This window comes from Triticum urartu, chromosome 7A (genome assembly GCF_056163025.1).
Source record: "Triticum urartu cultivar PI428250 chromosome 7A, HENAU_Tu73, whole genome shotgun sequence".
NCBI lineage: Eukaryota > Viridiplantae > Streptophyta > Magnoliopsida > Poales > Poaceae > Triticum > Triticum urartu.
The window spans coordinates 236,552,554-236,624,642 of record NC_141879.1 but is presented as its reverse complement, the minus strand read 5'-3'; the positions used below and the strand labels follow the sequence as shown (position 1 = coordinate 236,624,642).

Below are 72,089 nucleotides of genomic sequence, written 5' to 3'. Positions count from 1 at the left end.
TCTCAAAACTATTACTAAGAATCAAGTTTATTTTTTCCAATGATCTTCATGAAAGTTTTTATTATATCCTTCTTGGATATCTATCACTTTGGGACTATTTTTCATGTGTTGCTTTTCATAAGCTCAAACAAATATAAGTGAAGACCATGAGCATGATTTTTCTTTCTCTCAAATTAATTTAAGTGAAGCAAGAGAGATTTTCTTGAAAATTTACTAACTCTCAAATAAATCTAAGTGAAGCAATAGAGCATTTATTCAAAAATACTAAGCACACCGTGCTCAAAAAGATATAAGTGAAGCACTAGAGCAATTCTAACAAGTCATGACATAATTTTGGCTCTCTCAAATAGGTGTGTAGAGCAAGGGACCAAGACTTAAAGCACAAAATAAAATAAGCAAGGACTCATATAATACAAGACGCTCCAAGCAAAACACATAGTATGTGACGAATAAAAATATAGCTTCGAGTAAAATACCGATGGTCGTTAGAAGAAAGAGGGGATGCCACTCGGGGGCATCCCCAAGCTTAGTTGGTTGCTCATTTTTTGATAATAGCTTGGGATACCGGGGCATCCCCAAGCTTAGGCTCTTCTACTCCTTATTCCTGCATCCATCGTAAGATAACTCAAAACTTGAAAACTTCAATCACACAAAACTCAACAAAACCTTCGTGAGATCCGTTAGTATAAAATAACAAATCACTACTATAAGTGTTGTATCAAACCAATTCATATTTTATTCTTGCATTATGTCTATTGTATTCCAACTTTTCTATGGCAAAAACTCATCATGGAAAACCATAGAGCCATCAAAATAAGCACACAACACAAAGAAAACAGAATCTGTCAAAACAAAACAGTCTGTAGAAATCTGACTATTTTGAATACTTCTATAACTCCAAAAATTCTAAAAATTAGGACGACCTGAGTAATTTGTATATTGATCTACTGCAAATGGAATCGGTATTTTATCGCTCTCTGGTAAGAAACGAGAATTATTTTTGTCAGCGCAAAAGTTTCTGTTTTTTCAGCAACATCAAACAACTATCACCCAAGAAGATCCTAAAGGGTTTACTTGGCATAAACACTAATTAAAACATAAAAACACAATCATAGAAGTAGCATAATTGTGCTAACACTCAAAAACAGGAATCAAAAAGCAAAAATAAATTTTATTCATTGGGTTGCCTCCCAACAAGCGCTATAGTTTTACGCCCTTAGCTAGGCATAAAGCAAGGATCTAAGTTTTGTCATCTTTGGTTCTTGATCCATAAGTTGTCCTCATGATTGATTCATATGGTGGACTAATTATTCTTCTAGGGAATTGTTCCATGCCCATCCTCAAAGGAAATTGGAACTTAATATTTCCTTCTTTCATATCAATCACGGCACGATAGTGCGTAAAAACGGTCTACCAAGAATAATTGGACAAGATTGATTGCAATCAATATCAAGAACAATAAAATATATGGGCACATAATTCCTATTTGCAAGAATAAGAACATCATCAATTCTTCCCATAGGCTTTTTAATAGTGGAATCCGCCAAGTGCAAATTCAAAGAACATGATTCAATATCGATAAGACCAAGCACATCACATAAAGATTTCGGAATTGTAGAAACACTAGCACTCAAGTCACACAAAGCAAAACACTCATTATTTTTAATCTTGAATTTGATAGTAGGTTCCCATTCATCATGAAATTTTCTAGGAATTGAAACTTCTAATTCCAACTTTTCTTCAAAAGCTTTCATCATAGCATCAACAATATGTTGAGTAAAAGCTTTATTTTGTTCATAAGCATGGGGTGAATTTATCATGGATTGCAACAAAGAAATACAATCAATCAAAGATAAACTATCATAATTAAACTCTTTGTAATCCAAAAGAGTGGTCACATCACTTGCTAAAGTTTTGACCTCTTCAAACCCACTTTTATCAATCTTCTCAACAAGATTTTCAACCTCCGAATCAATGGGACGCCTTCTAGCTAAAGTTGACTCTTCTCCAGTCCCCTTTTCATCAATATTAACTTTACTAAACAAGGAATCAATAGAAGAAACACCAATCATTTTAAGATCTTCATCACTTTAGCGAAAGAAATCACTAGAAAACGCTTTTTCTAAACATTCTCTTTTAGCTCTAAGCATAGCGGTTCTTTTCTTATTTCATCCATAGAAACATAAAGAGCTTTAATTGATTCATCAACCTTAGGCACAAAAAATTTCATCTTGAGATTCTCCACATCATGAGCAATTCTATCAACACTTCTAGACAAATCATCAATCTTACTCAACTTTTCTTTTATGGAAGTGTTGAAAACTTTTTGCATATTGATAAATTCTTTACTATTATTCTCACGATCAGAGGTGTTCCTATTATTATTATAATATTTATTTCCATAGAAATTACCATAATTATTAGAGGAATTACTAGGAAAAGGCCTAGGATTAAGATTACCTCTATAAGCACTGTTATTGAAATTATTTCAAGAGATAAAATTCACATATATGGCATCACTGTTTTGCTCAATCAAAGTATACAAAGGCATATCATTAAAAATCAATAGGAGCACTTCTACTAGTAACTAATTTCACAAGAGCATCAACTTTTTCACTCAAAGAAGAAATTTCTTCAACTGAATTAATTTTTTTACTAGTAGGATCTCTTTCGGTATGCCATTGCGAATAATTTGCCATAATATTATCAAGAAATTTGGTGGCTTCATCCAAAGTAATTTCCATAAAAGTACCACCCGCGGCGGAATCTAAAAGATTACGCGAAACAAAATTCGACCCCGCATAAAAAAATTGTATGATCATCCAAAGATTTAACCCATGAGTTGGGCAATTCCTTAGCATCATTTTCATCCTTTCCCAAGATTGTGCAACATGCTCATGTTCAAGTTGCTTGAATTCATGATCTGGGTTCTAAGGGATATAATTTTTGCGGGCGGAAAATACTTAGTGATAAAAGCATATTTGCACTTATTCCAAGGATTGATACTATTGCGAGGCAAAGAAAAGAACCAAATTTTTGCAAAATCACGCAAAGAAAATAGAAATAATTTCATCTTCACCACATCATTGTCCACATCTTTTTTCGTTTGCATATTGCATAATTCCGTGAAGGTATTAAGATGGGACGAGGGATCCTCATTGGGAGTATGGGAAAATTGGTCTTTCATAACAAGATTCAACAAAGCAGTATTAATATCACAAGAGTCCGCACTAGTGGTGGGAGGAGAAAGCGGAGTGCCAATAAAATCATTTTTGTTGGTATTTGAGAAATCACATAACTTGGTGTTCTGTTGAGTCATGATGACCACACAACAATATTGCACTCAAAACAGATCCGGCAAGAAAACAGCGAACGGAAAAAGAGGGGCAAATAAAACGGCATTTTTTGTGAAGTGGGGGGAGGAAAACGAGAGGCAAATGGCAAATAATGTAAATTGCGAGGAGATGAGATTTGTGATTAGGAACCTGGTATATGTTGAAGATCATCCTCGGCAACGGCGCCAGAAATTCCTTTTGATGTCGGTTGAAGCTACATCGGTATTTCCCCAAAGAGGAAGGGATGATGCAGCACAGTGGCGGTAGGTATTTCCCTCAGATATGAAACCAAGGTTATCGAACCAGTAGGAGAACCAAGCAACACAATGTAAACAGCCCTGCACACAAATAACAAATACTCGCAACCCGACGTGTTAAAGGGGTTGTCAATCCATTTCGGGTAACGCTGCCAGAAATTGGTGCGTGGACGGGAGAAAGTTGTAATAGATTGAATAAATAGATCGCAAATAAAATAAAGTGTAACAAAGTATTATTGTGTTTTTGGATTAATACATCTGAAAATAAACGCAAAGGAAAAGTAGATCGCAAAGGCAAATAATATGAGAAAGAGACCCGAGGGCCGTAGGTTTCACTAGTGGCTTCTCTCGAGAAAAATAGCAAACGGTGGGTGAACAAATTACTGTTGGGCAATTGATAGAACTTCAAATACTCATGAAGATATCCAGACAATGATCATTACATAGGCATCACGTCCAAGATTAGTAGACCGACTCCTGCCTGCATCTACTACTATTACTCCACACATCGACCGCTATCCAGCATGCATCTAGTGTATTAAGTTCATGGATAAACGGAGTAATGCAAGAAGAACGATGACATGATGTAGACAAGATCTATCTATGTAGAGATAGACCCCATCATTTTATCCTTAGTAGCAATGATACATACGTGTCGGTTCCCCTTCTGTCACTAGGATCAAGCACCGTAAGATCGAACCCACTACAAAGCACCTATTCCCATTGCAAGATAAATAGATCAAGTTGGCCAAACAAAACCCAAATATCGGAGAAGAAATACGAGGCTATAAGCAATCATGCATAAAAGAGAACTCAAATACTTTCAAGGATATAAAAAGAGATAGATCTGATCATAAACTCAAAGTTCATCGATCCCAACAAACACACCGAAAAAAGAGTTACATCATATGGATCTCCAAGAGACCATTGTATTGAGAATTCAGCGAGAGAGAGAAAGCCATCTAGCTACTAACTACGAACCCGAAGGTCTACAAAGAACTACTCACGCATCATCGGAGAGGCACCAATGGAGGTGGTGAACCCCGTCCGAGATGGTGTCTAGATTGGATCTGGTGGTTCTGGACTCTGCGGCGGCTGGATCAATATTTCGTCGACTCCCCTAGGGTTTTGGGAATATTGGGGTATTTATAGCGCAAAGAGGCGGGCCGGGGGGCACCCCAGGTGGGCACAACCCACCAGGGCGCGCCTGGGCCTCCTGGCGTGCCCTGGTGGGTTGTGCTCCCCTCGGGGCACCCCCCACACGTAGCCAGGGCCCATTATATTCCTTTTGGTCCATAGAAAATCTCCGTAAAGTTTCATGGCATTCGGGCTCCGTTTGATATTGATTTTCTGCGATGTAAAAAATATTGAAAAAAACAACAACTGGCACTTGGCACCATGTCAATAGGTTAGTACCAAAAAATGATATAAAATGACTATAAAATGATTGTAAAACATCCAAGATTGATAATATAATAGCATGGAACAATCAAAAATTATAGATACATTGGAGACGTATCAATGTTCATGACTCGTAGTGTATTGCCGGACCCCTCCCCCCCCCACCCCCCACCCCCCACACACACATCCCGCACCACCACAGCCACTCTGAGCCATGTCAAAAAAATTCTGCAGTGAACATGTGACCAAAGGCGGAGTGTCGTGTTAATTTTCTTTAAAAAACAGTCATCATTCAACCTTTTTATACATTGATTTGTTTCATATGGATTTAATGTGCAAAAATCAAATTTGAGCTACATATGCACCAAAATGGATTGCAAAATCAGATGTGTCCCTGGGTGCATGTTTCCCTGTGCAAGAGATTTCAAAACATTGAGAATATAGATTTTTACAATTCAGTAAATCCAAAACTTAGTTGAAATTCATGAAACTTATCGTGGTGTCATATATGGACACCAGTAGACTGTGATATTATATTTTTCATCAAAATTGAGGCTCGTTTTGATATCTTCTTACAAATGGGAGATAATAACTGGCAACCAATATCGCATACAGATTATTTATTCGGACTGTGTGCATTAGACCATTGCATGCTTCGGTTAAGCAGTAAAGCGGCAGAATGAATCATCAATAAACCAAAAAATATACGTGCTGCCACACGCCCCGTGTGCCGTGCGAGCAGGCGTGAGTTGACGGGACGCATGCGAGCAATCTGCCACGCAGGCATACCGGGAGGCGTGCGTACATGTGTGCATATTGACGGGAGGTGTGCGAGTAGTTGTGTGAAATGATGGTAGGAATGGGAGAAGTCCGTCGCGCAAGCTCACCGTGAGGCGAGACAGCCTTTGACCGCCGCCCGCCTCGCTCCCACTAGTCTGTATTAATTGCGCGCCCGAGCCGTCGGCCATAATAGGCGGCCGCACCCCCTGTCTACAGTGGTCACCAATGTCTGGACTCTAGAGTGTATGAGGATGCCGCCGAAGCGCGCCGCCGGGGCTGGTGAAGCACCTGCGTAACACGTGAAGCTGGGCACAGAGGTTACCGTCACCACCGACGAGGTCTCGCGCGGGCAGAAACACGACCTTGACTTTGCCGGCGCCGTCATGCCCTCCCAACCAGAGTCAGAGGTCAACAGCAACTTCGACAACGGCTGCGACTCCGACGGAAAACCAGCTGGTCATCTATATACCCATTTGTGCGGCAAACATATCATGTGTTTACTCTGGTTACTCCCCCCCCACCCCTCTATAATTTTTTTGGAATACAAATCCTATGGTTATGTTCTCTCAGTCCATGAAATCAGAGTAATTAAGATCTGTTAGATGCAAGTAGTGTATTGATTGTTTGAATATTATCCGTATAGAGTTAGTGATTAATTGTTTGTTCTGTACAAATGATTTTTGCTAATAATCCGACTAGGGTTAGCTTGCGTGCTAATAATTCGTGGCCAGATCTTGAGAATTGATTTTTAATGTCCTATATATATGTTTGTGCCTCTTTTCTTCCAGATCTTGAGAATTAATTTTGAATGTCCTGCATGTATGTTTCTGCCATTTTTTCTTTCAGATTGGTATGTACACAAATGAGGCTCTGGCCAGCGCCGCTGTTGGATGTAGATCTTGGACCCAGCTACGCGACTAGAAGCGGCCATGCCCCCTAGACCTGAGGAACCAGTAGAATCTCTGGTCGACCGCATTAGCGATCTCCCGGACGGCATCCTTGGGGAGATCATCTCCCTTCTCCCCACCAAGGATGGCTGCCGCACACAAGTCCTCGTATCTTGGTGGCGCACTCTGTGGCGCGCCATGCCTCTTAATCTCGACTGTCGTCAGCTATCTGTCGATGATGATTCTGAACTCCCCGGAGCCATCATCTCCTCCCACCAGGGCTCCGTTCATCGCATCTACATCCCGGCATGCTACCTGCTGGATAGGGATGAAAACGGAGCGGAAACGGACGGAACTGAGTGCTATCATATTTGTTTTCATATTTTTTTGCAGAAGCGGAAATGAATACAGAAACCCCGGAAATGAATACGGAAACAGATACTACCAGAAACGGACACGGAGCGAATACAAAGCGGATACGGAAACAGAAATAGGCATTGATCGGAACTTTAAAACCCCTTGAATCATAGAGAAATACACACAAAAAACAAATAAATTTATGAGTTGTTAACATGGCAACAAAATAATATCAGTATGTTAGTAACTTAGCGTAGTATTGTAGTAGCACCGGACAATTGCGTATAGGGTCAAGCTGAGTACATGTGGGGTAGTAGAAGTTGGGCCTTAGATCCATTCTACTAATTGTGTCATTGTGTTCTCTTTGATGGTTGGGCTACAAAGCAGCTATAGGTCTATATTAAAAATAGAAATTCCATATTCACGGAAATGGAAAGTTCCATTTCCATGCATGTTCCACCGGAAAACACCGTTCTGTTTTTGTTTCCATTTCCGCATAAAAAATTCCATTTCCACTTCCGTTTTGCAAATTTCTGTTTCTATTTTCATATTTCCTCTCCGTTTCCATTCTTCCTCCGGAAAAACAGAAAGTTTCCACTCCATTTTCATCCCTACTGCTGGACATACCCTACACGGTGGCCACCTGGTTGAAATCCCGTCAATTCGATAAACTCCTGCAACTAGAGTTCTACCATTACTACAGCGATAGGTTACCACCAAGAGCTGCATCTGTGCCCTCACCACCGATGCCCATCTCATGGTTCTCCTCCTCTCTCCACACCGCCACCTTGACCCGGTGCCATCTAGCCGACAATCTGGTACAAATGCTTAGACTCCCACTGCTGAAAAAACTTGCGCTTGTGTTGGTTGATCTGTCGGTGGCCTCACTTCACAGCATCATCCACTCTAGCTGCCCTGCACTAGAGCGTTTGGTGCTTGTTTTTGGACTAAGAATCCATATCTCTTGTCTCAAAATAAAGTCGTCTCACCTTGTAAGCATTGGAATTCATTTTGAAGGATAGGAGCTCATCATCGAAGATGCCCCTTCACTTCAAAGTTTGCTCCTTGATTGTTGTTATAAACCATCGCAAATAATTGTGGCCTCTGCGCCTAAACTGGAGACCTTGGGTGTATTTCCTCATCCATTTGAATGTTACAAGTTGGTGGTTGGCTCCACACTTGTTCAGGTACTGTATGTTATCCATGTACACTTTAGTAATCTGCATTTTTCATTTGTGCGCATAAGTTAAATATCATCTTGGAGTACACTTTCGGTGCTAATATTATGTTCTATGCTGAATGAATAGCTTGTCCATAGATGGTGTATCAGGGGTGCTGGATTCTGTCAAGACCTTATATATTTTAATAGGGTGTCTTGATCTGTACACCACTATTGGCTTGTTGCGATGCTTTCCATGTCTGGAGAATTTGCATATAAAGGTGATGATTTCACACTGATACGTCTCCAACGTATCTACTTTTCCTAACGCTTTTCCTCTTGTTTTGGACTCTAATTTGCATGATTTGAATGAAACTAACCCCGGACTGACGCTGTTTTCAGCAGAACTACCATGGTCTTGTTTTTGTGCAAAAATAAAAGTTCTCGGAATGGAACAAAACTTTGCGAGGATTTTCTATATCAATAAAGAGAATTTCTGGAGCCAAGATCCACCAGAGGGGGGCACGTGGGTGGGCACAACCCACCAGGGCGTGGCCCCTCCTGGCACACCCAAGTGGGTTGTCCCCACCTGGTGGCCCGCAGACCTTGAAACCGGCGCTATAAAATCCTATTTTCCAGAAAAAATTAGGGAGAAAGAATTATCGTGATCCACGAGATGGAGCCGCCGTCACCTCCTGTTCTTCATCGGGAGGTCAGATCTGGAGTCCGTTTGGGGCTCTGGAGAGGGGAATCTTCGTTCTTCGTCATCACCAACCCTTCTCCATGACCAATTCCATGATGCTCCCCATCAGGAGTGAATAATTCCTTCGTAGGCTCGCTGGTCGGTGAGGAGTTGGATGAGATTCATCATGTAATCTAGTTAGTTTTCTTAGGGCTTGATCCCTAGTATCCACTATGTTCTAAGATTGATGTTGCTATGACTTTACCATGCTTAATGCTTGTCACTTTTGGCCCGGGTGCCATGATTTCAGATCTCAACCATTTCTGTTATCACCACTATATCCATGTTCTAGATCCAATCTTGCAAGTTATAGTCACCTACTACGTGTTATGATCCGACAACCCCGGAGTGACAATAGTCGGGACCACTCCCGGTGATGACAGTAGTTTGAGGAGTTCATGCATTCATCGTGTGTTAATGATTTGTTTCGGTTCTCTATTAAAAGGAGGCCTTAATATCCGTTAGTTTCCAATTGGATCCCACTACCACGGGAGGGTAGGACAAAAGATGGCATGCAAGTTCTTTCCACAAGCACGTGTGACTATTTACGGAATACATGCCTACATTATATTTACGAACTGGAGCTAGTGCTGTATCGTCCTAGGTTATGACTGTCACATCATGAATATCATCCAACAAATTACTGATCCAATGCCTACGAATTTATCTTATATTGTTCTTGCTAAGTTACTACTGCTATCGTTACTGCTGCACTTGCTACAAAATCAATGTTATCACTTTTACCATTGGTACTGCTATTTCCACTATTATCAAACTATCATATTACTATGCTACTGATCTCTTTGCTGCAGATAATTAATCTCCAGGTGTGGTTGAATTGACAACTCAGCTGCTAATACCTTCAAATATTCTTTGGCTCCCCTTGTGTTGAGTCTATAAATTTGGGTTGAATGCTCTATCGTTGAAAACTGTTGCGATCCCCTATAGTTGTGGGTTATCACACACACATTCAGAGCTCATATATCATGTACTAGAATTAACCATTCAGTTGTCGCTCCTTTGACATACTCTATTTCAGACATTAATTGTTTTCAATCTTCATGTCTATTTAGGTACTAGGCCTTCGATAAAAAGGTCTAACCAATCGATGGTAGAGGAAGCACAAGGATTTTCTCAGATCTCATGACATTCGTTTGAAGACAATAACGGTGGAAGGATATGCATCCAACCATGTAAACACTGGCTTTGTCATATTCTTCATGAGGAATGTGTCGGCGTCCTGGGAACGGGGGCGCCCAGACTTGCCTGCCTGCAGCCCCGAGCATGGCTCCACCAACGGCCTGGTACGACCCATCTTCAGTAGCAACAACTCAAGACCCTCGCGAGGGGCCAAGCCTCGCGAGGCGGGCGACACCAAGACCTCCATGGGGGCAGCCTCACTAGGTTGGCTCCTGAGGAGCGGAGATATCTATGCAGGGAGCACCTCGCGAGGTTCACGTGACGTGAGCCATGACGACCAAGGCCAGGCGAGCGCTAGCGGGCGCAGTGTACCCGTTTCCTCTTTGGTGCTAAGGAGGCAAGTGCAGGCGCGGGGTCCCAAGGAATTAGGCAACGGTTTCCATATCGGTGCAAGGAGACCAAGACTAGCAGGACGACAGGACGGAGATCATCATGGAGCCCACAACAGCATCACCACCAGAGCCTTTGGCAGGCGATGACCACCTTTTTTCAGGATAGCTTGTACTTGTTGTCCCCCTTCAAACTTGGCCGTTGTGGGATCCCTTCCCGCCTAACATTTTGGAAGAGGGCCAAGGCCACTATAAATAGGACTTAGCCACCACCATAGAGAGATCTGGGATCAGATTCATTCCACCCTAACGAGCTCACCAGTTCATTGAGACCAAGAACACCTCACCTCCTGAGGCGGTTCACCCATTGTATTAGTTCATCCTCAGCCCCCCGAGGCAATCCACCCACAAATTGGAGTAGGGTATTACACTGCAAGGTGGCCCGAACCAGTATAAACCCTCGCTTCTCTTGTTCTTTGGGTCCGTCGAGCTAGGCCGTGGAATCGTTGAGCGTGTGAGTCGGGAAGAGAGTGTTCTTCGTGCGCACCCTAGAGTTCGAACCTCACAAGGGTTTTCCGGAACCCGTAATCCAACATTTGGCATGCCAGGTAGGGGGTGCGCCAGAGCTCTGCCTCTTCGCTCAATCCGCCCCTTCGCTCGCTTCATCTCTCTGCCCGGCCCTCATGGTAGGCACCGCCCTACCGGCTGGATTGATGGGCGCGGACAGAGGCGCCATGGGCCTCTGGGCCTTCACCTCCACCTTACGACAAGTGCAGTGGTCGTGCAAGTTCAAGCCGGATATGCCACCTCGCTATGATGGCACAGCGGACCCAGCAGCCTTCCTGTTGGTATACAAGGAGGCCGTTCGGGAAGCTGGAGGAGATGACAGGGTCATGGCCAACTGGTTCCCCATGGCCCTGTCCGGCGTGATGCACGCCTGGCTGCTCAGCCTGCCAGGATCCTTGGTGTCCTCCTGGGAATAGCTACGCGGTCTCTTCATCGCGCGCTTCGCGGCACCAGTGCCACTCGCCGTTGCTTCCATCCTCAGCGGCTCGCAGGCACCGCCCTCAGATCGCCACGTCAAGTAGTTCTTCCGCTGAATGGGCGCCACCTCTGTGCAGCAGGGGCCTCCCCCGGGATGGGCGGCGCCCAAGGCCGACCTCACCTTCGACTCAGAGGACCATCTGGCGACCACCGTTGGCTCGGGCATGCTACCGATGCTCTGCACGCCCACCATCTGCAATGTGGCGGTAACCAAGACCCTCATCGACGGCGGGGCTGGCCTCAACGTGCTTTCCGTGGAAGCTTTCGGCTTGCTCCACGTACCACACGACCGGCTCCGTCACACCAAGCCCTCTGCTCCGGAGTTGGCGGCGGTTCCACCAGCCCCCTAGGGCATATCCGCCTCCCTGTCACCTTCGGCACCCGCAACAACTACTACACCGAGCTCATCGACTTTGACATCGCTCGCATCAGCCTACCGTACAATGCCATCCTCGGGTACCTAGCCCTGGCTCAATTCATGACAGCAACTCACCCCGCATACAACCTCATGAAGATGCCGGGGAGCAACGGCGTCGTCATTGTGGCTGGAGACACCAAGGAGGCCCTGATGGCCCTCAAGCTCGCCTTCAGGGCCGCGGCCGCAGCGCGCCCTGCGGGCCAAGCAGCACCCGAGACCTAGGGGGCTGCGCCGACGAAGAAGAAGCAATTGTTCTCCCAATATTGGGCCAAGATGAAGCGGGTGTCGGTCGACGAGGACGGGGCCTCAGGAGCCACCTTCACCATAGGCGCCAACCTCGACCCGGACCAAGAAGAGGCACTGGTGAAATTCCTGTGCGCGAACAAGGAGGTATTCGCCTAGGAGCCCAAGCAGCTGGTGGGGGTCCCAAGGGGAGAAATTGGGAAGCACTTGAGGGTGTGCCCCAATGTGCGCCCGGTGAAGCAGAAGGCGCGACGACAGTCCACAGAGAAACAGTCCTTCATCGTTTAGGAAACCCGCAAGCTACAGGCGGCGGGTGTTATCCGTGAAGTTCGGTACCCGGAGTGGCTGGCAAACCCCGTCGTCGTGCCCAAGAAGGGCGGGAAGGAACGCATGTGCGTCAACTTCACCAACCTCAACAAGGCCTGCCCTCAGGACCCATTCCCACTTCCGCGCATCAATCAGATCGTCGACTCCACCGCCGAGTGTGACCTGTTATGTTTCTTAGATGGCTTCTCAGGTTACCACCAGATTAAGATGGTGGTGGAGGACATAGAGAAGACGACGTTCTTAACCCCGTGCGGGGTGTACTACTACACCTGCATGTTGTTCGGGTTGCGTAACGCAGGGGGGGGGACCTTTCAGCGGCTGATGCACAACGCTCTAGGCCAACAGCTCAGGAGAAATGTTGAGGCCTACGTCGACGACATTGTGGTAAAATCTCGGGAGGCTAGGACCCTCATTCAGGATCTAGAGGAGACTTTTGCTAGCATGCGCAAGATAGATCCGCGACTCAACTCGAAGAAATGCGTGTTCGGCGTTCCCTCCGACAAGCTGCTGGGTTTCCTCGTATCGCACAGGGGGGTCGAGGCAAACCCAGAGAAGGTCAAAGCAATAGAAGACATGAGCCCGCTGCAGACTCTCAAGGAAATGCAAAAACTCGCGGGCTAGGTAATCTCGCTGGGGCGCTTCATCTCCAAGCTGGGGGAGCGCGCCCTCCCATTCTTCAAGCTGATGAAGAAGAAGGTCCCGTTCGAGTGGACTCCGGAGGCTGATGTGGCGTTTCAGGACCTCAAGAGATACCTAACCATCCCACCTGTAATGGTGGTGCCTCGTCCTCTTGAGCCCCTGGTGCTTTGCCTGGCCGCCACACCTCATTCCGCTAGTGCAGCGCTGGTGGCTGTCCGGGAGGAGCGCCAGGCCAAGAGCCTGACACCCGACGCCGCGCATCCGGTCAGAATGGTGCAGCACCAAGATGGCGCCCCTGAGGCCACAGCAGAGCCAGCAGGTGACCAAGCACCACAAGACGGCGCTCCTCAGGCCGCGGTAGCCCCGATAGGCGACCGAAATCCCGAGGTCCCCCAGCCTCAGGGAGCGCCCCGCCCTCAGGAAATCATGGACTCCGCCAACACTTCCGCCATTGTCGAGCACCCGGCGTACTTCGTCAGCACGGTGTTGCGAGATGCGCGGGCCCGCTACCCCATGCCGCAGAAGCTTCTGCTCGCGCTCCTCATGGCCTCGCGCAAGTTATGCCACTACTTTCAAGGCCACCCCATCAAGATCGTCTCAGCTTACCTGCTGGAGAGTGTACTCCGAAGCCCCAACGCAACGGGGACGGTCGCTGAGTGGAATATCGAGCTGCAGGCCTTCCAGCTGGAGTTCAGCACCACCAGGGTCATCAAGGGAGCCGTGCTACCTCTTGAGCACTGCGTTGGTTTTCCCTTGAAGAGGAAAGGGTGATGCAGCAAAGTAGCGTAAGTATTTCCCTCAGTTTTTGATAACCAAGATATCAATCCAGTAGGAGACTACACGCAAGTCCCTCGTACCTACACAAACAAATAAGAACCTCGCAACCAACGCGATAAAGCGGTTGTCAATCCCTTCACGATCACTTACGAGAGTGAGATCTGATAGAGATAATAATGATAAGATAAATATTTTTGGTATTTTTATGATATAGATTGAAAGTAAAGATTGCAAAATAAATGGTGCCTGAAATAACTTGTTGGCGGGAGATTAATATAATGGAGAATAGACCCGGGGGCCATAGGTTTCACTAGTGGCTTCTCTCAAGATAGCATAAGTATTACGGTGGGTGAACAAATTACTGTCGAGCAATTGATAGAAAAGCGAATAATTACGAGAATATCTAGGCATGATCATGTATATAGGCATCACGTCCGTGACAAGTAGACCGACTCCTGCCTGCATCTACTACTATTACTCCACACATCGACCGCTATCCAGCATGCATCTAGAGTATTAAGTTCATAAGAACAGAGTAACACATTAGGTAAGATGGCATGATGTAGAGGGATAAACTCAAGGAATATGATATAAACCCCATCTTTTTAACCTCGATGGCAACAATACAATGCGTGTCGTTTCCCTTTCTGTCACTCGGATCAAGCACCGCAAGATTGAACCCAAAGCTAAGCACTTCTCCCATTGCAAGAAAGATCAATCTAGTAGGCCAAACCAAACTGGTAATTCTAAGAGACTTGCAAAGATAACCAATCATACATAAAATATTTTAGAGAAGAATCAAATATTGTTCATAGATAGACTTGATCATAAACCCACAATTCATCGGATCTCGACAAACACACCGCAAAAAGAGTTACATCGAATAGATCTCCAAGAAGATCGAGGAGAACTTTGTATTGAGATCCAAAGAGAAAGAGAAGAAGCCATCTAGCTAATAACTATGGACCCGAAGGTCTAAGGTAAACTACTCACACATCATCGGAGGGGCCATGGAGTTGATGTAGAGGCCCTCCGTGATCGATGCCCCATTCGGCGAAGCACCAGAAAAGGCCCCAAGATGGGATCTCACGGGTACAGAAGGTTGCGGCGGTGGAAATAGGGTTTCGTGGTGCTCCTGGATGTTTTCAGGGTATATGAGTATATATAGGCGAAGGAAGTCGGTCACGAGAGCCACGAGGGGCCCACGAGGGTGGGGGCGTGCCCAGGGGGGCAGGCGCGCCTCCCTGCCTCGTGGCCTCCTCGGTTGTTTCTTGATGTCCACTCCAAGTCCTCTGGATCACGTTTGTTCCAAAAATCATGCTCCCAAAGGTTTCATTCCGTTTGGACTCTGTTTGATATTCTTTTTCTGCGAAACACTAAAATAGGCAAAAAAAACAGCAATTTGCACTGGGCCCTGGGTTAATAGGTTAGTCCCAAAAATAATATAAAAATGTATAATAAAGCCCATTAAACATCCAAAACAGAATATATAATAGCATGAAACAATCAAAAATTATAGATACGTTGGAGACGTATCAAGCCGCGCTTGCCGACTTCGTGGCGGAATGGACTGACGCTCCAGGGCCCGAAGCATGCGAGGATTGGTCTCTCTCGCCAGGGAGCAAAGCACCAGATGGCTGGGTCATGTACTTCGATGGTGCCTTTGCGTGCCAGGGCGCGGGGGTTGGAGCTGTACTCATCTCGCCCACCCAGGACAAGCTCTACTACGCCATCCAGCTCTGCTTCCAACGAAGTGAGAAGGTCTCCAACAACATCACGGAGTACGAAGGTCTGATCGCCAGCCTCAAGGCTATGACAACCTTGGGAGTGAAGCGCCTCACCATCAAGGGTGATTCCCAGCTCCTCGTCAACTTCTCCAACAAGGTGTACGAGCCAAAGGACGAGCACATGAAGGCATACCTCGCGGAGGTACGAAAGATGGAGAAGCACTTTTTGGGCCTAGAACTGCAGCATGTGCCCCGCGGCACAAATAAGGAAGCTGGTGATATCACCAAAAGGGCGTCAAGGCGTCAGCCCCAGGAGCCTGGCATCTTCGAGGAGCGGCTCTTCAAGTCTTCAGCGGCCCCTCCAGCTGCAGAGCCTACGCCGCCTCAGGAAGAGGTCCCCCCGCCCCCAACCTCCGGAGCTCCCGCCTGCGGCCCGACCTCAGGAGTGCGCCTGCTCCTCGTGCTTGAACCCCAAGAGGGGTGCTGGACTGAAGAATTCAAGGCGTACCTGCTGCAAGGGGCTCTACCGGAGAAGGAGGAGGGCGCGGAGCGAGTAGCTCGGCAGGCTACAACCTACTGCATCCAGGACGGCGAGCTGTACCGGAAACGACCAAATGATGTTTCCTTGCGATGCATCTCCAGGGAGCAGGGGCATGAGCTATTAGCTGACATACACGGCGGAGACTGCGGGCATCACTCGTCGTCGCACACCTTGGTGGGCAAGGCGTTCCGCAGCGGATTCTATTGGCCCACGACACTCAACGACGCAGCCGAGCTGGTGAAATCCTGCGAGGCTTGCCAGTTCCATGCCAAACAAATCCACCAGCCTGCCCAGGGCCTCTAGACCATCCCGCTCTCCTGGCCGTTTGCAGTCTGGGGGCTGGATATCCTGGGTCCGTTCCCTCAAGCACATGGGGGCTACCACCACCTCTACGTTTCCATCGACAAGTTCACCAAGTGGGCGGAGGTGGAAGCCATCCGCACCATCCTGGCCGGCTCCGTAGTTAAGTTCATCAAGGGCCTCGTGAGCCGGTTCGGAGTCCCTAATCGCATCATCACCAACAATGGCTCGTGGTTCACTAGCAATCTCTTCAAAACATATTGTGCTAACCTTGGAACGCAGATATGCTATGCCTCAGTGGCACACCCCAGGAGCAACGGCCAAGCTGAGCGCGCCAACGCAGAGGTCTTGAGAGTCCTCAAAACAAGGACCATCAAGAAGAAGCTCGAGGCCTGTGGCAGGGGCTGGCACGACGAGCTCTAGTCCGTGTTGTGGTCCATCCGCACCACCGCCACCAAGCCAACAGGCGAGACCCCGTTCTTCCTCGTCTACATAGCCGAAGCGGTTCTCCCTCATGAGGTCAAGCATTGCTCCGCACGGGTCTTGGCGTTCGACGAGGCACGTCAGGACGCCATGCGGGGGATGGACCTCATGCTGGGGGAGGAACGCCGCCGCCAAGCCTCACTCCAAGCGGCAAGGTACCAGCAGGCGCTGCGACGGTACCACTGCTGCAGCGTCCGCTCTAGGACGCTTGAGGTGGGCGATCTCGTCCTGAGGCGGGTGCCCTCCAGGGAAGGGTTGCATAAGCTCTCACCCATGTGGGAGGGCCCGTTTAGGATTGCCCGCGTCTCCAGGCCTGGCGCTGCGCGCCTGAAGACATAGGACGGGATCCCCATCCCGAATGCCTGGAACATCCAGCACCTTCGGAAGTTCTACCCATGAAGCAAGGCCCAGTGCCTATGAAGGTCTCCGCTTGTCACACTCTCACGTAATAATGAGGCGGGCTGTACATGCCCCGGAGTCTCCGGAGTGCCTCCCTCGGGCCTCGGGGCTCCCTCCCATGTCCTAGTGGAAGCACTTAGCTCCACGCTGGTGAGAAGACTAGACTAGGTGCCGGGCGCGACTGTTCATTTGCTTTCTGTAGCTGGTTGCAACCTTTTTATGTAATTTGGAGTTTTGGCGTTTCTCGATTGCTTGGTTGAGCCCCCTTTTCCTCTACTTCTTCGCTCGCTTCTTTGTTTTGCGTCGGGGAGGACGACAGTTTCCCGACATTCTCCCTCGTGCACCTCGCGCGGGCGCTAGGTGCGTGCGTTGGGCTAGCCTAAACCACAAACACACCTCGCCAAAGCCCTGTTGCTCCAGAGCTTTGGCTCCCTTGATCTCCGCGAGGCGCCCTCGATTCAGCTCGTGATTGGCACACACCCCGAACTCCGTGCCCCATGGGTACCGTGACACGATGCGCTAAGCCATGATTAGCCCATGCCTGAGGGCTCACGTAAGGAGGAGTAAGGCACCCGACAGATGTCCTAACAAACTCTACAACTTTGTGACACCTCCCGAGGTCAGCGGCTCCCGAGTCGGCAACAAGGAGGAAGCCCCACTAGATGCCAGGAGGCGTGCCCTCTCGAGACAGGAAACTACCCCGAGCGTATCAAGCTAAGTTATCCTTCGGCGTCTACGTGGAGCACGAATGTCACAACACAACACAGAAACAATAAACACAACATAGCGGCATTAAACCGCGGTTCATTACACGCCCTCGCAGGGCCCCATGCATGTTTTTTTGGAATGCAGGAAAAAAAGGAAAGGACGAGCAAAAGCGGCCCGCATGACCGCGGCAGCTAACGAGGCGCGGCTCCAAGGGCCTTGCGGACTCGGCTCAATCCGAGTCCCTCTCGCGCTTCACCGTCGCGTGACGGCGGGACAACCCGCCGTCGTCCTCGAAGTGGGCCGGGCGGTGAGGCAGCTGGTTGTAGCCGTCGCTGCTGGTGCTCTCGCTGGTGGAGAAGCTGCCGGCGCTAGGCGAACCGCGGCCGTCGCCAAGGGAAAGCTCACCCTCAGCCTTGTCACAGTCGTCGCCCTATCCAAGCTCATCGTCGCCGTCGCTGTCCCTGGGAAAGCACCCTGCACGACGACCATCTTCCCCAAACACCCTCACAAAGAGGGTCGCGACGCCATCATACTTGAAGTGGAGGGTACACCGCCCACTGAGGCCGCGCGCGAGCAAACGTCTGCCAGCCGCGGGCCAGGGCCATGTTTCCCGTGGCGGAGACCTCCACCGCGACCCACGAGGCCTTGCTGCAGCAACCGTCGGCCTGCAGCCAGAGGTCGTCAAGACCCGGGCCGGCTGCTTGCCGGCAAAGGAGCGCGGAAGCTGGAGCCAGGTGCCGGCCGGACTCTCCGACCACACGACGAACTCCGGGAGCACCTCCGCTGAATGGAAGCACGGCCGAGGAGGCCGGGCGACCACGGCACGCCTTCCCTCGGTGTAGGGGCTGCTCCGCCTAGAGCGGCCCTCGCCGTGGGAGGAGACGCCGCTGTGACCGCCGAGGATGACGCCAGTCCCCGAAGGAGTGCGGTCACACCCCTGAGGAGCCACAGCAGGGGTCGCGGCGTGCTTACGGGGACGGCCCCGCCCCCTCTTGGGTGATGGCGAGCCGGGCCCCTCCTGGCGGGCCTTCTCCTTCTCCGTGACCGAAAACCTCTTCGTTGGCGCCGGGAAGTGGAGACACCCACGTCCCATTGATTGCCACGCGTCAATCAAGGCCGCTGGCGGTTGGGGCCTCGAAGCCAAGTCCGAGCGCGCCTTGGGCCTGGGGGCTACTGTCGGCGTCCTGGGAACGGGGGTGCCCAGACTTGCCTGTTTGTGACCCAGAGCGTGGCTCCACCAACGGCCTGGTATGGCCCATCTTCAGCAGCAACAACTCAAGACCATCGCGAGGGGCCAAGCCTCGCGAGGCGGGCGACACCAAGACCTCCCTGGGGGCAGCCTCACTAGGTTGTCTCCTGAAGAGCGGAGACATCTATGCTGGGAGCACCTCGCGAGGTTCACGTGACGTGAGCCATGACGACCAAGGCCAGGCGAGCGCCAGCGGGCGTAGTGTACCAGTTCCCTCTTTGGTGCTAAGGAGGCAAGCGCAGGCGCAGGGTCCCGAGGAATCAGGCAAAGGTTTCCATATCAATGCAACATGACCAAGACCAGCAGGACGGCAGGACGGAGGTCATCGTGGAGCCCACAGCAGCATCACCACTAGAGCCTTTGGCAGGCGATGACCACCTTTTCTCAGGATAGCTTGTACTTGTTATCCCCCTTCAAACTTGGCCGTTGTAGGATCCCTTCCCGCCTAACATTTGGGAAGAGGAACAAGGCCACTATAAATAGGACTTAGCCACCACCATAGAGAGAGATCTGGGATCGGATTCATTCCACCCTAATGAGCTCACCAGTTCCTCGAGCCCAAGAACACCTCACCTCCTAAGGCGGTTCATCCATTGTATTAGTTCATCCTCAGCCCCCCGAGGCAATCCACCCACAAACTGGAGTATGGTATTACACCGCAAGGTGGCCCGAACCAGTATAAACCCTCGCGTCTCTTGTTCTTTGGGTCCGTCGAGCTAGGCCATGGAATCGTTGAGCGTGTGAGTCGTGAAGAGAGTGTTCTTCGTGCGCACCCCAGAGTTCGAACCTCACAAGGGTTTTCCGGAACCCATAATCTGACAGAATGCAAGGCCACTATTGTCCCTGAGGATTAAGTTTTTCAACAAGAAATTTCTCACAGAACTGTATGTTGAACATCATAAAAGAAGTTTCCGGTGGACCTAAGGGCTTCTTATCATGCCCGACCTATATTTACAACAACTTGTCATCATCATGGACCAGTAGATCTTTTGTACCGGGATCTTGATTTTATGGATCGGACCTATCCATTTGATTGTGACTGCCAAAAACTTAGGTTGAGTTAGATGTTATTGCCTTGTTCAATCCGGGTTATGTGTAACCCTGATGAACAATTAATCCTCATGCTTTTGTACCTTTTGTAAGCTGGAGTTAGACATTGTTCCCTTTTCAACTAGGGTTTGACCCATATTTTCTTTCATACTAGACTTTGATATTTGTTCATTACAGAACCCGCAAGTTCTTAGCGCCCATGAAAGTACATGTAGTCCCCATGTGTGGTTTTGGTAATTGATGACAATCCTAATGGACTAATGTTTGCATTGGGTTATACATTTGAAGAAAGTTCCATTTCCAATGCATGAAGAATATTGGATGAACTGAAGGATGTTTGTTCCATGGTGGTGCAAGAAGGAGATAGAATGGATTCGAAATGAATGCCATATAAATATTTTTGTGCATGCATCAAGGCTTATGGGTTGAACCATGATGGATCAAGATCTTGAGAGAATGATTATTGAGAACGAGCAAATGATGTCCAATATGATATTCAAGGAGAAACTTGATATGGTCATGGTGAATTGAGATATTGGCTATTATGTCATGAATAAATGAAGCATAGTGAAGATATCAATCGAGCCTTCAAGACATCAATATTAATCATGGAGCAAAGACAAATGTTGACCAAGATGAAGATCAAAAATTGACCTCTAAGATGGTCAACACACAAGCGCATATCGTATGCCACATGAGATCTTGTGGTATGGTAAGAATTTATAAATTGCGCTTTGTTTACTAACCCATATATACTATGTGTTGTCTATGTTATGTGGGTTAGGTAATTCTCATGAGCTTGGAGCTTATAAGAAATCTTGGTGCTCATCAAAGTATATCATCAAGTAATTAATGCTGATGGACAAGTAAAGATGAATGCAAAGCTTCCCACATTGTGTATGGGGGAGCTACTTGAAGACTTCTCCAATTTCTTGCCTTCAACTTGAGCCATGAGGAAACATCAATATAAAGCTCAAGTGAAAGGCTCTAGTCAAAGTTATTAGTTCCTTTGGCTTTAGATGTGAGGATCGATGACCATCGAAAATGATATATGCTCAAGAATGAGTTTCCGGAAGCTATCTAGTATAGTTCTTTTATGATTCTTGAGTTATAGGGATCCCGCACTATTAAAAGGGGATCAAAGTGGTTAGTGATGGATTTTCTCAAGTCAACATCATCTATTTCTATTCTTATCACATCATATTCCAACATAGGCATATTTCACTCCTATCCAATACAAATACAATATGCTACATATCTCAAAAGAAAATCCAAAGCCAACTAGGTACCCCAAAGTATATGTATAACCCTTGCATACTTTTCACCATCCATTTTGGCTTATCTTGGGTGGTTCTCTATGTGAGGACCTGGAGTTTTTCCATAGCTTCAAAACGAGTCCAAGATCATCAAAATCGGAGTCCGGATGTAAAAGTTGTGCCTGTTTCAGTTTCAGGCCTCCAGCAGTTTGGTTTGGCCGGATCATCCGGGTCCTCTCCCATATCATCCGGGCTTTACCCGGATCATCCGGGTTATTCGTAAAATTCATCACAGTAACTACTTCACCACATTGTATATTGGCCTTCCCGGACATCTAGGCATTTCCCGTATCATCCGGGTATGTGTCCTGATCATCTGGGTAGGTCAACAATTGCGGGAAACGGCTCTATTTTCTTGGGGGTATAAATATCCCTCTCCCACTCCGGGAGAGGGTTGACCACTCCATCCAAAATTGCCCCAAGAACACAAGTGGCTCCCTCTCACTTCTCCTACACAAAATCTTAGATCCCAGAGAGATTAGTGAGTGTTCTTGAGAGTTGTTCCAATCAAAAGCTAGATTCTCTCCCTCTCCCTCTTGTGACCAAAGGAATTCGTGATTTGTGCAAGTCTTGAGAATTTTCCCCTCGATCTTGTTACTCTTGGAGGTTGGAGACTCCTAGGCGGTAGGAGTGCTCCGGTGAGGGATCAACTTGTGATTTGTCCCCTGGAAAGTTTGTGAAGGTTTGGAGGCCGCCTCAAGGTCTACCACTAGTGGTTGAGAATCCCCTTCGTGGTGATATCTCAAGGAGAATAGGGTGAGCCTTCGTGGTGTTGGTGTGCCTTCATGGTAACATCCACCTCTCTAACGCTGACTAGCTTCCCTCCAAGGAAGTGAACATCGGGATACATCCTCGTCTTCGTGACTTTGGTTATCCCTAACCCTAACTCCTTACTTGTGGTTTACGTTGGTCACTTGACCGTGCATTCACTATATCTTGTTGTCCTCATTATATTGTGTTGGTCATTCCCTTGAATAGATTATTTAGGCCTACACTTTATACTCGCAATTCATATTTTCTATTATTGTTCTATCTTATGCTTAGTGTGAATTGCTAGCTTGTAACATTCATTTCCATATATTGTGATACAATTTGTGTAATCTTGTATTGCTTACTTGTGGTTGTGTGTATTATTCATTTCCATATCTCGTGATATACATTGAGTAAGTTTGTGTGACCTACTTGTGCTTACTCATATCCTCGTTGTTCTCATCTTGTTTATCCTACATTGTTGGTGCACTTAGTGGGCCTAGTATATTTATGATTTGTGCTTGGAAAGTATCCCCTTAGTTTAATTCCGCATTAGGATATAGCCAAATCCTTAAAAGACTTTAAAATGCATGTTCACCCCCCCCCCTCTAGGAGACATCGTGATCCTTTCAATTGGTATCAGAGTCTGGTCTCTCCTTATTAGGCTTCACCGCCTAGAGAGTAACGATGTCAGCTAGTGAACTAGTGCACGATGACACATTTTGTTTTAATGGCACAAATTACATTATGTGGAGATTACGCATGCTTTGTCACTTTCGAGCCATGGGTCCAAATGCTTTGCGGATTGTTGTTGTAGGGGATTCAAACCTAAAGGATGGACAATCTCCATCACTTGAGGATATGCATCTTGATAGTCAAGTTTTGAGTGCCATTCACCTAGCTATATCCTTCGAAGTGTTTAAGGAAATCTTGACTTGCAAGTCGGGTCATGAGGCTTGGACCAAACTAGAAGATATATATGGTGGGTCCAATCTTGATGAAGACAATATTCTTTTCGGGGAGTTAATGGAGGAGTTATCCACATTTTTAAATCATGAAGAACTCTCTATTGCTTCCACCTCCAATTACTTGGACACTTCAATATCTTCCACTTCACCAACATGTGGCGTGCCACAAGGTAATGACATGGTGAGTGAAGAAATATCTTGTGATGATGGTGTTAAGCTCATTTGTGATGATATACTTGATCTCCCATGTTGCCATGATAGAAATACTTTGGTTTCCTCTAATTGTTCTATGACTAACCATGTAGAGGAAATCAAGAAAGATGAGGCATGCTTTATTGATGAAGTACCCTCTTATCCAAAAGAATCATCATCAACCCCCTGTGTTCACATGTGCCTCATGGCAAGAGGTAATGATGAGGTATCATCTTCTCTTAGTGATAATGATGATAGTTGTAATGAGGTTGATGATGATGACTTGACTCAAAATATCTATGAGATTGGGAAAACTCTTCATAGAGCTAAAAATAACACTTATAAAAGGTTCCAAGATGTTCTTGCTTGCTTTCAAAAACGTAATGACTTACTTCTTAACGAGCAAGCGAAAAGTGAACAACTTGAACATGAACTTTCTAAGGCTCATCAATGTCTTAGTGACTTGAGGTCTTTAAAATAAGAGATTGAAGTTACTCATTGTAAACTTAAAGAGGATTTTGAGCACCTTGACCTTGGCTACAAGAATGTCAAAGGAGAGCTCACCAAACTCTCTAAGTCTCATGTGGAACTTCAAGCTACTCATGCGGAGTCTCTAGTTTCTACATGCTCCTCTCATATTGATAATCATGCTTGTGCTACTAACTCTATCATGTGTGAAGCATCAATGTTAAAAGAAAATGTTGAGCTTAGGACTCAACTCGATTTGCTAACTAGCAATTATGGGAAATTGGAAGAAAGTCATGAAAAGCTCTCGGGCACTCACGAGGATCTTCTAATCTCTAATGATGGGCTAAAGTTAGCTCATGAGGCTATGGTTACCAAGGTAAAAACGTGTGAGCCTCATGTGGATATTAGCACATCTTCTACTCAAAATGCTTTATTGCCATGTGCTAGTCCTTGCAATTCCTCTCTACATGATACTGATACATCTTGTGATGAATTTCTCACCATGCCTTGTTGCTCTAACAATGAAGATTCTATTTCCTCTAGTTCTTTTGTTAATACTAACCTTGTAGAGGAAAATAATGAGCTCAAGGCCCAAGTCACTAGTTTGAAGAAAGACTTGGAAAAATGTTGTGATAATATCTTGAGTGTGCAAAAGGACCCTCAAGACAAAATAGAACTTGATTTCGTCTACAACAAGAAGAAGTCCAAGAACAAGAAGAAGGGACAAGATCAAGTCAAGAATTCGACCAACATTATTTGCTTCAAGTGCAAGAATGTTGGACACCATGTGAGATCTTGTCCATTAAAGAAGAAGGCTTCAAGTGTGAAGCATCAAAGGAAGTGGCCTCAAGTTCAATCTCAAGATAATGAAAGGCCTCTTCCCATGCTTAGCCAATATAATGTTCTCCAAGTTGAGAAGGTAAAGAAGAAGAGAAAGGGGAGCACATGTTGCTATATTTGCCACGAGAAGGGACACATATCTTCATCATGTCCATACAGTAATGCGTCTAAGCCTCCAATTATCAATGATCATTATTCACTTAGGAAGGATAATGATGGTAATATGTTTGCAAAGTATGTTGGTGCCCAAAGTGGTTTGAAAGTGGATAAGACCATTTGGGTTGCCAAGCCGATTGTTACTAACTTCTTAGGACCCAACGTGGTTGGGGACCATCGAGCTCAAACTTGATCAATAGGTGTGTGGAGGGCATTGGAGACTTGGCTCGTTCATGAAGAAAAATGATTCTCACCATTCATTATGGTTCAAACCAAGTCATGTGAATTATCATCATATTTGTCATTCAAATGCTCCTTGCGGTGGTAACTTGTATTTATATTGTCTACATTGAAAGTTACTAGCCCCATGCATGTTTAGGTTTTGTGCCTAGCACGTGTTTGTATATGTTGTGTCTCCTAATATGCTTGATTGTTATCTAGCATGCGTAGGTTGCTATGCACATCATATAGTTGTGTGTGTAGTTTCGAGCCTTTATTGCTTCATTAGTTGAATCTTCCTTGGCTCTTTTGAGATATTAATGGATCATCACATTATGGGGGAGTGCTATGTTTTACGCATATCACAAACCTTAAATGTGTATATATGTAGGATACCACCTAGTATTTGTTAGGAAATATGCAACTTGTATTCCCATGGGGCCATAGGCCAGTATATATACATGTACAGGTGCAGGAAATATGCAGAAAACCCCTTGTACAATGAGGTAAAGACAAAATGCTACATGACTATATATACTACTCTAACACCCCTCAAACTCAAGGTGGATGAACAACATTGAGTTTGGAGAGATAGAAGCCATGTTGTGCTCTAGTCTGGGCCTTCGTAAAGAAATCCGCCAACTGTAACTCGAAAGGCACATACTGAAGAGCAATAACCTGATCCTGCACACCAGCACACACATAAAAAGCATCAACACCAATATGCTTGGTGAGCTCATGCTTCACAGGGTCATGCACAATGCTAATAGCACATGTACTGTCAGACAATAGCAGAGTAGGGGTAGTGACAGAAACACCAAAATCCTGAAGTAACCACCGTAACCAAGTCACCTCTATCGTCAAAAGAGCCATAACTCACAACTCAGCCTCTGCACTGGAACAGGAAACTGCGGTCTGTTTCTTCGTCTTCCAGGCAATGAGAGAACCACCAAGGAAAACACAGTAAGCAGAAAGGGAACGACAATCCGAGGGATCACTAGCCCACGTAGCATCCGAATAGGCCTGAAGCTGTAATGAACTGGAGCGAGGAAGGAACAGACGATGAGAGATCGTGCCACGAAGATATCGGAGAACACGAAGAAGGTGAATGTAGTGAACCGAAGCGGGAGCAGAGACAAACTGACTCAAAATATGGACTGGATAAGAGATATCCGGACAAGTGACAACTAGATAGACAAGACTCCCAACAAGATGACGATAACATGTCGGATCAGACAAGGGGTCACCATCAGTATCACGAAGGTGAACATTGAGCTCAATGGGAGTCTCAACAATGCGCTCATCAGTAAGAGCAGCACGAGCAAGAAGATCCTGGGTATACTTTTCCTGGGAAATAAAAAAGGCATCAGAGGTAGAAGAGACTTCTATCCCAAGAAAGTATTGAAGAGGGCCAAGATCAGACATAAGAAACTGCTCACGAAGACGGGCCTTCACAAAGGCAATATACTCAGTCGTCGACAGTGATGATCATGTCATCGACATAGAGAAGAAGAAGAGTCTGACCACGAGCTGAAAGGTGGACAAACAGCGTTGGATCATGAGCACTCGCTGAAAAACCAGCGGCAGTCACCACAGAGGCAAAATGTTCAAACCAGGCATGAGGGGCTTGCTTAAGGCCATAGAGAGAGACGAAGATGTCATACTATGCCATCAGGAACAGAATACCCAGGTGGGGGCTGCATGTAAACCTCCTCACATAGCTCACCATTAAGAAAGGCATTCTTAATATCGAGCTGAGACACAGACCAGTGACGAACAGAGGCCACGGCAAGAAGTGTGCGAATAGTGGTCATATGGGCCACAGGAGCAAAAGTCTCATCGTAATCACGACCATGCTCCTACTGAATGCCACGAGCCACAAGACGAGCTTTGTAGCATTCAAGAGATCCATTGGAGCGAGTCTTAACCTTGTAGACCCACTTACAAGTGATTGGACGAACACCGGGAGGAAGAGAAACAAGGTCCCACGTGCCGGTGCGCTCAAGATCAACAAGCTCCTCTGCCATCGCAAACTTCCATTCGGGATGAACAATAGCTTGACGATAAGAAATCGGCTCGAGAACAGTAGCACCAGCGCTTGGAAAACCAAGACGATCAACAGGCGGAAGCGGACGAGGACGTAAGCCATAAGTAGGATGAGAGGAGGAAGATGGCACATCAGAAGCAGATGGCGCATCAATAGATGCATCCACAACACGTGGACGACGAGTATAAAAGTGAGAGAATGATGGAAGAATGCCAGGAGGAACCATCGGGGTAGACTCAGGTGAGCGAGAAGGAGATGTCACCGGAGAGGAAGGTGCGGAATCATGTGACAAGCGAGGTGAGGAAACCATCAGAGATGGCGAAGTTGGATGTGTAATAGTCGGAGAAGCAGGGGGTATGATGGATGGACAAGGGCTCGGCGAGGATGATAGGTGTGTCAGGAAAAGTGAGGAAAGAGATGTCCTCTACTACAAAGGTCGATGAAGATGGACGCGGGTAGAAGGGACGAGACTCATCAAAAGTCACATCCCGAGAAATACGCATCCGACGACCGACAGGATCCCAACAACGATAGCCCTTGTGCTCATCACTATAGCCTAAGAAGACACACTCGACAGACTGAGCGGACAGTTTGGTGCGTTCACGAGGGGCAAGAAGAACATAGCAAACACAACCAAATAAACGAAACGCTGAATAATCAGGAGAAGGATCAAAGAGACGCTCGGAAGGAACACCACCCTGTAGAGTAGTGGATGGCTGAAGGTTGATGAGATAGGTGGAGGTGGAGACAGCCTCATCCCAAAAGTGAGGCGGAAGAGAGGTGGCGATCATCAACGCACGAGCCGTCTCAAGAAGGTGACGATGCTTACGCTCAGCCACACCATTATGAGCATGAGCACCAGGACATGAGAACTGGGCAAGAGTACCCTACTCAGCAAGGACTCCACGCAACATCTTGGAGATATACTCTCCAGCAGAGTTAGCATGAAACACACGAATAGGCGTAGAGAACTGAGTGTGAACCATGGCAGCAAAACGTTTATAGATAGATAAGACCTCACTACGAGAAGGCATAAAATATATCCAGGTGTATCGAGAGAAATCATCTATAAAGATAATATAGTAGCGATGACCTCCTTTTGAGGCAAAGGGAGCTGGACCCCAGACATCAGAGTGAACAAGGTCAAAAGGACGCGGAGACACAGTCTCGCTGTGAGGATAAGGTAACCGTACCTGTTTACCAAGCCGACAACCCTGACAGTCTAAAGACACACCGCCAGAGACGGATCCAAGAAGACCACGTCGAACTAAGGATGAGAGACGAGAGCCACATAGGTGACCAAGGCGATGATGCCACTGCTGAAAAGAGCTGGTAGACAAGGCAACAAAGGAGGAGAGACTGGCTGGAGCAGCAGCGGGCGGAAGATGAAGCCAGTCAAGCTCCCAGAGACCCTGAGAGTCACGACGTCGAGGACCGACACCAAGGAGAGTACTAGTATGACGGTCCAGAACAGAACAAGAGTCAAAGTCAAGAATGACACGACAACCTGAGTCAACAATCCGTCCACCAGAAATGAGCTGCATGGTAAGTCGGGGAACATGAGCAACATCAGGAACATGAAAAGAAGAAGTGCTAAGAATGCCTCATCCAGTAACCGGGAGAGAGGTACCATCAACAGTAAGAACATGAACAGGAGAATCGAGAGGTCGAGTAGAGGACAGAGTGGATGAATCATGAGTCATATGAAAAGATGCTCCGGTATCAAGAATCCACGGAGATATACCTGCTTGTGTAGAAGGTGGTCTCACAATGCCAAAAGAGTCGGCAACAGAACCAGCAGAACCTGTCGATGGAGAACCGGAGGATGGAGCTAGCAGGCATCAAACTCGCACAATCTCCTGCTTGGTCAGGGGCGCAACTGAAGAGGTCGACATAGATGCGCCCGACAATAGAGAGTCAGAGGCAACCAGCAGGGCGCGAAGTCGTGCAATCTCCTTCTTAGTGAAGTACACAGCTGAAGTAGTCGACGTAGTAGCACCGGGAGCACCGGGAGAGAAGCGGCCACCACCACCTGTGGAAGCCGCTAGATGTGGCAGTGTAGCATGACCAGTAGTATCCACACATGCCAGTGAAGGAGATGAGGCCGCATGTAGACAAGCACCAAGCGTCAATAGAAGACGCCTATGCGAGGCGGAGTCGACGGAGACATATGCACCAGCACTACCAATGAAAGTCGCGAGAGGAGTCGATGTAGAGCGACGGTCACCATATGCAGAGGTCGTGAGAAGAGTCGCTGAGGAGCGACCAACACAACCTGCGGAAGACGCCGCGGCGGACGACGTCACAGGCTGACGAGCACCAAGCACCGAGAAAAAGCGCATATGCAAGACAGGATCAGTGTAGGGTACACCTTCCAAAATCAGCGGACAGTGTGGAGAGAAAATTGTACCAGACGACATTATGCTTCCTTTTTTATCAGAAGGCAACCAGTCAAACAGCGAACGTAGCGGCCAAGCAAATCATATCGGAATCAGTAGGTGGCGGCGGAGCAGAATCAAGTGGAGGAGGCTAGTGCACTACGTCACGGGCCTTCACGGGAGGAAGATGGTGCAGCAGCCATATGTGGACAAAGCACAAGCACACATTGGGATGAGACTTGTACATGCACACGTCAGGTTCAGGCGGGCCGTCACGAGCCAACAGCGAGCGGCCAGATTAGTCTGCCCGACCTTGCAGACCACGCGGCGGCCGTGGCGTCTAGAAGAAGAAGCAGCGCCCCAGCGTGTGTTGAGGAGGCCTCGGGCGTAGATGCTTCAGGCCGGGGTGGCGGATCAGGACCTGGCGTGGACCGATGGGTAAGATTCCACCGGAGCAGAATAGGAGAGGAAGCAGAGGCGGCCGTCCGGAGAGAAGGAAACGGAAACGGCCGTGCACGACGGGATCGAGCACGAGTTGCGGTCTAATACCATGTTAGCAAATATGCAACTTGTATTCCCATGGGCTACATGACTATATATCTTTTCTTTTCTCTTCTCTCCCTAATAATAAAGCATGGATTGACTCCATGAGTTTACCGTCACAATGCGCTTTTTTCCGTGATTTTACGTTTTCAGTTTTTATATTTCTTTGCAAAAAAAACTTATTTTGTATCGTGTTATCCGAGGTGGTACTAAAAAAATTTGTCCGTCCGTAGGACAATCTGGCTCGTACCCGTCCTGCGATGCCGGCCCAAAACAAATTGCCAGTGGGCCGGATCGACCTCCCTAACCAGTAGCATCGAAGGCACATTTCATAGAGAACGGCTGCTTCTTTAATAATCCCACCTTGCCCCCCCTTACCTCCGGATGAACCAGTTTATATACATCATTGATTTTAAACCTGCAAGCCGCCTTGAGAGTCTTTAAGGAAAGAGATGAGGAGCATCGATGCTATATGGGTTGTTGTATCCCCAACACGGGAGGAGGTGGAGCGAGCCAGGGGCCGGAGGAAAGGGAACAAATGAACAAATCATGGTCATGAAGTTCAGAAAATTCTGACCCGACATGAGGATGCACGAGACGAGATCTGCCGGCGGCGCTCGCTCTGCTGCTGGCTGCTGCGCCATTGGGATGAGAAGAAAGATGGAGCGAGAGGGAGATAGATGGGATTCCAGATAGATGTAGAGTATCTCGATGGAGAGAGAATAAGCTAGCTAGCGGTGGAAGAATAAGCTGCGACGGCTTCGAGACATGTGATGGCCGATGGCCTGATTGATGCGTCTACGTGCCGGCCGCTCAGGCCCCAACACGTGACCTTTAGGACAAGATTAATAGCGCAAAAAAGCAAAATATCTTCCAAATTAAGAAAGCTACATAACAAAAACCATTAGAATTCAAATCTTATGATACCCTCCGTTTTTAAATATAAGGCCTCCTTTGGTTTAGAGGAATTTTATAGGAATTCTAGAGGATAGGATTCTTATAGGATTTTTTTTCTTTAAAGCCCTCTGGTTCATAGGAATGGATTCCTAGTCCTATATAGGATTGGTTCCTATCCTCCACATTTCATAGGAAAATAAAAAGAGACTAGACTCAATGGAAAATTTCCTTTGATGTCAACCAAATGACATCTTGTTTCCTATTCCTACTCATAGGATTTGAGATACATGTCATCTCATTTCCTACAAGATTCCTATTTCTATGATAATCCTATCCTATGAACCAAAAGAGGCCTAAGTGTTTTTAGACATCTCTGGACTACAACATACAGATGTATGTAGACATATTTTAGGCCTCCTTTGGTTTGTAGGAATGTCATAGGATTTCTATAGGATAGGATTTGCATAGGAAAATTTCCTTTGAGGCCCTTTGGTTTGTAGGAATGGATTCCTATTCCTATATAGGATAGGATTCAATCCTTCACATTTTGGAGGAAAAAAAATTAGCTAAGACTCAATGGAAAAATTTCTATCCTATGCATCAAATGACATCTCTTTCTCTATAAGAATTGAGATGCATGTCATCTCACTTTCTATGATTTTCCTATTCCTACAACATTTCTATCCTATGAACCAAAGATGGTATGTAGTCACTTGTTGTAATCTCTAAAAAAACTCGTACGTGCCAGCCGCTCGGCCCCAACACGTGACCTTTAGAACAAGATTAATAGCGCAAAAAAGCAAAATATCTTCCAAATTAAAAAAGCTACATAACAAAAACCATTAGAATTCAAATCTTATGATACCCTCCGTTTCTAATTATATAAGTGTTTTCAGACATCTCAAGTGGACTACAACATACAGATGTATGTAGACATATTTTAATGTGTAGATTCGCTCATTTTGCTTCGTATGTAGTCACTTGTTGTAATCTCTAAAAAACTTAAATTTGAGAACGAAGGGAGTATTTTATAAAATACTTTAAATGAATTACTAAAGTCTCAAACAGTATGTAAGGGCATCTTTAACACCGTCCGCAACCGTCCAGGCCGTAAGGTCCGGACGTGTTTTGACTGTATTGGTCCGCCAACCGGTCCGAACTTACTTTTTCCAACAATGTGAAAACAACCTGGAGAGTTTTGCGAGCGTCCGGACTGCTGTCATGCTTGATTCTATCTAACAATGGCCCACCTAAAAACTCCTTCCCTTTCCCATACCCCATCCCACCTGAAATGGCTAGCACCGGTGCCATATTCATGCCGGCTCATAGCGACGCGACCTCACTGGCATTCTAGCATTGAAGCGGCGCCGGTCGTGAGCGTCGCCCGCATCGTTTCCCGATGCACGTGACTCTTCCGCGTTCAAATGACAGGCCGTCATTCAGCCTCCCTAAGTTAAACATGCGCGGTTGCCGAGGAACCTACTCCGCCATTAACCACCTCGGCGCTTCTCCTGCCATTCATCGACTATTTAAACTCCATCCTCGGCTATAGCTGCATCCATCCTCCTTCTCGCCGCACCACATTCTTCATGGCCTCCTCGAGTTCCAAATCCATTTGGCACAACGTCTCGTCCGAGTAGAAGACGGAGATGCCACTATTGTTGCCGGCAAGCAAAAGGAGGTCGGAGCTGCGGACGTCCCAAAGAAAGACGCAATTGATGATGAGTCGCCGACACCCTCCTCGCCGGTCCATGTCAGCATCACCACGTGCTAGGCACGTGCTCACTACACCGAAATGGTGTTGGCCGAGCGGGAGGCCTTGTTCTGACAAGCGCAAGCCGACCAGGAGTACAATCTCCGCCTTCTCAACAAGCACCAACACGCGATGGAGCAACTCACCACTAGCACAGCTATATTGCGCCAAACGTGGACCAAGTGAAGTAGGAGGTGTTGGTCGACTCATATCGCACCGCCTGTGAAATCCGCCGCAATCGTCGGCGGTACCGCCAGCGTCAGGCGGAGACAGATGCGGCCTTCAAGGAGATCCACGAGGTGGCCAACGAAGTCTGTGGCAAGAGCGAGGACGAGGATGACATTCCCAACTCCGCCACGACCATGAAGCCGACGCGTCCACAGGCGTTGCCGGCGGCGAAGAAGGCTAGAGCATGGGAGCTCGCCGGTGCTCGGGCCCCAGGAAGACCACCGCCCATTTTCGCTTCCTCTGAAGCCAAGCTTGGCGGGCTCAAAATCGCCGGCTGATTAACCGCTTGCAAGTTGTGGAGGCGGAGACTACGAAGACATAGCTGGAGCTTCAGTTCCAATGCTCATGGCCAGCCGGAAATGGAAGAACGTGTGTTGGCGGTCATTTGGACTAGGTTTAGAGTATGGTTTAGTTCAAATATATCCAAATATAATTAGTTTGTGCCGTTCTATATGAAAAGCATCCGGGTTTAATAAAAAATATTCAAGTATGAACGAATACTTTCCGGTTTGTTTAAATATTCATCAAATTTGTTCATTTTCCTTAAATTTCTTTCGTGAAGAAGATTTTCTTAATTTTTTGCCCGTTGCAACGCACGGGTCCTTTTACTAGTATAATAATCTTTCCCTATATTATATATTTTATATATATATATATATATATATTATATATATATACTAGTACAAATGCCAGTGCGTTGCACCGGGCGAAAAAATAGCACAACCTGCTTCTTGTGCCATCGTGCACTATTTTTATATCCAACTTTACTAAACATTGATGATAAGGTTAAACATGCAGATTTTCTTATTTTTAATAAAATTTAAAGTTTTTAATTAAAATTGGAACACTTTTTAAAGAATAGTTACGTTTTTATGAAATTGGAACATTTCTCTACAAAGAATATTTTCTAAACAGATTTTTTGTGTGTCCTACATTTGTAAATCAAAATATTTTTTAGTGAAAGTGGAATATTTTTTCTGATTTTTTAAGCTTTTTTAAAAGGTGCAAACATATTTTTTAAAAACAAAAATGTGCAAACATATGTAAAGCTGTGAACATTTTGAACTATATTTACTCTGTTAAGGTTTTCTACAGATAGCTTTTTAGGGCATTTTTTAACTTTTACGGCTAGTTGGTTGTTTGGTTGGGAAGAGTTTTTTTTTTCTCTTTTTTTAACTATTTCAGCTTGCCCTAAACAAAGCACTTCATGGTCCAGACACTCGGCCTCATCACGATCATATGCGCTCTGCTCCTCCATGACCCTCCGATACTGTGCCATCTACGTCCGCATCGCCGCCTTCTCCTCCTGCTGCCTGCTGATCATGGGCATGGCTTGGCTGGCCACCACCGCCGACACGCTCCGCTCCTCCTCCAGCTCCCTCCACATGAGCTTAATGGATTGCAGTCCAGCTCTACCGCCGCTTCAGCTCATCAACTGTGCTACACTCTTCAACTTCAGTATCAAGCATGATGCCGTCTGAGACGCCCAAGTAGTTCCGCTAGAGGGAGAGCGCCCTGGTGCTTCAGAAATAAGCAATCGTCTATGATACACTGATTAACTGGTTTCATGTTTGTTATCTTACTCTGATGGAAAAGGTGTTCTCTATTTTTGGTAAGGTGGCATTTGAACTAAAATGGGAGACTTCACAACATATTGAATGTGACTGGTATTTAATCTAACCCGGAGAACCGCGCTTTACAGGAAGAAAATCTCACTAAACCCTAAACATATATTGCTAAAGCAACTGAAGGGCCATCTTTCTCTCACTTGATAATCCAAAAAACAACTAATTTCAGACTGTCTGAGATTCATGTTAGCATATTCATGAGCCAGCGAAGACAATATATGAAACCTGAACCTGCATCATTGTACTGTTTAGTCCTTCCGTTCCTTTTTATACCATGTCTTTTGTTCCACATGTTCCTCTGCATTTTCACTTGAACAACTTTCTGTTGAACTAAAAGACAATACCACCAATGTCAATTACCAAGATGAAAATAAGAAAAAATTTGTTAGCAACCTGTGAGAGGTTAGCCAACATATTCCGTAGCTGATGGTCCATCTTCGCATGTAAAAATTCAGAATAGAGGTGTGTCTTTGTCAGCGGCTCGTATAACCTGCAGAATCGTGCATCATTCTATCATTCCCTTGCTTATAGAAGCACTACTCACTGGACCACTCAGCAATCACACAATTAAACTGCCCATGTAAGATTTTCCACACAATTTAATTAGCAAGATGAGTGTCCTCAACTGTAAAAAGCCCCCAACTCAACACAAACTAAGAATTGAAGTACAGAAGGAAGACAATGGCTGACAAATTGACCGCAATAATTCTCGGTTCATCGAGAGAACGACTTTTGTTTCTAAGCTAAGAAGGTTCAGTTAGATTCATCGCCTCCTCTCGAGAGAGAATGTGCTCCAGTCAAACAGCTAACGGAATGATGACCAGACAATTGGATAAGATCCAAAAGTCCAGGCGACGACGCATTCAGGCGCAGATTCTCTAACAGACAGAAGTCATGCATTCAGGCCTGACTGAGTAGTAAATTGATGAATGGCAGTACAATTTCTTTTAATTTGCACCATCCAACACTAAACGAAACAAATCAAATATATTTAAGATTGGGTTGTGACTTGTGATCATCAATCAATACGAGTAGAGTACGGTGCAGACCAACCAATATATTTAGGTGCCACTGGAAATACAACCGTTCATTATAATTTACCACAAACTTGAACAACCAAAAGAAGAGATCCTGATTCAACTTGTTTGGGCGTGCTCAAAAGCAGGGTTGTTGCCCGTAATAATCAAAAAACACTGAAGTCTAAAGCAATGAATCATTGGACTACTTGTGGACAAATAAATCAAGGAGCCCTTCATTCAGATTCAAGGTTTAATTTACCGATTAGTTAAATCTGCATGCCTTGCTCCACTGAATACACTTTTGTGATAGATAATCTAATAAAACCTATTTCCCCTGTTGTCGTTGTCATACTGTCACCACCTACATACGCAGTAATGCAGTATATATGAGGCTGGGAAAAGAAGTGAACCACCGTTGGGAAGGACACATCAGTGTATTGCTGGATGTTATTGGCGCCATCGATGATGCTTCTTGCGCTCGCGACCCATTCCCATGGTTCGCTACGGAGCAAACCATAGTTGCCATGAGCCAGGGTTGAACAGGTTTGGGCCTTGGAGCGCCATTTCTGTCTGGCAATATCAGAAACGATTCATGAAGATACTCTAACGTAGGGCGAATATAGTAGCCTAATATTTGTGAGCACCGTCATCTAGTAAAACAAAAAAATGTGCCAGTAATACCTGATTAGAAAGTTTTGGGATCTATTTCAAAAATTATATCAGATTTGAAGCAAATGCTAGAACCTTGTCTCTTCACAGGCTCATGTTTTGTAACTAATATGCAGCTAGAGAAATCATCTACCACACTAATTTAAAACTCTAATTGGACAAAAGAATAAGAACAAGTGCTTCTACCATAATTGTACAGTATGCAGACATGAACCTGCAAATGTGTGTTATAATTTAGGAGCAGTCAACACAGGCAATGCATATATTTTATATATCATGGAGCTTATTTTTGAAAGCACGTACTTCCTTTTAGGTATAAAAATAAACACATAAATGATGTCATAATGTATAGATGGGTTACACAACTGCAAGTAGTTATGTAAACTTGTAAAGTGCAAGGTTTCATGTACACTTGCTGCAGCTAGGTGCTGGGAAGAGCATCAGTGGGCTCCTTGTATGAAAAAATTAATGAAAGGAAAATAGATATTAGACAGATTGATTTTCCTGCAACAGCCCTGTAAATTATATCATCACAAAAAGTTAGTGTACTGCTTTCAAGATTTCTCCATTACATTTCATTATGCTTTAACTTCGCCCTAGATGTTTTCAAAAGGGGATTGTTGGACTCAAAAGCTTTCATTGTACATTGATCATGCCCAAATGAACACAAACAGCCTAAACATGAGATTGGTGTCGGTGCATTCGGCAATGAGTTCAATCACGTATCTTATCATTTGGACCGAAGGTTGACACAATGTGTCATCCATACTGAAAAATCTAAAAAATAGCATCATTAAGAACCTACAGACCTATTCAACCTATCCTCGACCAAAAACCTATCTTATTGATTCACTCAATCAATCAAATCGAGACTCCATATTGTGCAAACTCACTCTGAATATCCAGGATGCAAAATGGGGTGCAGAGATGAAACCTTTAGAATAGTATTACAAGTGTATTTGAGGAGGAACATGAACCAGGCTTAATCTCTGTTGTTCGTCCACATACAAAGATCTGTGGTGTCATCTCAGTTGGGAATATGCTGCAAATGTAAGTTTCAGTGAGGCAAGGAGACTGGACTAACCTTCAAATGAGTGGTTGTTAAGGTGTGGAGGGTGATGCAGGGAAGAAAGGATCTGTGCCGCCACAAAACTCAGGGACCTCATAAACCTTGTTGACATGGGTTGACGATATGAGTAAAACAGTGCACATTTAGCTTCACATTCAGTAATTGGAGGGACATCTAACAAAATCTACTGCTGTAGAACATAAGGTGCAACGGAGTAGAGTGCCATGCCAAACTTCAATAACCTTTATAGATGTGACATGTCTTCTCTTCTTCAAAAAAGTAAAATGTGACCATGTCTTTGACGAGAGCAACTTCCATGAAGAGCAGGGGAACCCCAGCGTTAAAGAAGACAGTAACAACATTTAGAAAAGTTAGTAACATACCTCAAACCACCACTCTAGAAACTGTATCACTCAGTTTAAAAACCCATGGAAAATATTGTTTATTTTATCCGTATAAGACAGTTTCAAACAGGTGCAGAAATTACTACTAATGCATGCAAGTTAGATGTCAACTCTTGGCACCACATTTGGTCGTGCATGGTGAGTAAAAATTTCTAGGCTTCAGTTGTAGCATCAGTACTAATAGTCCCATGTGCAAATAATCAGAAACAAAATTTCTAAAAGTAGAATTTCTAGGCTTCGAGTGATGCTATTATAGATGCGAAACAAAATTCTACTTTTGGTTGCTCTACTTTTAAAAGATTTTAATTCAGAATTAACCAAAACCAATACCATTGCAAAGCGTATGACAAAGACTGCAATATTAACGTTGGGGACATGTATAAATTATGAACCACTTAGTCCCAGATCTCAATTTAAACTGTTGCCTTTATTTCTAAAATACAAACTGCATCTACTATGTGCGATTTCTTCCAATCTGCGGATCAAACTATCATCTTAGATATAATCTAGATGTTACCTTTAAAACGTAGCTGGTCAATTTGACTTCAACTTGAGAACTCTGATGAATTTCTTCTCAGTGGATGCCTACTTCTTCGTTTGGTGATGCACACATCAGCCTGAACCAACACCGCCAGGAGCCAACTCCAGCTCATCCCGCAGCACACCAATGCAATCCCTGCAAAGGCCTCCGTGCTCCCCCAACATCGGCTCCCATAGCTGCCCCTATAACTCACTGTTGCGCCAGCCGAGTTGTGGTCGACCTCCACCAGCGTGCTCTATCAACACAAGCGCCCTCCGTGGGCTCACCCTCAGACTGATCTCTCTCTATTTGAGAACGTCCTCATAGCCTTGATCTTGATTTGAGCATGGAGAATCTTGTGCGCCGGGTTGGGAAGAGATGTCGACTCGCTTGGGGACGGCTGAAGATGGCGGCTCGCGAGGTGTTCGAGAGGTGGAAGTGTGAGTACGGAGGGTTGGGACGGCGCCTGGAAATCCCGTCAAGCTTGGGGTTGTGGGACTCCGAAGGCGGCTGGCGAGCCCTCCATGGCCACAACGGCGGCCACCTCCTGCAGTGGCGGAGCTAGGTAGAAAGTGTTGGGGGGACCAAGACTAAAACTGTCTGAGGGTGTAAAATGCTAAAAAAAAGTCTCATCTAAGTCCTCCATCAAAAAAAATCTTCACAGTTTGGTACAAAGTTGGGGGGGCCACAGCCACCCCAGACTTGTACATAGCTCCGCCACTGACCTCCTGCGATCCACGACGACTCAGGAAGGGAGAGGGGTGTCGCTGGCAGTGGTAGGCGGCGGGTGTGGGGCACTTGGTAGGGTAGGCGTACCCGCAGGGTAGGCGATGGCGGCGCGTGGTGACGGGCGGGGACCGACGGCGTGCGACGCTGGGGGCGGGCCGGCGGCGCAAGGTGAGGCGGGGCATGGCGTGGGAGGAGGCGGTGGTGCGCTGGAGTGTTGATTGGGTCGTGCGGGCGGCTGCGTTAATTTTTTTCTTTTTCTCCCCCGAATCGGTATTACTTATTACGAGGACCGCAGGTTGATTACTAAAACACAAAGGGACTTTTTTTTGTAAAATTGCAGCGACGGAAGACCAGAAGCAATACCTGGTTTATTATTATATATAGGGAGAGATATAATATTTTATATATATTATATATATTATATATTTATTTATTTATCTCTTCCTAATAATAATAATAATAATAAAGCACGGATTGACTCCGTGGGTTCACCGTCACAATACGTTTTCTTTTCATGTCATAATACGCTTTTACAAAATCGTAATATAAACAAGGTGGTACTAATTTGGGGTACGCACTACAGATTTTTGTCAAAATTCCTTATTAGAATGTTCTTTCGCTCACGGGCTTGGTCGCTTGGGCCTGGGTAAAAAGGAAAATAGACGAGCAAGCAATCCTTCGACGCACGGGCGAGCAGTTGACTAAAAAAAAGAAGCACAGGAGCACGGCCTCGGCGCACAAGATACGGAGGTGAGCGCTCTGCGTGGCAGAGTCGCTCCCGTGTCGGGGCGCCGGCAGGAGGCCCCACGGCGGAGGTGAGCCGCGGAGGAGAAGAAGGAGCGCCAGGGAGGGGGACGCTCCCGTGCTCCCATTCTCCCCCCGTCTCACTCTGCCGAGGAAGGAAGGGCATGGCCCTGCGAGCGGCCGCGACGAGGCTCGCGTCCTCCAGCCTCCGCCGCCGCCACGGCCACCTCCTGCCGGCAGCCACCACCAGCTTTAGTACACCCCTTTTCCTCGCCGCCCCCTCTCTCGTGGCCTGCTTGCTGCTCACCGTCCGTCTCATTCCTCGTCAGGATTCAAGCAGGTGCACGAGGACGAGAAGAGCAAGCTGGTTGGAAACGGAGAAGATGTTCAGGCCCGGCGCGACGGGCGGAGCAGCAGAGGTTCAGGCGCGGCGCGGCGGGCGGAGCAGGAGAGGTTCAGGCGCCGCGCGGCGGGCGGAGCAGGAGAGGTTCAGGGGAGGTGCCAGCGGAGCAGGAGAGGTTCATGGGTGGTGGAGCAGGAGAGGTTCATCGCCGGTGCCCTTGTCGCCGAACGGCCATCCTTGCTGCGCTTGATGGAGGACAGAACGGGAAACATTTTCTGGTGGGTACGCCGGCCGCGGGCGCGCTTCGCTGTGACCTGTCCGCCGCCGCCAATCCTCTCCGGCCTCCTCCGTATCCTTATCAATCTCGGACGAGCTATTCCCGTGTCGTGATTTGGATGGACAATAGGAGGCCGTGTCCTTCTCGAACACCAAGCAATGGAGTGCCCGACCCGGATTTGAGTTGTTTGCTATAAGAAGGAGCGGTCCTCGGCCAAAATCTCCATCAGATTGCGTCCTTGGACCATAAGCTCCATCAAAGCCCGTCCAAATTGCTTTTTTGACGCAACGTGCAATGTCGCCGTCGAGTTCGCCGAAGGAGGAAGTGCCGAGTTTGCCGGAGGAACAAGACCATCTGTCCAACCGTCCAATTTCGCATGCCTCGGCTACACCAGAGGTAATGTATCGCCTTCATATTCACTGGATGAAATCCCTTCTTTGTCCCCTGTCTCTTGTCTCCGATTCTGTTCTGTAGCCAGACTGAAATAAGGGACACTACTTAATTTATAAAGCATGAGAAAACTGATGGAGGATGGTTAGTACACCAGCAAATTTTTGTAAGCTCAAGTTTGTAGACTGATTTAGTAGTCTCTGTGATTGCTACATGCAAGTCAGTTTAGAGTTTCTGAGGGGAACGGCCTGGTCCATCTTTTCTTGTGATCTGAATTATGATGTACTAGGACATAGCCACAAGGGTTATTTCTTGTGTTGGCAAGTAATCTTAAGACTTTTTTCCCCGGGTGATTCGTAAGACAGATTACCCTATACAATTCACAGTTTTAGTATCTCTTGTGCACATAAATATATTTGTAACTGAAAAAAAATTCAGGTTCCCGCAGGTTTTGACTTGACTAACAAATTTAAGTGAATTTGTTATTCCTTTTTGTGCTCTTCTTTTTATTACTCAAATAAATCTGTAATTTAGCCAGGCTAACATCAATGGGCTGCAGGCCATAACTATGCTAGCTTTATATTGCTGAATGTAGGAGCTTATTTTTTTTCTTTTTAGTTATTCACTGATATTGGGCAGGGAATCTGAATGAACCAATTCGTGTTGAAAACAGAAACATGTCTGTTTCATGCACCTATTTTCAGTTGACAATATACTAAATAATTGCACAGTGAAAAACTACAGAAAACCCTCTTAAGATGCGATAGTTTTGAACCTGAATTTATAAACGATCTTAGGCATCAAGTCCAGCAAGTTTGAGATGTTCACTGAAACATGTCGGTTTCAGGCAGCTATAATTCAGAATTCTTTGCCAAACTGTAATGTTTCAGTCATTCAGAAACATTGCCCATGATGTTAATATGTTGACTAGGGGCCTTTTGTAGAAACTAAAGTGTGGCATCTCTTTTGATGGTTCAATAGAATTAAGTGTCTGGAGTCACTTCATATTCAGAATTGCCCTGCCATCCATGCAATAAATAAAAAAGTGATTTGGTCTGGTTTTCATGTCTCTTCTGTGTATGCGCGTGCAGGTGGCAAAGGCGTCCAATCCAACTCAGGTGGAGGCCAAGGAGGTTCGGCTCTCGGACCTTGCACCAATGATGCTGGATGATACCGACGTGGAGACTGTAAGTTTCATATATTCAGACTGGGACCTTGTGACGCCCCCGATTCAATCATACACTAATCATACTCGCAAACGTGTACAATCAAGATCAGGGACTCACGGGAGGATATCACAACACAACTCTACAAATAAAATAAGTCATACAAGCATCATATTACAAGCCAGGGGCCTCAAGGGCTCGAATACAAGAGCTCGATCGTAGACGAGTCAGCGGAAGCAACAATATCTGAGTACAGACATAAGTTAAACAAGTTTGCCTTAAGAAGGCTAGCACAAACTGGGATACAGATCGAAAGAGGCACATGCCTCCTGCCTGGGATCCTCCTAACTACTCCTGGTCGCCGTCGGCGGGCTGCACGTAGTAGTAGGCACCTCCCGAGTAGTAGTAGTCGACGGTGGCGTCTGGCTCCTGGGCTCCAACGTCTGGTCGCAGCAATCGGGTATAGAAAAGGAGGGAAAAGAGGGAGAAAGCAACCGTGAGTACTCATCCAAAGTACTCGCAAGCAAGGAGCTACACTACATATGTATGCATTGGTATCAAATGGAATAAGGGTATCATATGTGGACTGAACTGCAGAATGCCGGAATAAGAGGGGGATAGCTAGTCCTATCGAAGACTATGCTTCTGGTAACCTCCATCTTGCAGCAGGAGAAGAGAGTATATGGTAAGTTCACCAAGTAGCATCGTGTTGCATAATCCTAACCAATGATCCTCCCCTCGTCGCCCTATGAGAGAGCAATCACCGGTTGTATCTGTCACTTGGAAGGGTGTGTTTTATTAAGTATCCGGTTCTAGTTGTCATAAGGTCAAGGTACAACTCCAAGTCGTCCTGTTACCGAAGATCACGGCTATTCGAATAGATTAACTTCCCTGCAGGGGTGCACCACATAACCCAACACGCTCGATCCCATTTGGCCGGACACACTTTTCTGGGTCATGCTCGGCCTCGGAAGATCAACACGTCGCAGCCCTACCTAGGCACAATAGAGAGGTCAGCACGCCGGTCTAAATCCTATGGCGCAGGGGTCTGGGCCCATCGCCCTTTGCACACCTGCACGTTGCGAACGCGGCCGGTGAGCAGACCTAGCAACCTCCATTACAAAGGAAGTTGCGTTACGCGGTCCAACCCGGCGCGCCCCACTCAGTCACAGACGTCACAAAGGCTTCGGCTGATACCACGACGTCGAGTGCCCATAATTGTCCCCGCGTAGATGGTTAGTGCGTATAGGCCAGTAGCCAGACTCAGATCAAATACCAAGATCTCGTTAAACGTGTTATCTTGAAGACACCGCGAACGCCGACCAGGGCCAGGCCCACCTCTCTCCTAGGTGGTCTCAACCTGCCCTGTCGCTCTGCCACAAAGATCCACCCAGAGGGCCGTCGGGACAAAGGTCCTTTCAGCCCCCAATCCGTGAATCACTCGCAGGTACTCCTCGAGCCAACCCGACTTTAGTCATCACATGTATCATGTATAAAGTATAGGTATATACCCGTGATCAACTCCCGAGTGATCACGGCCCGATAGTATAGCATGGCAGACGGATAAGAATGTATGGCCACTGATGATAAACTAGCATCCTTACTAAGCATTTAGGATTGCAGGTAAGGTATCAACAGTTGTAGCAACAATGACAGGCTATGCATCAGGATAGGATTTACGGAAAGCAGTAACATGCTACACTACTCCAATGCAAGCAGTATAGAGGAGAGTAGGCGATATATGGTCATCAAGGGGGGGGCTTGCCTGGTTGCTCTGGCAAGAGAGAGTGGTCGTCAACACCGTAGTCGTACTGGGTAGCAGCGGCATCGGTCTCGGTGTCTAGCGAGAGAAGAGGGTGAAGAAACAATAAATATAATGCAAACAAATGCATGACGATGCATGACATGACAAAGCGTGATGCTAGGCGTGCCCTAACGCGGTACGAGGTGGTACCGGTGAAGGGGGAAACATCTGGGAAAGTATTCCCGGTGTTTCGCGTTTTCGGACAGAGGAGCCGGAGGGGGAAAGTTGTGTGTTCGGTATGCTAGGGAGGCGTGGTGGACGAACGGGTTGCGTATTCGGGTTCGTCTCATCGTTCTGAGCAACTTTCATGTTGAAAATAATTTAATCCGAGTTACGGATTAAAAGATATGATTTTCTAAAGATTTTACTAATTTCTGGAATTTAATTAATTATTTAATTTAATTCGAAATTTGGATTTATGACATCAGCATGATGTCATGCTGACGTCAACAGTTAACAGGGGTTGACTGGGTCAACTGACGCGTGGGTCCAGTGGGACCCGCCTATCATACTCTGCTAGGTTAATTAGGGGTTAATTAATTGATTAGGCTAATCTAATCAGGATTAATTTGTTTAATTAATTCGTTTAATTAATTAAGTAATTATCATTTTAACTAATTTTAATTATTATTTATTAATTCATTCATTTTTTTAAATTATCTTTTATTTCGTTTTCGTTTCAGGGGGGCGTGGGGCCCCACACATAGGGCCACCGCGGGGCGGTTGCTAGCGGGCGCTGGGTGCGGGCGCACCCGAGCGGGCACTTGCCCGCAGGGCGGGACGAGGCCGCCGAGGCATCGACGACGGGGCAAGCCGGCGCGGCCAGCCGGGGCCACGCCGGGCGGAGACGAGGGATGGCACTCGCCGGCGGGCAGCGACGGGCGCAGGCCAACCGAGCGGTGGCCGCGGCTGATAGGGCGCAGGAAGGAGAGAGGCGAGAACGCGACGCACGGGGAAGGAGCATCAGGGGCGAGGAGCGCAGCGGGACGACGCGCAGCGGGCGCCGGTCGCAGGCGCGTGCGGGCGCGCACCTCACGCGGCGGGGCGGCTGCTGTGCGAGCTGCGGCGCGGGCGCGCGTGATGCAGTGTGGGGGGGGGACAGGGCGGTGGCGCGGTGCGTCAACGCGGAGCAACGGGCACGGCCGGACGGTGCCCGGGCGCGTGCGGGACAGGGGGGAGAGGGGAGGGCGAGGCCCTCACTAGCGTTGGCGGGCAGAGGATCGGCGTGGCTCGGTGGAGCCGTCGAGGGGGAGACGAGGACGGGGCGATGGGGAGGCAGTCCGGCATGGGGGCTCCGGCGACGGAGAGGTCGAGGCGGAGGCGCTCCGGGTGGCTGCGGCGAGGCGTGGTGGAGACCCGCGCGGAGGGGGGTTCGGGGAGGATGTCCGGCAACGATGAGGCGGGGGCGATGGCCGACACGGCCGGCACGGCGAGAGGCGCCGTCGAGCTCCCGATCCAATCTGGATCGGGGGAGCAGAGGGAGGAGTGGGACGAGTGGGGGAGTGGTGTGGTCAGGGGTTAGGGTTCGGGGGTAGTGGATATGGGGGAGTGGGGTGATGGCCGGTTGGGCCGGTAGGCTAGCTGGGCCGCACGGCCAACTGGGCCAAGGCCGAGTCGGGAGGGGGGGTTTGTTTTCCTTTTATTCTTTTGTTTTCTTTTTTTAGTAATTTTTCTTTATTTTTCTTTATGCTCATTTAATTATGTTTTACAAAATATATACAAAAGCACCTAAATTAGTGTGACTAGTTTTACCATTGCCACAAAAGTCCACACCTAATTAAAATAGTTTAACACTCTATAAATTATAAAAGACATTTATTTAAATGTTTAAGCTACTGTTTTATTTATTTTAGAGTCTTTAAACACTTTATCAAAGTTTGGTTTCTCCGCCACAATTACCTATGCAATATTTGGATTACTCTGAACATTTTAGTTTTAATATTTGAAAACTTTTATTGTTTGCCTCTGTTTTGAATTTGAATTTGAATCGGTTTCGAACTAACTCAAGATTAGCGCCAGTAACGGAGGTGGCGTGGCGTCATTAGCAGAGGTTACTGTAACTTGATTATACGGGTGTCACAATTCTCCTCCATTACAAGAAATCTTGTCTCGAGATTTAAGAGGTAGTGAAAGGGGAGAAGGTTTGGTAACGAATCTAGCGGGTCTTCTCATTCTGGCTTGCTCTTCTCGAAGAGACCGGTCCAATACATTGATGTCTTCATTTCTCTGCTTCGGGTCATCATGAGGGAGTCATCATCCTTTTCTTCAGGAACTCCAACGTACTTACGAATAGGTAAGGGGCAGCTCGGCTACGACAGCATGCTTACGAGGGAAACAATCTGGGGTTAACCATGAATGAGCATAAGATTATCTCTCGAGTTGAACATATAAAATACAACGAGAGTACGATACGAAGGTACAATGAAAGGGTTCAAGCGGATAGATAGCTACTCAAAGTCTGAACCAGAGTGAGAAAGGGGTTCAGAGCGGCGAGAGTAAGCACTGTGTCTGATACCAGAATAGAGCAGTAGGAAGATGGCTCGTGAATTACATACGAAGCCAAGCATGAGGAATAGCCTTTAGGAGCTGTGGTGTACAGGAGACTCAGGTTTCGATCCTGGGACCTGTGGGTTATGGGCCCACCATGTGGGTTGAAAGTAGGAGTGGTGGCATCTTGCATGGTCATGATAGCAAGGCATGTCAGAGGGTAGCCTGCCAATTATGTCGGCAACAACGTCGGTACCAAGGGCGAGGGACGAAGAGAACCATCTTCCTGCTCGTTGAACGAGGCGGACCAATAGGCAAAGTTCTCAACCATCGGTGGTTACCAGAATGTCATCAACAATAGCAACAGGGTCTTACCGACCGATTGTACACCTAGGTGTTTACATAAGCAGAAGAATAGTACTGCTTAGATCATATAGAACACCAGAAAGGTTAAACAAAACAATGGAAAGGAAAGAGGTGATCTTCAGATTAAACCGAACAATGGAAAGGAAAACATGTTTAAACACATATTTCAGGGGTATACCCTTCCCAAGAACAAGCAGGGTATGATATCCAAGACCGGATAGAAGGTAGAAAACCACTTAGGTAAGGGGAGAGGAATTTCATGACGTTACACATACAACAGTGTTCGGATAATTGAGCAGGAAACATTTAGCATTAGCTTCAATGTTCTTGTTGAAAATCGGAATACCATAGACATGCTTCGAGATAGCATTGGCACGGTCTTCAATCAAAGGTCAGACTCTGGATACACGAAGGGATTCATCATTAAGCCAAGGAGAGGATGAGGAGGTGGCTGATGGACTCAGCAATAATTCAACGAGGTATCCAAAAGATGGATTTCCACCGTTATGTGAACAAGGAGATAACATTTGTCGGATCAAATGATATAATGATGTATGCTCAAGGAAAAACATACACAATAAAACACTAGTTGGAAAGGGTCCCCAAAGTATGGCCTTAGGTAGCATGATCAATGTCAGAAAGGTGATCCAACAACCAATAGTCTAAGAATGAAATATCGACCATTAACTTGAAAGCAATAGGGTTGCTAGAAGTTTAGAATTTACACATCACAGACCATTTGTCGGTATTCCGGTTAGAAACAACACGGAGACCAAGAAAGAATGGTGATGGTGAGAAGCATCAATATACCAAGAATTCTTAAGAGGTGGAGCAATCCTCACTACATCCTTGTCATAAAGGACATTAATACTTCAAGGTGGAACATCATACAAGCTGGACAGCAAGTTGCAATCATAACATGAACACGTTTGTGTTGTGGGAAGGCAAGAATGTTGTCGATGATAACACAATCATCGAGGGGCAAGGATGGTAATTCTCATCATGAATTTGATTGATATCCTGGAAGAGCTCAGGATGTTGCTGATGACCACGACACATTTGTCGAGAGATTTCATGAAGATGTAATCGGTCAGCGATGACAACAAGTCAAATGATGATGCAACGAAGGTCAAATAATACTTGAAGAAGAACTCATAGGAAGTTATGCAGTTCCGTGATAATCTCGAGATACTAGAGGGGGTAATATTCGATGACAGATCAAAGTAGAGGTTGGATTGGAGTATTGCTATACAGAAGACAAGCGCTTAAACTTGTATGCGAAATGGTATTTAAAGGAGAACATGGTCGGAACCATGATTGCAAAAGGCCAGATCCCGGATATAAGATGAACTTATACCAAAGGAATAATTTAATTTAAGAGAAGCTTTAATGATAAGATCTACATCGTGTCCATGGGCATGAACACAAAGTTCAAGGTCGACTCCCACTTCTCCAATGCATAACCTTTCATTCACTTCTCACTTTCGAAGAAGTTATAGTGTTGAAATTTTATCTGGCAAAATACCAGAAGTGTATGACTCGTGAAAACTTTTGAGTTCACACAGTTTAGAGAAGGCATATGTTCAACCCATAGGGGCTTCTTAGAAACATATACCACAAGCTTCAAGAGTAAATATCACAAGCTCGAAAGTAGAGCAAGGTTGAGAAAGTAGATGATACAATTTACCAAAGGCATTATGTATCCGAGGGAAGGCTCACAAGGTTATTGAATATGAAGGACACTGTCGGATAAAATCCATTAAACGATCTGCCGGTCCATAACAGAGCTGACGTGAGCATCGGCACACAACCAGAGGAAGTAACAATGCAAAGGCATTGGATTATGGAAACAACTGACTAATCCAGAGCTCAAATGCAAAGGAATTATGATTTTCAAATCAAGGGATCAGAAGCAATGTTCTGATTAGGGGTGGATAAGTTGAATAGCCTTAGGGGTACAATCGACGACAATTGGATTTGTTGAGAACCAGCTCATGTTTAAAATGACGTCTGAGCCGGAAAGATAATTTAAAAGGATAAACTGATGATTGTGTGCATTCGCACTCATGTTGAATCAATAGGATCAAAAAGACGATGCCTAAGGATACTGACGAATATTGCCAGACATATGGAAAGCATCCATAGTGCAAGCAGCCAAGTATTGCAGAGCAATAAGCTACTAAGGATTTTAGGAGGATCGAATAGTATTTCGATGACCATTGTGAAACACATGAACAACTGGGGGATGAGCGGATACTCGATAAGTGCGAGAATTATCCGTAGGGGTATTCAGGTGACAAAGAACAGCAAGGCAGTAAGCTCAAAGGATTATCGAAACACCGACGAGTATTTCGGGGTATCTTGTAATAACAAGACCAACTGGGAATAAAAGTAAGAACGACAGGTGTAAGTATTTATCCATAGGGATTTTTCGGTGGTAGGGAACTGCAAAAACAACATGCACAAGGTCTCGAGAAAATATCGGAAAGTATTGTCAGAATCTTCTGTTGAAGCAGTAGATCATCCGTAATGAAAGGGTTCTCCGGCAAGAAGTGGTAACGAGAACCTAGAGTTAGATTTTGCAAAATTTATTTAACCCGAATAGAAGAGAGTTTAGAGTCCCAGAGTAAGGATCGAGGAGTAAAAGATCCTAATACCACCCAGATGGCGACGTGGGCCCGTAAGGCACACAGCCATGTTAGTAAAAGTTTTTGAAATGTCTAGACTCAACTTCGGCCAAGGAGTGTGGAAGGGGGATTCCTATAGGCAGTCGGCTCTGATACCAACTTGTGACGCCCACGATTCAATCATACACTAATCATACACGCAAACGTGTACGATCAAGATCAGGGACTTGCGGGAAGATATCACAACACAACTCTACAAATAAAATAAGTCATACAAGCATCATATTACAAGCCAGGGGCCTCAAGGGCTCGAATACAAGAGCTCGATCATAGACGAGTCAGCGGAAGCAACAATATCTGAGTACAGACATAAGTTAAACAAGTTTTCCTTAAGAAGGCTAGCACAAACTGGGATACAGATCGAAAGAGGCGCAGGCCTCCTGCCTGGGATCCTCCTAACTACTCCTGGTCGCCGTCAGCGGGCTGCACGTAGTAGTAGGCACCTCCCGAGTAGTAGTAGTCGTCGTCGACGGTGGCGTCTGGCTCCTGGGCTCCAACGTCTGGTCGCAGCAATCGGGTATAGAAAAGGAGGGAAAAGAGGGAGAAAGCAACCGTGAGTACTCATCCAAAGTACTCGCAAGCAAGGAGCTACACTACATATGTATGCATTGGTATCAAATGGAATAAGGGTATCGTATGTGGACTGGACTGCAGAATGCCGGAATAAGAGGGGGATAGCTAGTCCTATCGAAGACTACGCTTCTGGTAACCTCCATCTTGCAGCAGGAGAAGAGAGTAGATGGTAAGTTCACCAAGTAGCATCGTGTTGCATAATCCTAACCAATGATCCTCCCCTCGTCGCCCTGTGAGAGAGCGATCACCGGTTGTATCTGGCACTTGGAAGGGTGTGTTTTATTAAGTATCACAAAGGCTTCGGCTGATACCACGACGTCGAGTGCCCATAATTGTCCCCGCGTAGATGGTTAGTGCGTATAGGCCAGTAGCCAGACTCAGATCAAATACCAAGATCTCGTTAAACGTGTTATCTTGAAGACACCGCGAACGCCGACCAGGGCCAGGCCCACCTCTCTCCTAGGTGGTCTCAACCTGCCCTGTCGCTCTGCCACAAAGATCCACCCAGAGGGCCGTCGGGACAAAGGTCCTTTCAGCCCCCAATCCGTGAATCACTCGCAGGTACTCCTCGAGCCAACCCGACTTTAGTCATCACATGTATCATGTATAAAGTATAGGTATATACCCGTGATCAACTCCCGAGTGATCACGGCCCGATAGTATAGCATGGCAGACGGATAAGAATGTATGGCCACTGATGATAAACGAGCATCCTATACTAAGCATTTAGGATTGCAGGTAAGGTATCAACAGTTGTAGCAACAATGACAGGCTATGCATCAGGATAGGATTAATGGAAAGCAGTAACATGCTAGACTACTCTAATGCAAGCAGTATAGAGGAGAGTAGGCGATATATGGTGATCAAGGGAGGGCTTGCCTGGTTGCTCTGGTAAGAGAGAGTGGTCGTCAACACCGTAGTCGTACTGGGTAGCAGCGGCGTCGGTCTCGGTGTCTAGCGAGAGAAGAGGGTGAAGAAACAATAAATATAATGCAAACAAATGCATGACGATGCATGACATGACAAAGCGTGATGCTAGGCGTGCCCTAACGCGGTACGAGGTGGTACCGGTGAAGGGGGAAACATCCGGGAAAGTATTCCTTGTGTTTCGCGTTTTCGGACAGAGGAGCCGGAGGGGGAAAGTTGCGTGTTTGGTATGCTAGGGAGGCGTGGTGGACGAACGGGTTGCGTATCCGGGTTCGTCTCGTCGTTCTGAGCAACTTTCATGTTGAAAAGAATTTAATCCGAGTTATGGATTAAAATATATGATTTTCTAAAGATTTTACAAATTTCTGGAATTTAATTAATTATTTAATTTAATTCGAAATTTGGATTTATGACATCAGCATGATGTCATGCTGACGTCAGCAGTCAATAGGGGTTGACTGGGTCAACTGACGCGTGGGTCCAGTGGGACCCACCTGTCATACTTTGTTAGGTTAATTAGGGTTTAGTTAATTGATTAGGCTAATCTAATCAGGATTAATTCGTTTAATTAATTCTTTAATTAACTAATTAATTATCATTTTAACTAATTTTAATTATTATTTATTAATTCATTCATTTTTTTAAATTATTTTTTTATTTCGTTTTCGTTTCAGGGGGGCATGGGGCCCCGCACACCGGGCCACCGCGGGGCGGTTGCTAGCGGGCGCTGGGGCGCTGGGTGCGGGCGCACCCGAGCGGGCACTCGCCCGTAGGGCGGGACGAGGCCGCCGAGGCATCAACGACGGGGCAAGCCGGCGCGGCCAGCCGGGGCCACACCGGGCGGAGACGAGGGATGGCACTCGCCGGCGGGCAGCGACGGGCGCGGGCCAACCGGGCGTGGCCGCGGCTGATAGGGCGCAGGAAGGGGAGAGGCGAGAACGCGACGCACGGGGAAGGAGCATCAGGGGCGAGGAGCGCCGCGGGACGACGCGCAGCGGGCGCCGGTCGCAGGCGCGTGCGGGCGCGCACCTCACGCGGCGGGGCGGCTGCTGTGCGAGCTGCGGCGCGGGCGCGCGTGATGCAGTGGGGGGGGACAGGGCGGTGGCGTGGTGCGTCAACGCGGAGCAACGGGCACGGCCGGACGGTGCCCGGGCGCGTGCGGGACAGGGGGGAGAGGGGTGGGCGAGGCCCTCACCAGCGTTGGCGGGCAGAGGATCGGCGTGGCTCGGTGGAGCCGTCGAGGGGGAGACGAGGACGGGGCGATGGGGAGGCAGTCCGGCGTGGGGGCTCCGGCGACGGGGAGGTCGAGGCGGAGGCGCTCCGGGTGGCTGCGGCGAGGCGTGGTGGAGACCCGCGCGGAGGGGGGTTCGGGAAGGATGTCCGCAACGGTGAGGCGGGGGCGATGGCCGACGCGGCCGGCGCGGCGAGAGGCGCCGTCGAGCTCCCGATCCAATCTGGATCGGGGAAGCAGAGGGAGGAGTGGGACGAGTGGGGGAGTGGTGCGGTCAGGGGTTAGGGTTCGAGGGTAGTGGATAAGGGGGAGTGGGGTGATGGCCGGTTGGGCCGGTAGGCTAGCTTGGCCGCACGGCCAACTGGGCCAAGGCCGAGTCGGGAGGGGGGGTTGTTTTCCTTTTATTCTTTTGTTTTCTTTTTTTAATAATTTTTATTTATTTATCTTTATGCTCATTTAATTTTGTGATACAAAATATATACAAAAGCACCTAAATTAGCGTGACTAGTTTTATCATTGTCACAAAAGTCCACACCTAATTAAAATAGTTAACACTCTATAAATTTTGAAAGACATTTATTTAAATGTTTAAGCTACTGTTTTATTTATTTTAGAGCCTTTAAACACTTTATCAAAGTTTGGTTTCTCCGCCACAATTACCTATGCAATATTTGGATTACTCCGAACATTTTAGTTTTAATATTTGAAAACTTTTATTGTTTGCCTTTGTTTTGAATTTGTATTTGAATCGGTTTTGAACTAACACGAGATTAGCGACAGTAACGGAGGTGGCGTGGCGTCATTAGCAGAGGTTACTGTAACTTGATTATCCGGGCGTCACATACCTTTCTTCCTCTTATTTTGTCGTCAAAACTGAAAAGGAGTGAGGCTAATTCGCCAAATGTCGATGTGTTCATCAGCCTGTATGCTCTCAATCTCCTGGCAGATGGATATCATGGTTCTCTGACCTTCGATCACTTTATTCTGCATTTACATGATATATTGCTTCTAGCCGATGAAATTTGGTCCACATCTATGTGCGTATGTATAATAGACTTGTGATCACAGGACTGCTAGCTTAAAGTTTTTTAGATTATGTAAATGGGTTATTTAGTTGTCTGCTCTTGTAAGCCGAAGAAGGGAGGTCTATTTGAGATTAAGGGAAAGATAGTATGATTTTAGTTTGCTAGAACTTTTTATGCCTGAAAAATAGCAAAATGCATATATGCTAGGATCAGGAATTCTTTAAGTTATCTTAATATATTTCTTTCTGGTTTGATTTTAATGCAGTTAATTTGCCGCATAAGTGTCTTCCGTAAGATGCTATAAGGATCACATAACTTCCTTTACCGAATACAGCGCTGACGGTGGCAGGACACTTTCTATATGCAGTTCTCCAACTTTGAGGATGGTGGCCACCTGTTTCTTGATTGTAAACTGATCAAGCAACGATGGCGAGCACTGCTGTTTGAGGATATCAGATTTAGACTGCTCCAGTGTACATCTGCCAAAGAAATTATGTCTATAATCCTTGACCTGCCAGAGGAGAGGAAGCTGTTATCCATCGCTTTGCTCTGGTGTTGGTGTATGGAACGGAACAGGGGCAATCATGGGGAGCGACGGCTGGAAGTTGAAGCTTTTCGATACACTGTCTGTCACCACGCTAATGAATGGAAAGAGTTTTTGAGCGCTAAGCCTACTGAACCGATCGTGCGGCAGCATAAGTGGGAGAAGCCTCCAAGCAATATGGTGAAAATAAACGTCGATGCTGTGTTTGCAGAACAAAGGGGAGTTGGAGGCTGGGGCCTAATCTACATAGATGACGCTCAAGACATTCGTTTTGCAATGGCTGGAGCCCAGTATAATCTGCACAATGCCCTACAAGCTGAAGTTGTTGCTCTTTCCAAGGCAGCGACTCTGGCGGATAGGTTAGGAGTTGGGCGCGTCATTTTTGAAACTGACTGTATGGTCCTTAAGCAAGCAATGAACTCAAACGACTATGAGTTGGCGCAACTGGGTGTTTTGTTTAGTGATATCAGGTTCAGACTTAGGACCCTTTTCATTGAGGCTCATGTGGTGTATGTGCCGAGACAGTGTAATGGACCAGCACATGTGCTGGCGTCCTTAGGTGCAAGTTTAGCTGATGGTGGGTACCGTGAGTGGTTCACCAATTGCCCCAATGATGTAATTAGTGATGTAACCAGCGACCAAGCCTTGTCGTAATGGAATACAAGTGTTCCATTTCAAAAAAAAAAGTCATCTTAATTCAATATGATATATAAAATCTTCTTTACTTAAGTAGCTGAAACTCATGGACTATGTATTGTCTGCTACAGTATATCAAGTAGGCAGACATGTAACCATAAACGTTGCTACAATATATCAAGTAGGCAGCCATGTAACCACAAACGTTGTAGACTTCTCTGTTCAAATATGTATTTTTGACCTATTTTTGTTACTACTAAAATTTTAGTTATATTTCTCAGAACAAAAGTAACTAATACATTTTGTATGAAACATATATATCTTATTAAATTTTGAATTCGCGGTAATTTAGTTACTCTCTCCGATCTATATCACTTATCGCTGGTTTAGTACAACTTTACATTGAATTATTAAACTCTGGAATAATATGTAACAATTGATACAGATCTCAAAAACATCCTTTCTATTGTTATTTTGCAAAAAGGTTTAAGGCCAAAGATTAAGTAACACGTGTCCTTACAAACATGGAAGAAGGGGCTGCCAAGTTGTTGATGTAGACCATGAGATGACATGTAGAAACTCCGAAGACCACAAAAACTGGTTGAATTTGGACAGATCTCCTGGAAACCTAAACATAATAGATCTGGAAGACCCGCCGGGGAAAAAGATCCACACGCCCTTCACTGGCGATGAGCATACTGGAAGTGGCACATAGTGGGAGGCACAGTAGTTTTTTAAGATTTTTTTTGCCCGGTGCAACGCACGGGCATTTGTACTAGTCTTTCCCTAACATATATATATGTATATATATATATAGTGTTATTATTCATCACCCAGGGTACAGAATAAGTTATTCTTTACCCGAGGTAATCTTATGATCATTTCATAATTAAATTAGGTTTCGAATTCAAATAGTTACATTCCTATTGATTCACTACGTAAAATTTGACATAAGAAAATAAAAATATAGGTCATAAGACAAGAAAATTTGCAGTTTATGTGTATTTTAGACTACGTTTTTACGTTTGTAATTTTACATAACATAAAATATTTTTTACGGTGATTATATATTTTCTTACGGTCCCTTTTTGCGTCGGAAATAAGACAAAACTTACGGAACGTAAAATTACGATGCATTGATGGTAAAATAGAAAGGGTGAAAAATAACTATTCCTCACCCAGGATGACAAATAGCGCGACCCATATTATATATATATATATATATATATATATATATATATTATAATAAATAATAATTCCTAGAGAAAACAACAGCAACAACGTGGTGTTCCCGAGATCCAGAGAAAACAAAGTGTAGGTCCGTCCCTAACCTCCCCTAGCACGATCTGAAAATCCCCATTGCCGTGAGGCTCCACCCAACCCACCTCCATCCCCTGGCTCCGGCGCGCCTCCCGCCGACGGCCCTTGTAACGCCTCAAGACCGATGTGCCAGGTGTTGTCCAGTTATTCACTGTTGTTGCGTTGTCATTGCTTGCGCGTCATGCATTGCATATCATGTCATCATGTGCATTTCATTTACATACGTGTTCGTCTTATGCATCCGAGCATTTTCCCCGTTGTCCGTTTTGCAATCCGGCGCTCCTATGTCACCCGGTGTCCCTTTCTACCTTTCTTTCGTGTGTGGGGATTAAACATTTCTGGATTGGACCGAGACTTGCCATGCGGCCTTGGTTTACTACCGGTAGACCGCCTGTCAAGTTTCGTACCATTTGGACTTCGTTTGATGCTCCAACGGTTAACCGAGGGACCCAGAAGGCCTCGTGTGTGTTGCAGCCCAACACCCCTTCAATTTGGCCCAAAACCCACCTAAACCTCCTCCATTATCTCGGTCATTCGATCACGATCGCGTGGCCGGAAACCGCACCTCATTTGGACTCTCCTAGCCCCCTCTACCTATATATATGTGCTCTCCTCCGAAATTTTCGCGCAGTCTAACCCTAGTCTTCTTCATCCTCGTGCCGCCGGACACGTCCGCGCCGAGCCGGGCAATGTCCGCTGCCGCAGCCACCTCATTCCGGCCAATGGAGAGTCGCCACATCAGCCGCCTCCAACCACTCAGACGCCGCCACGCGTCCCCGCGCCCGCGCCCACTTTGCCGCGGCACCCGGGGCCCAGATCTGGCCCGCCCTGGGCCGAACCGGGCCGCGCCGGGCCCGCCTCCGCCGCCGCTCTCCCGCGCCGCCTTGGCTCCCGTGCGCAGCGCGCCTCGCCGGCGGCCCTGCTCGCCTCCATGCCGCCGCTCTCCCGCGCCGCCTTGGCTCCCGTGCGCAGCTCGCCTCCATGCCGCCGCTCGCCCGGTGCCTGCCGCCCTCTCGTCGTTGACCCGCTGCCCGGAGGGCGCCTCCGCCGCCAGGCCCCGCTGCGCCCGCGCCCTAGCCGCCGCCGCGGGTTGCCTTCACCGCCGCGCCCCGCATCAACCTCGTCGCCTCGCCGGAGCTCCGCCGGCTTTGCACCGCTCCTCCGCCGTCCGGCCGCGGCCTCGCTTCCTCCGGCCTCGTCGCTTCGTCCTCGCCTCGCCGGAGCCCCACCTCACATCGCCGGAGTTCGCCGGAGCTCGTCCCGCGCCGGATCCGTGGAAGATGGATCAGATCCACCACTTCCCCATCCAAACACGTTCCGTCTCAGATCTGCACCGCTCCGTCCCGGATCCCTCCGTCCCGCGTTGACTTTCGAGGAGGTAAAATTCCACTAAGTCCCCGAGTTTTCCATGTTTCAAATGCCCATATTCATCGCATCGTAACTTTGCATCCATAGCTCCGATTCATGCATGTAGCATATCAAAATGTTCGTCTCAGAGAGCACATCATTTCATCTCATTGCATCATTTTCATTTGAGCTCATCTTGATGCCCGAAATGTTGTTGGAAGAGTGCTATTTGAGTTAGTTGTCAGATCTGCTGCTCCAATTAGATATTTGTCATTTTTGCCCTGATTAATGTGTGCATGTTATGCCCCTATGCTCTACATGAGTTTTGTTATATGTTTTTCCATCTATCCAGAGGTGCAATCCATGTATTTTTGTGATGTGTGTGGTGACTAGCACAAGCTTGCAAAGTGGGGCATTCGTTAATGCTGATTTCAGGAACTTAGCATTTCCACTAAGTCCTTGATCTGTTTATTACAATATGCCATATGTTCATGTTGTTTCCTAGTGATCCATGCCTCTTTTAAGGATGATCAGTAAGGATGTTTTGTTAATCTTGTAGTGCTCTATCCATCCATGTCTTTGTTTGCAATTATGGAGCACCCTAGCTTGAGCCAATCGAGCTCTACTTTTGCTATTTCGTGAATCTGGGCAGATTGCCTACTTGTTAGCGATTTTGCCGAGGATGTTGTAGTTGATCCGTGCATGCTATGTTATTGTTCTTGCCATGTCTAGCTTTTATAATGTGTATTCTTGATGGGTGTATGCTTAGATTGTCATGCCTTGCTCTGTAGGGAGTGCATCGAGCTCGTAAACATGCCTACTTGATATCTGTTTCAGCATGCTCCAGTTTTCACTAAGTTTGTAATCTGATTATGTTTTTGTCATGTTCACATGCTTGCAAATGTATTTTCTGATCCTTTTTGGCTCAAGGTCACTAAGGGACTTTTGTTAAGCTCTTTGAGTAGCTCCATGCCATGCCTTGCCTTGCCATGTTAAGTTCCTATAGCATATAGTTTTCTTGATCCAAAGTGTGCTACCTGATCTGAAATTCCAGGCTTGTGTTAATTTCACTAAGTCTGAAATCTGTTTTACCGTTTGCACTTTTGCCATGCTTGTTTGAACCTGTTAATGGATGAATTGGCCGTAGCTCAGTGTTCATCTTTTATTAAGCTGTATGAGTGGATCCCTTCCATGTATTTTGTTGCCATGTTTGTGTGTTGTAGCATGTTCATCTTCATGCATTTAGATGGCTACTTGCTGTTTATCACAGACCGGTGCCATAATTGAATTGCTTGCCATTTCCAAACCGTAACTCCGATTCCGGTGATCTTTATATCGTTTTCAAGCGATTTCATCTCACCTTTCCAGTGGCACACTTGGATTTCCAAGTTGAGGCCAGGTTCTTTCTTTCCCTTGCAAATCATGCATATGCACCGCATACCGCATCTCGCATATCATACCATGTTCATGTGTTGATTGTTTACTATATTGTGTGCTTCTTTCCGGTGTTTGCTTCTTCGGGTTGGTTCCGGTAACGTCGCGTTTGTGAGGATCCGTTCGACTACGTCCGTTTGTTCTTCTTCATGGACTTGTTCTTCCTTGCGGGATTTCAGGCAAGATGATCATACTCTCGAAATCACTTCTATCTTTGCTTGCTAGTTGTTCGCTCTTTTGCTATGCCTATGCTGCGATACCTACCACTTGCTTATCATGCCTCCCATATTGTTGAACCAAACCTCTAACCCACCATGTCCTAGCAAACCGTTGATTGGCTATGTTACCGCTTTGCTGAGCCCCTCTTATAGCGTTGCTAGTTGCAGGTGAAGATTGGAGACCGTTCCTTGTTGGAACATTGTTTACTTGTTGGGATATCACAATATATCTTATTTAATTAATGCATCTATATACTTGGTAAAGGGTGGAAGGCTCGGCCTTATGCCTGGTGTTTTGTTCCACTCTTGCCGCCCTAGTTTCCGTCATATCAGTGTTATGTTCCCGGATTTTTGCGTTCCTTGCACGTTTGGGTTATAATGGGAACCCCTTGACAGTTCGCCTTGAATAAAACTCCTCCAGCAAGGCCCAACCTTGGTTTTACCATTCGCCACCTAGCCTTTTTCCCTTCGGAGTCGCGCATCCCGAGGGTCATCTTTATTTTAAACCCCCTGGGCCAGTGCTTGTCTAAGTGTTGGTCCAACCCAGAGCACCGTGCGGGGCCGTCCCTTGGCAACTTGGGTTACATTGGCTCCCGTACGCTTAGCTTATCCGGTGTGCCCTGAGAACAAGATATGTGCAGCTCCTATCAGGATGTCGGCGCATCGGGTGGTCTTGCTGGACTTGTTTTACCATTGTCGAGGATGTCTTGTAGAACCGGGATACCGAGTCTGATCGGAATGTCTCGGGAGGAGGTCTATTCCTTCGTTGACCGTGAGAGCTTGTCATGGGCTAAGTTGGGACACCCCTACAGGGATTTGAACTTTCGAAAGCCGTGCCCGTGGTTATGGGCAGATGGGAATTTGTTAACGTCTGGTTGTAGAAAACCTGAAGTTGACCTTAATTAAAATGCATCAACCGCGTGTGTAACCGTGATGGTCTCTTTCCGGCGTTGTCCGGGAAGTGAACACGGTGTTGGAGTTATGCTTGACGTAGGTTGTTCTAGGATCACTTCTTGATCATACTTTTATCGACCGTGCTTTGCCTTCTCTTCTCGCTCTCATTTGCGTATGTTTAGCCACCATATATGCTAGTCGCTTGCTGCAGCTCCACCTCATACCTTTACCTTACCCATAAGCTTAAATAGTCTTGATCGCGAGGGTGCGAGATTGCTGAGTCCCCGTGGCTCATAGATACTTCCAAAACCAGTTTGCAGGTGCCGATGTTACCGAGCAAGTGACGCAACCAAGCTCAAGGAGGAGCTCGATGAAGATCTTGTCCTTTGTGTTGTTCCGTTTCCAGTTGATCAGTAGTGGAGCCCAGTCGGAACGATCGGGGATCTGTGTAGCATTTGGGGTAGTCTTCTTTTATTTTGGTTTCGTAGTCGGACCTTGATTGTATTTGGATGATGTAATGTTTTATTCATGTATTTGTGTGAAGTGGCGATTGTAAGCCAACTATGTATCTCTTTCCCTTATGTATTACATGGGTTGTGTGAAGATTACCTCACTTGCGACATTGCTTTCAATGCGGTTATGCCTCTAAGTCGTGCTTCGACACGTGGGAGATATAGCCGCATCGAGGGCGTTACAGCCCTCCTAGCCCCAACGCGCCTCTCGTCTTCATCGCCCTAGCACGCCTCCCACCGCTGGCGCCCATCCCCCGACGCGCCTCTCGCCCCGGCCCCGACGCACCTCTCTCCATCCCCAGATCACCTCCCACCCCGCCGTCCATCCCCAGCACGCCGCCACTACCGGACCTCCGCCGGCGACCGCATCCTCTAGCTCGGCTGCACGTGACCGGGATCCCCCATCTCCCAGGAAACCTCGTTGGTGCACGCCACCTCCCTCCTCCTAAGGTGCTCCCCATCCGATCCACTCCACTGGTGTCCACGCCCCGACGCCGCCGGCAAGAGCCACCACTCCATGTGCTCCTCTCTCATCCAAGTTCATGCAGCCCTGATTCTCTTTGTGTTCTATTGCAGGTTGGGAGCGGTGTGAACTTTGAACGGATCAGTGGTTGGACCATCAGCAGTTAACTGCACCAACCACCTCACACGCGTTCGTCTTCGTCGACGGCGGTCAGCAGATCCAACGCAAATCGATTCAGTACCGTCTGTGCATGGCTCGGCTCCTGTGCTCTGCTGCCGCCATGGGAACCAGTGCACCTCCCGTCCTCTGCTTTTTTCCGTGTGCAACTGTCTGTCTCGTGTCGCTGCTTGCACCTGCTACTGCTGGGAATACACTGTCCCGCGACGCCCTGTACTCAAGCTATACCCATGCTCTCTTTGGCTCACGAACCATCCCTATGGCTGGGAAGCTTCTGTCAGACCGGCCGCCATGCATCAAACTGAACTGTTGAGTTCATTCCCCCAAAGTCCTGCAGAGCTTATAGTAAAGAGGCGTACCCCGATCTCCTCTGCTACTTAACAATATGGTGTGCTTTCTGATGGAACGGACTAGCGGTAAACTAGGCAAAAAATCTCATGTTTATGTGGAGACAATTAGTAGCCTTAATCATCATATGTTTTTTTTAGACAACCTCGCGAAGCTTTTTATTATGTCGTCACAATGTTTACAGGGACGAAAGAAAGGTCACCCGGATTGCCTAACCACACACGGCGGCCAATCCTAAGTGAAAAAGCATGCTTCGCTAAGTTGTGAGCCTCGAAATTCGAGCTACTAAATTCGTGATTGAAAGAACACAAAGTAAAAGTTTTAGAGTGGTCTATAATCTCACGAATAACAGCACCATAAGTAGCTGCGCTGCCCTTGTTGATATCCTCGATAACCACCTTGCAATCGGAAGATACAAAAATCCTGCGCTCATAAAAATCTTCAGCCAATGCTAGCGACTCCCGGACTGTAATTGCCTCCAGAGTTGTAGGGTCCTCAATTCCCGCTAGAGTAAAAACGGATGCACCCAAAAAACAAGCCCTGATGATCCCTGCAAACTGCTGCAACTGCTCCTGCAGCATGTCTTCTGTTAATCGCCGCATCTACATTGATCTTAACCATGTTCTCTGGAGGGGGGATCCAGTGATTCGGTCGGGTCTGCACCTCCCGTGGTTCACTTGTTGGCTTCTGTAGCACCTGAAGATCGCTTATAAAGGAGTTTACAAAAGCATTTGTGGCAAAAGGAGTCTGATGTATATCCTCGTGAATCACTTTCCTTCTAGTGTACCAAATTGCCCAAAGTGTAATGCCCATCCTTGTAAATTCCTCATGAGATAGAAGATTTTGCATGTTGAACAACCAGCTTCTAGCACTTGTGTTTGCATCCCTGCTCATCTGCTCCACTATGGAATCCGGCGCCAATGCCCGTACTAACCGCGCCATGGAACACTCGAGCAGCCCGTGTCGCCAAGAGTCCGCCGAGCCGCACAACCAGCACGTCGATGTAGTGTCCATATTGCGGTGGTGGAGGAGATCGCTAGTAGGGATTGATTCCCTAGCCAGGCGCCAGAGAAAGACACGGATCTTGTTTGGTACTTGCGTGCGCCACAGCATGGTCCATCCGTTGCTCTCATCGACGCTGGATGGTCCTCCCGTCTGATATAACCAATCCTCTCTGGTGAGCTTAGTTTTCAAAATCATTCTGTATGCAGAGCGCACAGAGAAATTGCCCCGAATCTCCTTGCTCCAGGCCCAAAAATCATCAACATGTCTCGTACACAGCGGTATTTTAAGTATTGCCTCTGTTGGGGAACGTAGCATAAATTCAAAATTTTCCTACGTGTCACCAAGATCAATCTATGGAGTCATCTAGCAACGAGGGAGGATTGGATCTACATACCCTTGTAGATCGCGCGCGGAAGCGTTCAAGAGAACGGGGTTGATGGAGTCGTACTCGTCGTGATTCAAATCACCGATGATCCTAGCGCCGAACGGACGGCACCTCCGCGTTCAACACACGTACGGAGCAACGACGTCTCCTCCTTCTTGATCCAGCAAGGGGGAAGGAGAGGTTGATGGAGATCCAACAACACGACGCCGTGGTGGTGGAAGTAGCGGGATTCCAATAGGGCTTCGCCAAGCGCTGCGGGAGGAGGGAGATGTGTCATGGGAGGGAGAGGGAGGCGCCAGGCCTTAGTTATGGTTGCCCTCCCTTCCCCCCACTATATATAGGGCCAAGGGAGAGGGGGGAGGCGCAGCCCTTGCCCCTTCCTCCAAGGAAGGGTGCGGCCAAGGGGGGGGAGGAGTCCATCCTCCCCAAGGCACCTCGGAGGTGCCTTCCCCTTTTAGGACTCTCCCATTTTTCTCTTCTCTTGGCGCATGGGCCTCTTGGGGCTGGTGCCCTTGGCCCATGTAGGCCAAGGCGCACCCCCTACAGCCCATGTGGCCCCCCGGGGCAGGTGGCCCCACCCGGTGGACCCCCGGGACCCTTCCGGTGGTCCCGCTACAATACCGGTGACCCCGAAACTTGTCCCGATGGCCGAAATAGCACTTCCTATATATAATTCTTTACCTCCGGACCATTCCGGAACTCCTCGTGACGTCCGGGATCTCATCCGGGACTCCGAAAAACTTTCGGGTTACCGCATACTAATATCTCTATAACCCTAGCGTCACCGAACCTTAAGTGTGTAGACCCTACGGGTTCGGGAGACATGCAGACATGACCGAGATGACTCTCCGGTCAATAACCAACAGCGGGATCTGGATATCTATGTTGGCTCCCACATGTTCCACGATGATCTCATCGGATGAACCACGATGTCAAGGACTTAATCAATCCCGTATACAATTCCCTTTGTCTAGCGGTACGATACTTGCCCGAGATTCGATCGTCGGTATCCCGATACCTTGTTCAATCTCGTTACCGGCAAGTCTCTTTTACTCGTTCCGTAACACATCATCCCGTGATCAACTCCTTGATCACATTGTGCACATTATGATGATGTCCTACCGAGTGGGCCCAGAGATACCTCTCCGTTTACACGGAATGACAAATCCCAGTCTCGATTCGTGCCAACCCAACAGACACTTTCGGAGATACCTGTAGTGTACCTTTATAGCCACCCAGTTACGTTGTGACGTTTGGCACACCCAAAGCACTCCTACGGTATCCGGGAGTTACACAATCTCATGGTCTAAGGAAATGATACTTGACATTAGAAAAGCTTTAGCATACGAACTACACGATCTTGTGCTATGCTTAGGATTGGGTCTTGTCCATCACATCATTCTCCTAATGATGTGATCCCGTTATCAATGACATCCAATGTCCATGGTCAGGAAACCGTAACCATCTATTGATCAACGAGCTAGTCAACTAGAGGCTTACTAGGGACATGGTGTTGTCTATGTATCCACACATGTATCTGAGTTTCCTATCAATACAATTATAGCATGGATAATAAATGATTATCATGAACAAGGAAATATAATAATAATAACTAATTTATTATTGCCTCTAGGGCATATTTCCAACAGTCTCCCACTTGCACTAGAGTCAATAATCTAGTTCACATCGCCATGTGATTAACATTCACAGGTCACATCGCCATGTGACCAACATCCAATGAGTTTACTAGTGTCACTAAACTAGTTCACATTACCATGTGATTAACACTCGATGAGTTCTGGGTTTGATCATGTTATGCTTGTGAGAGATGTTACAGTCAACGGGTCTGAATCTTTCAGATCCGTATGTACTTCGCAAATTTCTTATGTCATCTTGTAGATGCAGCTACTATGCTATATTTGGAGCCATTTCAAATAACTGTTCTACTTGGAGCTATTCTAAATTGTTGCTCCATTATACGTATCCGGTATCTCTACTCAGAGCTATCCAGATAGGTGTTAAGCTTGCATCGACGTAACTCTTTACGACGAACTCTTTTACCACCTCCATAATCGAGAAAATTCCTTAGTCCACTAGTTACTAAGGATAACTTTGACCGCTGTCCTGTGATCCATACTTGGATCACTCTTGTACCCCTTGACTGACTCATGGCAAGGCACATTTCAGGTGCGGTACACAGCATAGCATACTGTAGAGCCTACGTCTAAAGCATAGGGGACGACCTTCGTCCTTCCTCTTTCTTCTGCCGTGGTCGAGCTTTAAGTCTTAACTTCATACCTTACAACTCAGGCAAGAACACCTTCTTTGACTGATCCATCTTGAACACCTTCAAGATCATGTCAAGGTATGTGCTCATTTGAAAGTACCATTAAGCGTTTTGATCTATCCTTATAGATCTTAATGCTCAATGTTCAAGTAGCTTAATCCAGGCTTTCCATTGAAAAACACTTTCCAAATAACCCTATATGCTTTCCAGAAATTCTACGTCATTTCTGATTAACAACATGTCAACAACATATATTCATCAGAAATTCTATAGTGCTCCCACTCACTTCTTTGGAAATACAAGTTTCTCATAAACTTTTTATAAACCCAAAATCTTTGATCATCTCATCAAAGCATACATTCCAACTCCGAGATGCTTACTCCAGTCCTTAGAAGGATTGCTGGAGCTTTGCATACTTATTAGCATCTTTCAGGATTGACAAAACCTTCCGGTTGTATCACATACAACCTTTCCTCAAGAAAATCGTCGAGGAAACAACGTTTTGACATCCTATCTGCAAGATTTCATAAATAATGCAGTAATCGCTAATATAATTCCAACAGACTCTTAGCATCGCTACGAGTGAGAAAGTCTCATCGTAGTCAACTCCTTGAACTTGTCGGAAAACATCTTAACAAGTCGATCTTTCTAAATGGTGATACTTACCATCATTGTCCGTCTTCCTTTTAAAATCCATCTGCACTCAACAGCCTTACGACCATCGAGCTGTTCTGTCAAAGTCTACACTTTGTTTTCATACATGGATCCTCTCTTGGATTTTATGGCCTCGAGCCATTTTGGAATCCAGGCCCACCATCGCTTCTCCATAGCTCGTAGGTTCATTATTGTCTAGCAACATGACTTCCAAGACAGGATTACGTACCACTCTGAAGTAGTACGCATCCTTGTCATCCTACGAGGTTTGGTAGTGACTTGATCTGAAGTTTCATGATCAATATCATAAGCTTCCACTTCAATTGGTGTAGGTGCCACAGGAACAACTCTTTGTGCCCTGCTATACACTAGTTGAAGAGACGGTTCAATAACCTCATCAAGTCTCCACCATCCTCCCACTCAATTCTTTCGAGAGAAACTTTTCCTCGAGAAAGGACCCGATTCTAGAAACAATCCCTTATTGCTTTCGGATCTGAGACAGGAGGTATACCCAACTGATTTGGGTGTCCTATGAAGATGCATTTATCCGCTTTGGGTTCGAGCTTATCAGCCTGAAACTTTTTCACATAAGCGTCGCAGCCCCAAACTTTTAAGAAATGACAGCTTAGGTTTCTCTAAACCATAGTTCATACGGTGTCATCTCATCGGAATTACGTGGTGCCTTATTTAAAGTGAATGTGGTTGTCTCTAATGCCTAACCCATAAACTATCGTGGTAATTCGATAAGAGACATCATGGTCTGCATCATATCCAATAGGGTGCAGTTATGATGTTCGGACACACCATCACACTATGGTGTTCCAGGCTGTATTAGTTGTGAAACAATTTCCACAATGTCTTAATTCTGTGCCAAACTCGTAATTCAAATATTCATCTCTATGATCATATCACAGATATTTTATCCTCTTGTCACGACGATCTTTCAACTTCACCCTGAAATTACTTGAACCTTTCAATAATTCAGACTCGTGATTCATCAAGTAAATATACTCAACATCTACTCAAATCATCTGTGAAGTAAGAACATAACGATATCCACTACATGCCTCAGCACTCATTGGACTGCACACATCAAAATGTATTACTTCCAACAAGTTGCTTTCTAGTTCCATTTTACTGAAAACGAGGCTTTCAGTCATCTTGCCCATGTGGTATGATTTGCATGTCTCAAGTGATTAAAAATCAAGTGAGTCCAAACGGTCCATTTGATGGAGTTTCTTCATGCATATCTACCAACAAACATGGTTTGCATGTCTCAATCCTTTCAAAAATGAGTGAGTCCAAAGATCCATCAACATGGAGCTTCTTCATGCGTTTTATACCGATATGACTTAAGTGGCAGTGCCACAAGTAGGTGGTACTATCATTACTATCTTTTGGCATGAACATGTGTATCACTACGATCGAGATTCAATAAACCATTCATTTTAGGTGCAAGACCATTGAAGGTATTATTCAAATAAACAGAGTAACCGTTATTCTCCTTAAATGAATAACCGTATTGCGATAGACATAATCCAATCATGTCTATGCTCAACGCAAACACCAATCTCGATGGTAGAGGGAGCGTCCGATGCTTGATCATATCAACATTGGAAACACTTCCAACACATATCGTCAGCTCACCTTTAGCTAGTCTCCGTTTATTCCGTAGCTTTTATTTCGAGTTACTAACACTTAGCAACTGAACCGGTATCTAATACCCTGGTGCTACTAGTAGTACTAGTAAAGTACACATTAACACAATGTATATCCAATATACTTCTATTGACCTTGCCAGCCTTCTCATCTACCAAGTATCTAGGGTAATTCTGCTCCAGTGGCTGTTCCCCTTATTACAGAAGCACTCAGTCTCGGGTTTGGGTTCAACCTTGGGTTTCTTCACTAGAGCAGCAGCTGAATTGCCGTTTCATGAAGCATCCCTTCTTGCCCTTGCCCTTCTTGAAACTAGTGGTTTCACCAACCATCAACAATTGATGCTCCTTCTTGATTTCTACTTTTGTGGTGTCAAACATCGCGAATATCTCAAGGATCATCATATATATCCCTGATATATTATAGTTCAACACGAAGCTCTAGCAGCTTGGTGGTAATGACTTCGGAGAAACATCACTATCTCATCTGGAAGATCAACTCCCACTTGATTCAAATAATTGTTGTACTCAGACAATCTGAGCACAAGCTCAACAATTGAGCTTTTCTCCTTAGTTTGTAGGCTAAGAAAATCATCGGAGGTCTTATACCTCTTGACGTGGGTACGAGCCTGAAATCCCAATTTCAGCCCTCGAAACATCTCATATGTTTCGCGACGTTTCAAAAAAAAACATCTTTGGTGCCTCAATTCTAAACCATTCAGCATTACGCATTGAACTATCATGTAGCCATCAAAACGTGTATGTCAGATGTTCGCAACATCCACAGACAACGTTCGAGGTTCAGCACACTGAGCGGTGCATTAAGGACATAAGCCTTCTATGAAGCAATGAGGACAATCCTCAGTTTACGGACCTAGTCTGCATAATTGCTACTATCAACTTTCAACTAAATTTTCTCTAGGAACATATCTAAACAGTAGAACTGAAGCGCGAGCTACGACATAATTTGCAAAGATCTCTTGACTATGTTCAGGATAATTAAGTTCATCTTATGAACTCCCACTCAGATAGACATCCCTCTAGTCATCTAAGTGATTACATGATCCGAGTCAACTAGGCCGTGTCCGATCATCACGTGAGACGGACTAGTCAACGTCGGTGAACATCTTCATGTTGATCGTATCTTCTATACGACTCATGCTCGACCTTTCGGTCTTCTGTGTTCCGAGGCCATGTCTATACACATGATAGGCTCGTCAAGTTAACCCTAAGTGTTTTGCATGTGTAAAACTGTCTTACACCCGTTGTATGTGAATGTAAGGATCTATCACACCCGATCATCACGTGGTGCTTCGAAACGACGAACTTTAGCAACGGTGCACAGTTAGGGGAGAACACATTCTTGAAATTGTAATGAGGGATCATCTTATTTACTACCGTCGCTCTAAGCAAATAAGATGCATAAACATGATAAACATCACATGCAATCAAATAATAGTGACATGATATGGCCAATATCATATAGCTCCTTTGATCTCCATCTTGGGGCTCCATGATCATCTTGTCACTGGCATGACACCATGATCTCCATCATCGTGTCTTCTTGAAGTTGTCTCGTCATCGACATGCAAGTCGTGATTCCCTTGACAAGAACATGATCAATCTCATACATCACATATATCATTCATCACATCCTTTTGGCCATATCACATCACATAGCATACCCTGCAAAAACAAGTTAGACGTCCTCTAATTGTTGTTTGCATGTTTTACGTGGCTGCTATGGGTTTCTAGCAAGAACGTTTCTTACCTACACAAAAAACCACAACGTGATATGCCAATTGCTATTTACCCTTCATAAAGACCCTTTTCATCGAATCTGATCCAACTAAAGTGGGAGAGACAGACACCCGCTAGCCACCTTTATGCAACTAGTGCATGTCAGTCGGTGGAACCAGTCTCACGTAAGAGTACGTGTAAGGTCGGTCCGGGCCGCTTCATCCCACGATGCCGCCGAATCAAGATAAGACTAGTAACGGCAAGCATATTGAACAAAATCAACGCCCACAACTACTTTGTGTTCTACTCGTGCATAGTAACTACGCATAGACCTAGCTCATGATGCCACTGTTGGGGAACGTAGCATAAATTCAAAATTTTCCTACGTGTCACCAAGATCAATCTATGGAGTCATCTAGCAACGAGGGAGGATTGGATCTACATACCCTTGTAGATCGCGCGCGGAAGCATTCAAGAGAACGGGGTTGATGGAGTCGTACTCGTCGTGATTCAAATCACCGATGATCCTAGCGCCGAACGGACGGCACCTCCGCGTTCAACACACGTAAGGAGCAGCGACGTCTCCTCCTTCTTGATCCAGCAAGGGGGAAGGAGAGGTTGATGGAGATCCAACAGCACGACGGCGTGGTGGTGGAAGTAGCGGGATTCCAACAGGGCTTCGCCAAGCGCTGCGGGAGGAGGGAGATGTGTCATGGGAGGGAGAGGGAGGCGCCAGGCCTTAGGTATGGTTGCCCTCCCTTACCCCCACTATATATAGGGCCAAGGGAGAGGGGGGAGGCGCAGCCCTTGCCCCTTCCTCCAAGGAAGGGTGCGGCCAAGGGGGGGGAGGAGTCCATCCTCCCCAAGGCACCTCGGAGGTGCCTTCCCCTTTTAGGACTCTCCCATTTTTCTCTTCTCTTGGCGCATGGGCCTCTTGGGGCTGGTGCCCTTGGCCCATGTAGGCCAAGGCGCACCCCCTACAGCCCATGTGGCCCCCCGGGGCAGGTGGCCCCACCCGGTGGACCCCCGGGACCCTTCCGGTGGTCCCGCTACAATACCGGTGACCCCGAAACTTGTCCCGATGGCCGAAATAGCACTTCCTATATATAATTCTTTACCTCCGGACCATTCCGGAACTCCTCGTGACGTCCGGGATCTCATCCGGGACTCCGAACAACTTTCGGGTTACCGCATACTAATATCTCTATAACCCTAGCGTCACCGAACCTTAAGTGTGTAGACCCTACGGGTTCGGGAGACATGCAGACATGACCGAGATGACTCTCCGGTCAATAACCAACAGCGGGATCTGGATACCCATGTTGGCTCCCACATGTTCCACGATGATCTCATCGGATGAACCACGATGTCAAGGACTTAATCAATCCCGTATACAATTCCCTTTGTCTAGCGGTACGATACTTGCCCGAGATTCGATCGTCGGTATCCCGATACCTTGTTCAATCTCGTTACCGGCAAGTCTCTTTTACTCGTTCCGTAACACATCATCCCGTGATCAACTCCTTGATCACATTGTGCACATTATGATGATGTCCTACCGAGTGGGCCCAGAGATACCTCTCCGTTTACACGGAGTGACAAATCCCAGTCTCGATTCGTGCCAACCCAACAGACACTTTCGGAGATACCTGTAGTGTACCTTTATAGCCACCCAGTTACGTTGTGACGTTTGGCACACCCAAAGCACTCCTACGGTATCCGGGAGTTGCACAATCTCATGGTCTAAGGAAATGATACTTGACATTAGAAAAGCTTTAGCATACGAACTACACGATCTTGTGCTATGCTTAGGATTGGGTCTTGTCCATCACATCATTCTCCTAATGATGTGATCCCGTTATCAATGACATCCAATGTCCATGGTCAGGAAACCGTAACCATCTATTGATCAACGAGCTAGTCAACTAGAGGCTTACTAGGGACATGGTGTTGTCTATGTATCCACACATGTATCTGAGTTTCCTATCAATACAATTATAGCATGGATAATAAACGATTATCATGAACAAGGAAATATAATAATAATAACTAATTTATTATTGCCTCTAGGGCATATTTCCAACAGCCTCTGCATCTATGGGTATGAAAACAGACCGGACCAGCTCCTCCTTCCACGATGAGGTAGTGTGCTCAATCAGCTCGTGCACATACGTTGGCGGATCGGCCACCAGAGATGTCATAGACCGCATTATATCCCCTCTGGGGATCCAGTTGTGTTCCCATATGAGAGTATCTTCTCCAGTCCCAATCCTACGTATGACACCTTGCTTCATTATATCTCTACCGTCCAGTATCGCACACCATATTTGAGATGGATGTGAACCCAACTCAGCATGTAGAATATCACAGTGAGGAAAATATGCAGCCTTAAGTATGAGCGAGCTGAGAGTATTGGGAGTTTGAAGAAGCCTCCATGCCTGTCTCGCTAGCAACGCGAGGTTAAAAAGCTCGAGGTCGCAGAAGCCCAATCCTCCCATGTGTTTAGGCCTTGTCATAATATCCCATGCCACCCAGGATGGCTTGAGTTTACCTTGTTTACTTCCCCACCAGAACTGCCTAATTATCGAAGTGACATTCTCACACAGGCCCCGGGGAAGTCTGAAGCATGCCATTGAGTAGACAGGAATTGCTTGAGCAACTGATTTCATAAGAATCTCCTTCCCCGCTGCTGAAAGAAGCTTCTCCATCCACCCTTTAATCTTCTCCCACACACGGTCACGCAAATATTTGAAGGTACCATTCTTTGAGTGTCCCACATCCGTTGGCATACCCAAATATTTACCACTCAATGATTCCTTATGGACTCCCACCGCTTGTTTAACATTATCACGCACCACCTGCGGGCAACCTCGACTGAAGAAAATAGATGATTTCTCATTGTTCACCCTCTGACCCGATGCTCCACAGTAAGCATTCAGCAGGTTTGATACCGCATGTGCCCCCTCTGCACTTGCCTTGAAAAACAGCAGGCTGTCATCTGCAAACAAAAGGTGGTTAATAGCCGGAGCTGTGGGTGCCACCTTGATTCCGCCAAGTACTGATGACTGAGAACTGGATTTTAAAAGGCACGAAAGGCCCTCTGCTGCAATCAAAAACAAGTAAGGGGAGATGGGATCTCCCTGTCGAATACCTCTCGAAGGTTTAAACTGATCTAGCTTCTCACCATTAAAAAGAACTGAGAAGGATACCGAAGTCACCATGTTCATTACTATGTTCACCCAAGACTGAGCAAATCCTAACTTGGTCATGATAGCCTTCAAATATTGCCACTCCACCCGATCATA

At 46.6% G+C, this 72,089-nt stretch overlaps 1 protein-coding gene, 1 long non-coding RNA gene and 1 pseudogene across 5 annotated transcripts; 1 reads left to right on the top strand and 2 right to left on the bottom strand.

Annotated features, from left to right (window-relative positions):
- Positions 1-28,575: 28,575 nt before the first annotated feature.
- Positions 28,576-29,728, bottom strand: LOC147959156 (uncharacterized; annotated as a pseudogene).
- A 5,226-nt stretch (positions 29,729-34,954) lies between these two features.
- On the bottom strand, positions 34,955-39,605 carry LOC125525335 (uncharacterized). 3 transcript variants are annotated; one of them, XR_015611440.1, is made up of 3 exons: positions 37,508-39,605; positions 36,168-36,324; positions 34,955-35,225 (listed from the first exon to the last, which is right to left on the bottom strand). It is a non-coding gene; the product is annotated as an uncharacterized LOC125525335 (long non-coding RNA). The 3 variants fall into 3 exon arrangements; XR_007291258.2 differs by having other exon boundaries at positions 34,955-36,324; positions 37,508-37,593; positions 37,735-39,605; XR_007291257.2 differs by having other exon boundaries at positions 34,955-36,324.
- Positions 39,606-39,744: 139 nt separating this feature from the next.
- LOC125520586 (uncharacterized) lies at positions 39,745-54,473 on the top strand. Of its 2 annotated transcripts, none has more exons than XM_087535159.1 (4): positions 39,745-40,144; positions 40,219-40,905; positions 41,991-42,086; positions 53,533-54,473. In XM_087535159.1, the coding sequence occupies exons 2-4, from the start codon at positions 40,804-40,806 to the stop codon at positions 54,361-54,363; spliced, it is 1,029 nt and encodes a 342-aa protein (XP_087391285.1). In that variant the 5' UTR covers positions 39,745-40,144; positions 40,219-40,803; the 3' UTR covers positions 54,364-54,473. The 2 variants fall into 2 exon arrangements, with proteins under 2 accessions (XP_087391285.1, XP_087391286.1); XM_087535160.1 differs by having other exon boundaries at positions 39,768-40,144; positions 53,431-54,470.
- The last annotated feature ends 17,616 nt before the right edge of the window (positions 54,474-72,089 follow it).

Excerpts from the sequence above, each read along its gene's own strand:
- LOC125520586 (XM_087535159.1), top strand. The coding sequence starts at position 40,804 with ATGTCGCCGTCGAGTTCGCCGAAGGAGGAAGTGCCGAGTTTGCCGGAG. Across the intron at positions 40,906-41,990 it reads ATGCCTCGGCTACACCAGAG|GTGGCAAAGGCGTCCAATCC; the intron begins GTAATGTATCGC and ends ATGCGCGTGCAG. Across the intron at positions 42,087-53,532 it reads ATGATACCGACGTGGAGACT|TTCTCCAACTTTGAGGATGG; the intron begins GTAAGTTTCATA and ends TTCTATATGCAG.